The sequence below is a fragment of the Thalassophryne amazonica genome, chromosome 4, assembly GCF_902500255.1.
Source record: "Thalassophryne amazonica chromosome 4, fThaAma1.1, whole genome shotgun sequence".
In the NCBI taxonomy this organism is placed as follows: Eukaryota; Metazoa; Chordata; class Actinopteri; order Batrachoidiformes; family Batrachoididae; genus Thalassophryne; species Thalassophryne amazonica.
Window position 1 is genome coordinate 50,744,280 of NC_047106.1, and position 72,089 is coordinate 50,816,368.

Here is a 72,089-nt window from a genome sequence, read left to right on the forward strand (position 1 = left end):
CCTCGTATATGCGTGTGTGTGTGTGTGTGTGTGTGTGTGTGTGTGTGTGTGTGTGTGTGTGTGTGTGTGTGTGTGTGTGTGTGTGTGTGTGTGTGTGTGTGTGTGTGTGTGTGTGTGTGTATATAAATTTGTGATTTTCCAGTCAGGTGGGGATTTGAATCCATGATCTTCTGGACTCAAGCCCAACACCTTAACACTAGACCATCACCTCCTCCTTATATGTATGTATGTATATATATATACATACATATTCTATTTCTACCTCATTTCTTATCAATCAATCAATCAATCAATCAATCAATCAATCAATCAAGTTTTATTTCTAAAGCGCTTTACAACAACCAAAGTTGATCAAAGTGCTGCACACAATTAAAAACAACCATAAGATAAAACATATACATCTAAAATATATTAAAGTTGTCAATTTCCAGGGAGTCACAGCTCTATGTGTCAAAGGCCAGTTGAAACAAATGCGTTTTCAGCCTGGCTTTGAACAGGGGCAAGGATGAAATGGAGTGTAACTCCAGAGAGTTCCAGAGTCTAGGACCTGCCACGGCAAAGGCACGATCGCCACACTGTCTACCTTGGAACCTGTCGACCACCTGTCGACCTTGGAACCTGTCGACCACCTGTCGACCTTGGAACCACCAGCAGGTGTTGGTCTGAAGAGCGCAAGGCTCTGCTGGGCTGGTGAGGGGTCAACATGTCACTGAGGTAAGATGGTGCAAGGCCATGGATTGAACTAAAGATGAACAACAAGAGTTTAAATTGTATTCGGAACTGAACCGGGAGCCAATGGAGGGAGTAAAGAACTGTGTAGCAGTGAATCCATTTCAGTTCCTGGTTGTCTCATAACAGTTTCATGATGAAGCTGGATAACTGGTGAAGTAACATACAAAACTTGCACTTTTGCACAATTTTTCCAGACACAGACACAGAAGCTGAAAACTTCTTCATGGTTTTCTTGTCGTCTTGGTGGCTTTTCTCACTCTCCTTCTTGCACAGTCGGTCTGTGGGAACTGCCCCCTCTAGACAAATTTTCCATACAGCACCATACTGTTTGTATTCCTTAGTGTATATGTGTATGTGTGTGTGCGCGCGCACACGCATGAGTGTTGGGGCGTACTTGGAAGCACTGGGATTAGGAATCGATTAAGAGGAAATTGGACTGCAGAAGGGAGGAAGAAGGGATGAATGGATAGAGAGATGGAGGGCTGATGGTCCTCTCTGGCAGCCTGCGGCGTTATTACAGCAGGCTTCTGCAGCAGCCCAGCCACCAGCTTGTTTGACGGGGATTAGAGGAAAGAAATGAATCATATTTCTAAGTCCCCGGCCCTCCGTCTGTGTTTCTGTGCTGTGGATCCATATGCTGCTGCCAGGGATTAGACGAACATACTACTGGACGTATGTCTGTCCATCCAGTTTGAGAACCACTGCTCTAACTTAAACCAAAACAAAAAACTTATGCCTGGTGTGGAATTTTTTTTTTTTTTTTTTTTTTTTCGTGGATCAATAAAACAGAGCAGACAAAAAATTTAAAGACAATTTATTTTTATGTTATTTTATTTAGTGAAACATTGTGGGAGTATTTTACTGAAGAAGTGTTTATTAATTAAAAGTTTGGTTTTACCTGGAAAACAAAATAATTAAATATGGAAGTGTATCTACAAAAAAACAGCATAACCTGTAAAAATATAATGCAATGCTCGGCCGTATGAGCATTGTCTTCTTTATAACTTGCTCTTGATTAATTGGTATCCTACTGCAAAGTATATATATATATATATATGACAAATTAATTACACATTTATTATTTACATTAAGATCCTACTGTCTTATGTACATTTGTACATGTTCAATAAAGCCCCTCCATCAATCAATCAAGCATAAACAATATTTAGAGGTGGTAGAGGTGTTATCAGGTTACAAAAACAGCATTTTCAGTTTTAGAAGTGTTTATTTCTCACTAGCTTTTACATAATATATGACGAAGAGGTTATATTTCTACTTGGGACTCCGGCGAGGGCGGTCGCATCTCCTGTCCCCATCCACCACCATCCCGGCCCCCGCACACATACACACACACACACACACACACACACACACACACACACACACACACACATACACACACTTTCGATTCGGGTATTCAGGTAACGGACTGTTTCAAAGTTTAGTGCACATAAACAACGTCAAATGTATATGTGTAGTCTTTAATTCTGATGTGTGCCATTATTGCGGTAAACAAGTAATAATTGTGGATTAATTGCTGTATCTTGTCTGTGGAAATTGGAGTGTGGACGTAATCTCGTTGTTGCACTCGTGTAATGACAATGAATAAATCTCATTTATCTATCTATCTATATACACAAATGAAACAGTTTGCAGCTAGCTAGACCAGCTACTGATGTCATGGTGCTGCTCTACTCTGATTGGCTGTCAAAAAAAAAAAAAACAGAACAGAATGAAACAGAATTTGACTTTTTAACCTCTTAAAATGCCTCTTAAAATAGGTCAAGGTTACCAATCTCTGAACTTGTCCAAAGTCTGTGTCCCAAGAATGTTCCCTGAGAATTTGAAGACTCTGACAGTAATAGGACTGGACTTATGCTGAGCACAGACAGATGGACAGACAAACAGACGGACGTAAGGATGCAAACTCTTCATAATACCATATTTGATGGTCTTGGATAATAAAATAACATGGCAAGATATGGTGTTTTGGGCATTGGTGTATGGAGGACCAAACATAACATAAGTATAAATAAATGCATAAATGAAATGAATTGGCTAGACATTTTGTACAACTCTGAAAGTAAGAAATTCAGTTACTGTCCACATCACACAGTATGGCATTTTGTTCAATTGTAACTTGGGTAAATACACCTTAATGCCCATTAGTGTGCGTAGTGCATTGCACTTTGCTAATGAGCTTTTTAGCTGCAGTGTTGTGCTGCATCACTGTGGGCCTGAAAGTTGTTGTGTGTTCTCAAACCAAATCCCTAGCAGACGTCTGAGTGTTACTGGGCGGCCTGAGGAGTCAGGTGCATCATCCACCAAAGTTACTGTGATGATGCCACAGAATTCCATATTGCATATATACACATACATATTACATATAACAGACAAAATTTTGTACAGCCATTTTTTGTTATTTTATTATTATTTTTAATATTTAAGAAGTGCCCCTGAAATTACAGTTCATGTCGATTTACATCCTCTGTGGCATTTCTGACATATGAAGACAGACACCTGTTGTAGTTGTGAGTGATTCTGCAGTGCTGACTTTCGTTCTGACCCTGATGAGACTCTGCCCATTTCTGAGTCCTTGTGATATTTGTTCCTGAATCTTTTTTTGTTGTTGTTTTTCCTGTTTGTAAGTGACCATTATCTGATCTGACAGCAGTCATATCACCAGTGATGACGTAGAAAGCAGAATGAAATCAAAACTGTAGCTAATCTCCGAGCACATACACAAAGGAAGGTAACAGGAAAAATACATAAATGTCATGAAAAAAATGCACTCCCGGGGGCTGCCCGGCTCACCCGCATCAAAACCCATGTCTGCTTAGCAACCCCAATAAAAATATCAGTCTTACAGTATATGGAACAGGAAGTTACACAAGAACCACTTTCTTATTGCAAACAGGCAAACCTCCAACCAAGCAGTATTGAATCTACGTATGTCCTGAAAGCACCACCATGCACAACTAATAATCTACATATCAGAGAAAAGTAATCCTGTAGCTCTGAATCAGTGCTAAATACAGGGAAAGTAACAGTAGGCCAAGAACTAACCCCTGAGGAATCCCATGCTTCACATTGGACTATCCCAAGACTGAAGATCAGTGTTCCATTAGCTCCTAGAGAAAGAGAGAAAGTTGCATCTTGCTAATAACTGCAATGTGTGTGCATGTGTGCATACGTGTGCCACTCAACCTGTCATATAACAAACATAATATGGGAGAAACCGATAACATGTTCCATTTTGGTCACTTGGCCACTCCAGCTGTTTCTTGCCTTATCATATCTTCATTGTATGGTTGTTAATTTTGAAGCACAGTTTTGCATGAAGATATCAAGCTTCTCATTGTGCAGCAAAATACCAGCAGCATGCTTAAAACCTTTCATCCACTGCAGTTCTCACATCCTGCATGGAGATGACCCTCTGGCCTATCAGTGGCTACAACACACAGAAACATTCATCAATCCACAATAATCTGCCCATCTCTGGTATTTCAGTTTGAGGCCGGGGTAGCGGCAGGACTCTGTATTAGGGGTAGTTCTAATCTGTTTTCTGTCCTCTCTGCTCTGCTCTCTTTCATCTCTGCCTTATTCCCACTCAACCTCTTGTATGGATTAGTGGAACGTTCCCAGAAACTGATTCCCAATCTTCCTTGAATGTCTGACAGACCCTTTTCTTCTATTGCTTCCCTGAAGCCAGACAGACGAATGACAGCGTGTCAAAGGTAGAACCATAAACTGTATATATACTGCACAAACCTTCTGTGATGTCACTCCATATGGTTTCTGAAGACCGGTTTTGAAGCTCAAATTTGGCAGCTTCAAATGTCGACCATCTTGATAGTGCCTAACTCCACCTGACCCCCAGCAAAACAAAAATGGGCAAGAGATGGAACATGGGTAGGACCTGCGTGAAATACATTGGATGAACGAACCCCAAATAAGTCCCATTTCACAGTTACCAAACAAACAAAGCTAAACTCAGGCTAACAGGTTGACTTTGGTTCGGTTGTTTGATTCATAAATATTTTTGTGGACTGCGCTGAAGTTGGATGTGGGTATATTAAAATATATATGACCTTAGTCATCATTGCAACTTCAGTGGACCTCATGTCACTACGCTACTTGCTAATTAGTGCTAACCTGGTGCTAATGGTGCTATCATATTTTATGGAATACTAAAATTCCACTCAACAGAAACACTGGAGCACAGATTTCTTTGATGGTCCTTTAGTACAATGAATTACACAGCAAGCAATATTACCTCAGATATTTGTAATAAAATGATCAGAAAGAACAAACAGTTGGCTCGAATGGGTTGAGTCCACAGCAGTTAGCAGGCACCGGTAGCAGGGCCGTGACTCTGGCACACAAGTGTCACTCAAAGTGGCCAAGCCTCTAATTATTCATAACTTTGTGGCTTAAAACATCTTGGACTAAAGTTATGTTTTTAAATCCCCCTGTACAGTTGTTACAAAGCAGGAAACTTAACTATTATTGGGGTGGCATAACTTTTTTTTTCATAAGAATTGTGCATTTGGTGATAAAAGCACCAAATTTGGCACAGCTGTAGCCAAACATATTACACAAAAATCTGGATATTGAGCCATCATGAATTTTCATCATGGTTGCCATGGTGACCATTTCTCAAAATGTTCTAATCGTATTGCAAAATATACCACAGTATTAGTCTGATCTTAATTCCAAAAGGTAGTTTGGACTATGTGTGACTAAATGTTATGGAGTTATGTGGTAAAAACAACAAAATGGATGACAATGGTCAATTTCAGTTTGTACCGGGGTCAAAAGTTAAAGTTGCTTTAATTTTGGAAAAAAAGTGATGCAAATTATTGTTTTACCTAACAGAAGTTTAAAAAGAAATAGTCTTCACCATGTGTCATGCTTAGTTATCATGTTACAGGTTAACATATGTCATATGCCATAGAATCCAATGGGTGTCAACCTTGTTTGACCTTTACTTTGGAGACCAAACATTCATTGCAGTCAAAACTATTCCATTTATTAATCCTATTTGCTCAACTAATAATTTGCATGATTTTTTTTTACCAAAATTTGAGCAACTTTAACGTTTGACCACTGTACAAACTGAATTGACATTTGTCATTGTTTTTGCTGTTTTGACCCCATAACTCCATAACATTCAGTCAAAGATAGTGCAAACTATACTTTTTCGGAGTCATTATGATCAAACAAATAATGTGGTACACTCTTAAATTGGAGCATTTTCCAATTTTCATTTCAAAAATTGCCTGCCATGAGTGACATATTCAAAATTCATGATTGCCCAATATCTGACTTTATTTGGAATACCTTTGGCTATATGTATACCAAATTTCATGCTTTTATCACAAATTGAAAAATTATTTTTGCCTATCTGCTGCACTATATAGTGACCAAATGTTTTGTTGTTGTTGTTATTGTTGTAAAGCTGGACATTTTAACATGAAGGTCTATTACTATTGACTCACTTTTGTTGCCAGCCTCAAGTGGTCATTCAAAGAACTGCAAGATTTGCAACTTCTGTGTTGACTTCATTTTTCAGCTCTGGCAGTTAGAGTTTAAATTGGCACTGCAGTGCAGCGCTGAAATAGACACAACTAGGCTCTGACTCCATTGCCTCATGAGACAGATGGATACCAAAAAGGTACTTAATTTAAACTCACCACAAATATTTAACGTGACAAGGTCAACCTCAGCAATTCAACATTTACAGCCAACAGATTTAGTTGAGTTCTTTAATGTCTCGTAAACATCATCACTATCTAGCATGGTAGTGGTGAGACTCGTTGAACACAGGAGACAAAAGAAATATACAAAATAAGAGTCAGAAAAGTAATGAGAGAAAATCATAAAAGCACAGTAAATAATTGAGAATCATAAAGAGTACTGTATCCTATTACTGCTACTTTCACTGGAGTAAACCCTGAGCTTGAACATAAGAAGAAGCCAAAAAGTATAAACAGGAAAAAAGTTGGCAGTTTTCTTTGAAAGAAAGAAAGAAGATTCTGTTCACTCTAAAAATAAAATGCTGTTTTTGCTTAATCTAATTATGTCAACTAGTCCCACAAAACTTGGGTGTTTAAATTAGAAACATAATATGCAAATCATCCTAATAATTCTTACAATTTACTTTTTACCTTTAAACAACCAGGTGTTATGGAACAGGTTTACAAAACTGGATTAAGCAAATATAACATTTCAGTTTTTTAGAAGTAGGTGGAATGGCTTTTTAAGAACATATTTCCAAAATCAGACTTGATTGCATTGTTGGGTTTTCAAATTATGAAACAACAGAAAATAAATGAGTAATATTTGTGTTAGCTGAAGACAAAATACTGATGAAATCAACTTCATAAAAATTACCACAAATTTAACTTTAATGAATTCACAATTTTTAAACATAATTAATTCTAATACAAAAGAAAATCAAACAATACATCAAACACAAACAGCTGTAGCGTCACATCTTTGCAGGCCGTCACAGAGGGAAGCACCAAATGCTCTGTGCAAGGAGAGTCTAGGTGGTGGCCGCCCAGGCCCTTGCATTCTGCTGACACCGCCTTCTCTCCTTTCAAATCCTCCACTGGAGCAGTTTCTTATAGGTTCAGTTTTTTAGGGGTCACATCAAACACCTTTTCAGTCATACGTTTTAAAACCAGTTATTCCTAGGCTTTTTCAAAGTCAAGGAATGAACCCTGTAAACTGCAGAGTGAATAGATGAATAAATGAGTCCATTCCCTCAAGGTTGTTACAGGATAACTCAAAAACAATAAATGCCATCATCTTATACATCTCTAAATTAAAAGGTCATGCAATGAGGATAAACTGATTACAATTTAGTGAACGTTCACTCGCTAGATCAGCTGAAAATGCAGCTTTGTTTGCTTATGGAACATACAATATATCTGTCTGCCACCTGCTGGACATGTCTATAATTATTGAAGAGAATAATCCTAATGTACATGATGGGAATTATGTGCATGTACGGGTGAAGCTACATGTAGCTTTAAATGAGCTTATTTGTCAGTTAAATTTTGTTGCCAAAAATTCCACAAAGCCTTTGAAACATTTCTAAAAGGACCCATATTGCAGTTCTAGAGCCAAATTGTTTCTGCCTCTGATGCTTTAAATGGAAAAGAGTTGCCACTTGCCACACAGATTTTCCACATAAGGAGCAACATTTTCCACATAAGGAGCAACATAATAGTCCTGTAAAGCCACGATATTAGCGTTATGTGACTTCCCTGAACAACACTTCTTCTGGTTTCAGACATGGCAGCAGTAAATGTGGTGCTGATCACCAAACACTTTCCAGGAGAAGAAAAAATATGGCCCCATCCCCTCCCGACGGTGGACTGGATGCCTGCATGGACTCTCATCAATTGTTTTTACGTTGTGTTCTGTATTGTAAACTTTTTTCGTAGAATGGCCCAAGTAGAGGGTCACCCCTTTGAGTCTGATCTGCTTGAGGTTTCTTCCTCAATCTCATCAGAGGGATTTTCCTTGCCACTGTCGTCTGTGTGCTTGCTCTAGGGGTTGGTAAGGTCGGACCTTTCTAGTCTGAGGCACCTTGAGGCAACTTTGTTGTGATTGATTATTGACATTTTTATACACAGCCAAGACTGGATCCATCAAGATTAAAGTCACCCATTATGAAAGGTGCGGAATCTGGAATCTTCAGGTAACGTTGACTTTGTGCTACATCAGTCTACATCATTTAATCTATGAAGCCAATAGACAAAGGTGTTGCTGAGGAAATGATGCCATACTAAGGTGCTCTGCAGCTGAACACTGTGTCTGTCTGTATCACACAACAAGAGGGCTGGCGCCGTGGGCGTGTCTCAGGGAGCAAGTCACACTTCACATATGGACTTCTGTGACATACAGTAAATAAGTCTAAGTTGAGGCTAAAGTTGGCTTTATACGTTTAGTCGTATAGCATTAGCTCATGCACAAATATAGAATTCTGAAACATGGAGGATGTTTACTGGATTTGCGGACACAAGAACTGCTCCAGCAACAACTCAAACACTCGCGCCACAGCGTCGATCTAAACACGGAAGGATAGAGGGAGTACGCGGCTTACGAACAGCCACAACGCAACCTTTGTGTCCCGCAGGTGATCCTATTAACTAAAGCTGGAGGAACCATTCTGCTAACAATTACAACCACGCTCAAAGACAACGGGCTTGTACTGGTACTGCGGGCAAACCCCCCCCCCCCCCCCCCATATTACACAGCGGCCTCAGAGGGTCAGTGTGACACAAAGCTCCTGGGAATCATCAGTGTCTGTCTGAGGCTTAATGTGGTTACTTGGTTAAATGTGGAATTCATTTCCAGCCTCTAACCACAGAGCTTTAAAGCTACAGGGCGTTTATTAGCAGAACTGGAGTATAATGTTCACAACCATCTGTGCATTTGTGTATAAATTACCTGCAACAATGGATCTATGTGTTTTCATAACTTTAGAATGAACCCCTCATAGCTCCATAGGCACGGGGCGCCTCATGAAGACCGCCACGTTGCACCACCGTCTTGATACAGTAACCCCAAAAAGGGACATACTCCACCTCCATACAACTCCACCTTTTGCATTTTGCAATGCAAGTGGAAGACTGAAGAAAAACATAATGGAACCTGTGTCTCCTTTTTGCTAGTGCAGGTTGGCAAACCTTCATTTTTTGGGAAATAGAGGATCACACGTTACATTTCACAAGAAACAACAAGGAAACGTGAATCTCACTTGCTGCTGAACCAAAAACATGAAGGGAAACAAAATCATGGCCGGCTGTAGCACAATGCAGTCTGTATGTTCACCACTAGATGTCACTAAATCCTACACACTGTAGCTTTAAGGTGCTTTTTTGTTGTTGTTGCTTGAGACAGATTGCTGATTAAAAGCAGCAGATCAGAAGAAATGAACACAATATTTTATTGTTATTGTTTTTTGTGCTTGAAGAAAAATTTCACAGCTGTCTGTAATAATTAAATCTGAAGTCGCCAACAGAAGAATAATTTTTCGCTGTGTTGGAGCCATTGAACTCTGAATTCAACTCTCAGCGATCAGTCAAGTGTCCACTCAGGAGCCGCCTTTGTTTTTTGTTTGTTTACTGTCATATTGTGATTCACCTGCCGATTTAATGCTGTTAATGCATTACTGTTTTCATTGCGAGCTTGATTTTTGCTGCATTCTCTGGTTGCAGTTATCAGTAAGTCAGGCATCAAAAGTTCGACTTATGACAGCATCAAAACTGAAGCAGTTCTTTTATTTGATTTGTCCTAAGGCTCATGATTTATTGATTCTTCTGCCTTGAGTTCTTCTGAATGAATGTGAATCTTAGGGTTTGATTCTGCTCTTCACTGCCCCCCCCCCCCCCCCCCCCCCAACATCCCGCTCCCTATTTATAAAACCTGGAATTTCCAGGAGTTCTGGTCTTTGTAGTCCAGACAGTCAGTGGTATTAAAATTGAGCTTCCAGGCAGCTTGGTCCTTGTAGTCCAGACAGTCGACGGCTCCAAAGCCCAGTGAAGCGGCTGTGTAGCCCTGGGAGGAGAGCGAAGCAGGGGACTGACTGAGGGGCACCCCCATGGAGGAGGCCGTGATGGGGCTCAGGGCGCCTCCGGTGCTGGACAGCTGCGGGTGCATGGGGGACAGATAGGAACTGCAGTCAAGGCCTGTGAAGTAGGAGGAGGAGCCTCCGTAGCTCTGGCTGTAGGCCGGGGCCTGGGTGTAGGTCATGGGGTAGGTCGTAGCACGCTGCATGCAGGGGGTGGTGGAGGCAGACAGGGGGTCTGGTAGCGGGGAGATGGAGGCGGGGCTCCAGATGGACACGGTGGCACTTGCGGAGCTGGAGCTGGGGGTGATGGCTGTGCCTGGAGGAGGGGGTGGGGGGCTGTAGGGTCCATTGGTGGCGTTGGCAGCAGCCTCAGTGTTTGCCTCTCGGGCCGGGGAAGCCTTCTTTTTGGGGGGCCGTGGCTTGGTCTGACCTGTGCTCTGTTGCTGCTGCTGGCGGCACTTGGCACGACGGTTCTTGAACCAGACCTGGAGATATCAGTGGGTCCATGAGGTTTTAAAACAAATGTCAGATCAGCTGGTGAAAAAGATCATTTATCAACCAGAAGCTTCAAATGCTTAGAACAACTGGTCTCACAATGTTGATTCAAACTGTTAATACAGAATGTTAAAAAGAACAACAAGATGCAGTTTTGTAATGTAATACCTGGACCCGGGACTCAGGCAGGTTGATTTTGAGGGCAACCTCCTCCCTCATGAAGATGTCCGGATATCGGGTTTTGGCAAATAGAGCCTCCAGGATGTCCAGCTGTGCACGTGTAAAAGTGGTGCGCTCGCGGCGCTGCTTACGTGGAGTACCTAAAAGAAAAATCAGAAAATGGTTATTATTATTATTTGTTAATTTATTTGTATTACATCACTGCTTATGTTGCTGTTGTTATTAAACAAATACTCCAAACCAGATTGTCCAGATGTTGTCACTGTGAATAGCATTTATTTGTGTTTAAATGATGCTAAATTTCTACACACACATAAAATTTAAATATTGGCTTTAATTAAACTGATTTTGTGAACAAGTTCCACAAAATTGTATTAGGTTAGTTAAAAGAAAAATATATTAAGCCCATCTCAGAAAATTAACTAGATGTTTTATTAAACTGAAAACAGATTATTTATTTTCTGTGTTTTATTCTATTTTGTTGTACAACTTTGTTTTTAAAAGTTTTGTGAATAAAGAAATACAAACAAAAAAGTTAATATAAAGTCGCCAATCTACCTCACTCACTTTTTGATTGAGGCTTAGCAAGCAGTTTGGAATCAATGAAGAAATTACAATGGTAAGTGCTTTCAAAAAAAATTTGAGGACAATTTTAAGTTGTTCTCAAATTCTCAGTTTCGTCTAAATTTTCATATAAATTCTCAAAGCGTATAAACTTTTATGCTGTTGCTTTCACAATCACTGCTCTAAATGTTTACAGCAAATTTCAAACTGTACTTTATATATATATATATATATAGTATACAGTACATCTAAGTATACCCCCCAATTTCATTATACCCCCCCCCCCACACACACACACACACAATGACAATAAAGACTATTCTATTCTAGAATGTAATATATATGTTATATATGTTAATAATGTTGTATTTTAAAATATTAACCTACAGAAAGTCTTGAGAAATATAAACCCAACTTTTACATGTTTTGGCTGATTAAAACAACAATCAGTCCACTCTAAAAATCTAAAAATGAAATGTATTTACTAAATCTAGTTCTGTCAACTACTTCCACAAAACTTGGTTATTTAAATAGAAAACATAATATGCAAACAATTGTAACAATTTATTACAATTTGTTTCTCCCATTTAAACAACCAATTTTTGTGGAAACGGTTGACATTACTAGATTTCATTACATTACAGCTTTTCAACTAATTCAACATTTTGTGTCACATAAAGCAAATATGGTGTTCCTGAATAATGATCTTTCTTTTAGGCTCAATTAAATTCATGTTAAACTTGGTTTAGAAATTAAAATATATAAAGTGAAAGAAAGGAAACTGTATTTTGAAAGAATAAAAGTTAGCTGACTACTGCCACAACATTTTGTTCACTTTTGTATCAGGCTGGAGTTTTATCATATTCTCCATCATGGCATGTTTAAAGGATGAAAAGGCCAAACTTTCAGACTCGCTCTTCACTTTTGACAGATGTTGGTGAAGAATGAACATGGTGAAAGCTCGGTGGAAAAAAACGTTCCATTAAAACAACAGATTGTTTCTATACACTCTTAGAAATGAAACATACACTGTTAGGCATAAAATTTAACTGATAAAGTTAAGGTAACTTTTTCCACATAACACTGTTAATTAAGTGCAAAACAACACTGTCATTGACATTAAATAAAGCAAATGAAACCTTATTACTTAAATCCCAATATTGTGTTGCACTTAATTGACAAAGTTATGTGGAAAAAGTTACATTACCTTTATCAATTAAATTCAACATTTTATTTCTTAGAGTGTAGTCCGCATGAGAGCAACATGAGATTCCATACACTATTTTTATTGTCTTTTTTTTTAATTAATCTTCCAAACGTTTAGGTCAGGCGAGCACATGTAACGGCTGTGATTATAGACAAACAGATACGTTAACTCCAACGGCTGGACCGTGCCAAATATATATATCTATATCTATATATATATAGATATAGATATATATATATATATAGATATATATAGCATAAATCATTTTTCTTTTTCTTTTGGTTGATTTTTTTTTTTTTTTTTTTTTTTTTTACTTACTGGGATATCCGACGGCGGCGGTGTGGAGCAGATCCATGCCCGGGCCGGACAGCGTTAACCCGTTCACTGCGTAATGTGGCTGTTAATGTAGGACATCATTCCTCCTGCCGCCTTTAAACTCTCTCTCTCTCTCTCTCTCTCTCTCTCTCCTCTCTCTCTCTCTCTCTCTCTCTCTCTCTCTCTCTCTCTCTCTCCCTCTCACACTGGGGACCGGCTCTCCAGGGTCTCTCTCTCTTTCTCTGCCTTTGAGCCAGGCACCTCTGCTGAAGTTAGAAATACAGCAGGTGTGTGCACCTGCGGTTTTAGGAGTCAGGGTGAGGTCTCTCCCTCTCCGTGCCGTCTGAAAGAATGCCACCAACAACAACGCAATTAAAACAACAAAATTAAAGAAGAAGAGGAAGAAAAAAACGTGCTGTGTGATGCGCTCTCTCAGTTCAAGCCGCGTGCGTAATGGCTGTGCGCACTGAGCAGGTCCGCGGTCGGTCCGGCTGATGGCTACAGGGAGCAGGTTTGGGTCCTGAGCAGAGGTTCAGGCTGCAGGCTGCGAGTGAGGGCGAGCTGCAAGAGTCCAGGCTAATTACAAGCAACTTCTTAACAAAGTAACCACCCACATCCCTCCTCTCTCTCTCTCTCTCTCTCTCTCTCCTCTCTCTCTCTTCTCTTTCCTCTCTCTCTCTCTCTCTCTCCTTCTCTCTCTCTCTCTCTCTCTCTCTCTCTCTCACACACACACACACACACACACACACACACACAGTCTGCAGCGCATACTCATTTATTTTAGAGTGAAGCATATTTTGATTCCTGGAGATTGATAAAGATTTTTATTATTATTATTATTATTTTACGCACTAGTTCACTACAACTAGTTCCCCTTTTTCTTTTCTTTTTTTTTTTTACCTTACTGATATTAAACCACTGCGAGCAATCGGGCCTCTGAGTGCTTGAGTAATGGTTGAAGACTGATTCTGAGAAAATATTTTTCCACAAAACGGTGAACAGTCAGGAGGAGCAGAACTCTAAATGAACTCAGACCGCGTTTGCACAAACATTAAAGCTGCGTCATTAAAATATTGTATTTTCTACGTAATTACAACACGTGATATTATAAAATATCGCTGACTATTTATCCACTCGTGGTGCTACTCCTCATGTAACCCGTGGATTGGGTTGTAAAGTGAGACCACACAGAGGTTTGACTACAAACAATATGTTATAACTTCTGTAGTAAATATTTGCAGCAGAAGAGGATTGCCCAAATTTAGTTTAAAATAACAGAACAATGAATACAGAACAACTAAAAATGTTATTATTCATATTATTATTATTATTCATATTATTATTATTATTATTATTATTATTATTATTATTATTATTATTATTATTGATCATATATCATCTAGATATTTTTCAATCTTTACTTCAGTTATTATGCGACAATTTTTGAGCTGAACTTTTACATTAATGGTGAGACTGAGTTTGGAGGCAGAGGTGGCGCAGTGAGGAGCGGATCATGGGTGCAGGCAGGCCGGATTAAAATCACCACAAAGACCGCGTTGTTCTGCTATTGAATCCCATTCAGATCCCCAGCACGCTCCCTCTGAGCCATTCAAACATCCAATAATCAATAATAATTATAATAATAAAAATAATAACAAAACTTAGATCCATTTCTGTCTCGTTATCACGTGTGTTATTTGGCGCTTTTGTTATTACTTTTTATAACCTACAAACTACACGGGATATGGATCGAATGATATATTTTATATAGAGAGAAAATGTTTCAAAATCAGAATTGAAACGAACAAGCATTGGATTGTCTACAGCAGATTCCCATGCAATCCCATGGATTTTTTGGATTTTAGTTATAGTAATGCCACCATAAATCTAATAAATCCATTAATACACAAAATCCAACCGGTTTTTAGAAATATGTTTTTGTCACCTCGTGTTCTCTGAGGCCGGCGGGCTTTTTAAAAAAAAACTCTCTGGGGTTTGTTTGTTTGTTTGTTTGTTTGTTTGTTTGTTTTGGTCTGTGTCATCATCCTGACAATTTCACAGTGTCCAAAGCCGATTCTGTGCGCTTGTTAATTGAATCGGATTTCTTAAAATCCACACGGGGACCCATGTAAAAGTGTGTAAGGGGTTTATCTGGCTTTGTACAGCCGAGACACACAGAGAGCGACATGCGCCGAACCGACGCCTCTCAAAGGCTCCGAACCAACAACTAAACGGGCCGCTGATGCTGCTGCCGCCGCCGACTCCACATCCAGGTACCGTGCCGTCATTAGTCTGTTTGTTTGTGCGGAAATAACCTGACACAGCCGTATATATACTAACTGCGCAAGTTTCCAAAATCCAAACTGAGTGCAACTGAGCGGAAAAAAGTCACAGGGTGTCGTCTCAGGGCGCGCGCAACCCCGCTGTGCGCGCGCGCTTTTTGCGCCCTGAAGGTCCTTTGAGACTTTTAAGCTTTTGGAACAATTTCATATGTTTGCATTTTTGCATTTTCTTTTTGAATCAAACAAAACTTTTTTTTTTTTCAAAACACAATATTATAACAACAACAACAACAACAATAATAATAATAATAATAATATAGGTTTTTCCACGCTGCCTTGGGAAATCGATAACCACACTACATAACAAATATAATCGATGATCAATTCCATCATCAAAATGAATATTATTTTATTTGGTTCATTGAACACTAAAGACTGTGCCATAAAACCCGGGATGTTAATTAAACTCAAACTCTTTGAAGAAGATGGTTGTTTTAAACCATTTAAATTCAGTTAACTGTAAATCATTTAAGCATTAAAAACATTTAATGTAAGACAAAAAACCCACACAATTTGCATTATATGAACTAAATCCATTCAGTGTATCAAATTTAATATTTTGAATTATTTTACTCTTATAACATTGTTTCAACTAATTTGACTTGATTTATAAAATGCCTACCAAACACAGGTTATCTTCACATTTACTCTTTAATTTTTTCTACTTCTGTGCAACGTTTGTGTGTTTTATTGTTTTAACCATAAGAGTAGTCAATTTAATTTTACGTCAATTTTAATGATTTTATACTTTAATTATTTGTGTTAGGCACCCCAGTGGCTTAAAAAAAGAGAAGTCAGAGTGCACAGATTGGAGCCAGACTGTACACTCTGATTTCTCTTCTAGTTTATATTTGTTCTTGTGCTGAGCTGCAGGTCTGAGCTCTGAGTTCAGTTAGTTTATCTTTCTTCCTACGATCACTTGTGCACGTGCAAATGAACCGTCCATGAGTAAATGTGGAGATGTCTGTTCTACTTGATGTGGACATGTCCTGTCTCTTGCAATCAGTCTGTGAGCGGGACTTATGTCCTTTTTTGTCCTTTATTTAACACAATGATGAGAGAGTTTGAGGGGAGAGCGAGGAACTGCCTGCAGCCAGACAGTTTTTTTTTTCTTTCTTTCTTTTAATTGTTCACGTGCGTGCAAACGAATCATCTGTGAGTGGACTGGAGATGTCCGGACTTTTTACTGGATGTGAATATGTCCTGTCTCTGGCAATCAGTCTGTGAGCAGGATGTATGTCCTTTTTTGTCCTTTATTTAACACAATGATGGAGCTGCAGCAACCAGACAGTTTTTTTTTTCTTTTAATTGTTCACATGTGCGTGTGAACAAATCGTCTGTGAGTGGACTGGAGATGTCCGGACAAAAAAAGTCTGGACTCACAACGCAAAATACAACAACAAATACAACTAAATTCATACATCAAGCAAGAATGGGAAAGAATTCCACCTACGAAGCTTCAACAATTAGTGTCCTCAGTTCCCAAACGCTTATTGAGTGTTGTTAGAAGGAAAGGTGATGTAACACAGTGGTAAACATACCACTGTACCAGCTTTTTTGAAACGTGTTGCAGGCATCCATTTCAAAATGAGCAAATATTTGCACAAAAACAATAAAGTTTATCAGTTTGAACATTAAATATCTTGTCTTTGTGGTGTATTCAATTGAATATAGGTTGAAGAGGATTTGCAAATCATTGTATTCTGTTTTTATTTACATTTCACACAACGTCCCAACTTCATTGGAATTGGGGTTGTACGAGGTCTGTTAGAAAAGTATCCGACCTTATTTTTTTTTTTTCAAAAAACATATGGATTTCAATCGCAGGGGTGGTGGCCAAGTGGTTAATGCGCTTGGTTTCAGTGCAGAAGGTTCCGGGTTCAAATCCCACCCCTGCCACATTTCTCCATGTAATGTGGAGTTGCGTCAGGAAAGGCATCCGGCGTAAAACCTATGCCAATTCAACATGCAGATCCACCTTGGATTTGCTGTGGCAACCCTGAGTGCAAACAAGGGAGCAGCCGAAGGGTCTTACTTACTGTATGGATTTGAATCACGTGTGATTACATCAGACATGCTTGAACCCTCGTGGGCATGCAAGAGTTTTTTCACGCCTGTCGGTTACGTCATTCACCTGTGGGCAGTCTTTGAGTGAGGAGTCGCCCACCCTCTCGTCCTTTTTTCATTGTTTAGGAATGGCTCAGAGACTGCTGCTTTGTTTGATAAAAATTTTTTCAAAAGCTGTAAGGCACAACTGAGTGGACACCATTCGATAAATTCAGCTGGTTTTCGGTAAAAATTTTAACGGCTGATGAGAGATTTTGGTCTGGTAGTGTCACTTTAAGGACTGCCCACGGCGCCTGATGGCGATCTGCGCTTCGAGGCGGCAGCGTCTCGCCGTTTCAAGTTGAAAACTTCCACATTTCAGGCTCTGTTGACCCAGTAAGTCATCAGAGAACAGAGAACTTTCAGAAGAAGTCGGCATGAGGAGTTTATTTGGACATTCCATTGTTAACGGACATTTTGTAATGAAAGAACGTGCGGGCAGAGTCGCATGTCGGGCTGGACCCGACCGCGGGGGGTCGCGACAGGAAAAACACCTCAGTTGGAAACCTTAACGGGCAAGTTGGAACATGCCCAAGCTGTTAAACAATTTCTCAGTTACTCACTTGTTGAAAGCCATCAAAGCCGCCTGAATTTTACAAATGGTTTTCATCACAGAGGTGTTTTTCCTGTCGCAGCGCACACAGATTCGCCAAGTCGTCACGGAAACAACTCGGTGAATTTGCGCCCACGTCTTTCATTAAAAAATGTCCTTAAACAGTGGAATGTCCAAATAAACTCCTCATGCCGACTTCTTCTGAAAGTTCTCTGTTCTCTGATGACTTACTGGGTCAACAGAGCCTGAAATTAGGATGTTTTCAGGTCAAAACAGGCCGACGACGGCGCCTGGAAGCGCTGTGCGACGTCCCGCTCCGTGGGAAGTCCTTACACCGACAGAAACACCCCATAATCTCTCATCAGCCGTTAAACTTTTCACCGAAAACCAGCTTAATTTCTCGAATAGTGTCCACTCGGATATTCCTCACAGGTCCAGAAAAAATTTTGATAAAGCAACGCGCGCCGTCTCGAGCAGCGTGTGAAACAAAGGAATTCAGCCGAGAGGGCGGGACCACATCTCACTCAAGGCCTGCCCACAGGGAAATGACGTCACCGACACGTGTGAAAAAACTCACGCATGCGCACGAGGGTTCAAGCATGATTGGTGTAATCGCACGTCATTCAAATCCATATAGTTAAAAAAAAAAATAAAAGTGTCGGTTTTTTATCTAATACACCTCGTAGATGCCAGGTCAAATCAGGCAAGAGGGGATTAAAACATTTTCCCTAACAATTATAATGAAATCGACACATTAAAAAAGGATCACTGGCATCTTGCATATATATTTTTAGTTTATTTATTTGCTGTAATATTGCAATTTAGTACTGTGATTAATGAAGTATCACCGGCTTGGTTAGATTTTTTTTTTTTTTTTTTTTTGTGAATTGTAAAGTCTGTACACCATAACGGAATTGAAATGACACAATCATAAATATTTGGGCAGAGACCATTTTTCTCATCACTCCAACAGAGTTTAAATGACCCAATCAGAATGTTATAACTTTTGTCTGCTTCATCAGTTATTCAGCTTCACAGTGGAGTGGCACAGTGATGGACCTTCTTAAAAAGAGGTGTAATTTCAGCAACAAGACATAATGTGTGTGTGTGTGTGTGTGTGTGTGTGTGTGTGTGTGTGTGTGTGTGTGTGTGTGTGTGTGTGTGTGTGTGTGTGTGTGTGTGTGTGTGTGTGTGTGTGTGTGTGTGTGGGGCTGGTGATGCAACAGACAAATTTGTATTATCTCCAGTTTCTGCGATCACAGCCACAGAGGTTTATAACTCCTCAGCTGTGTGTCTTGGTCTTTTGTTTATTTTTGTGTTACATGGTGTGATGTTTTCTGTGTTGTTTTGAAGCTCTGCTGGTACTCTGGTTGCATTAGGACCTGGTGCAGCAGCAAATTAAGGACAGCGACTACATAAGAGGCTTAGAACATCTAATCTACACACACACACACACACACACACACATCCCATTTTGGAAAAAAGCACTCATACACATCCCGAACAACCATTGTTTTTTTATATATTTGTTTTGTTTTTAATTTAGTTTTCATTTTCTCCAAACTCTTTTATTCTGTCTGTTGACCTGAACTTCCATTTCACTTTGCAAGAGAACATTTGCCCATATGTTGCACTATTTCTATCTTCCATTTTCATTAGCAAATGTTACTACACTCTAAGAAATGAAACACGGGGGTTTTAAATGTCATGAACAGTATTATTTTCAATATAATGCAATTGTTAATTTTAGGGATTTAAGTAATAATGTTTCATTTGATTTAATTAATTTCAACTACAACCCCTGGCAAAAATTATGGAATCTCGGAGAATGTTCATTCAGTTGTTTAATTTTGTAGAAAAAAAAGCAGATCACAGACATGACACAAAACTAAAGTCATTTCAAATGGCAACTTTCTGGCTTTAAGAAACACTATAAGAAATCAGGAAAAATAACTGTGGCAGTCAGTAACGGTTACTTTTTTAGACCAAGCAGAGGGAAAAAAATATGGAATCACTCAATTCTGAGGAATAAATTATGGAATCACCCTGTAAATTTTCATCCCCAAAACTAACACCTGCATCAAATCAGATCTGCTCGTTAGTCTGCATCTAAAAAGGAGTGATCACACCTTGGAGAGCTGTTGCACCAAGTGGACTGACATGAATCATGGCTCCAACACGAGAGATGTCAATTGAAACAAAGGAGAGGATTATCAAACTCTTAAAAGAGGGTAAATCATCACGCAATGTTGCAAAAGATGTTGGTTGTTCACAGTCAGCTGTGTCTAAACTCTGGGCCAAATACAAACAACATGGGAAGGTTGTTAAAGGCAAACATACTGGTAGACCAAGGAAGACATCAAAGCGCCAAGACAGAAAACTTAAAGCAATATGTCTCAAAAATCGAAAATGCACAACAAAACAAATGAGGAACGAATGGGAGGAAACTGGAGTCAACGTCTGTGACCAAACTGTAAGAAACCACCTAAAGGACATGGGATTTACATACAGAAAAGCTAAACGAAAGCCATCATTAACACCTAAACAGGAAAAAACAAGGTTACAATGGGCTAAGGAAAAGCAATCATGGACTGTGGATGACTGGATGAAAGTCATATTCAGTGATGAATCTCGAATCTGCATTGGGCAAGGTGATGATGCTGGAACCTTTGTTTGGTGCCATTCCAATGAGATTTATAAAGATGACTGCCTGAAGAGAACATGTAAATTTCCACAGTCATTGATGATATGGGGCTGCATGTCAGGTAAAGGCACTGGGGAGATGGCTGTCATTACATCATCAATAAATGCACAAGTTTACGTTGATATTTTGGACACTTTTCTTATCCCATCAATTGAAAGATGTTTGGGGATGATGAAATCATTTTTCAAGATGATAATGCATCTTGCCATAGAGCAAAAACTATGAAAACATTCCTTGCAAAAAGACACACAGGGTCAATGTCATGGCCTGCAAATAACAATTGCAAGCTGTTATAAAAGCCAGAGGTGGTGCAACAAAATACTAGTGATGTGTTGGAGCGTTCTTTTGTTTTTCATGATTCCATAATTTTTTCCTCAGAATTGAGTGATTCCATATTTTTTCCCCTCTGCTTGGTCTAAAAAAGTAACCGTTACTGACTGCCACAATTGTTTTTCCTGATTTCTTATAGTGTTTCTGAAAGCCAGAAAGTTGCCACTTGAAATGACTTTAGTTTTGTGTCATGTCTGTGATCTACTTTTTTTCTACAAAATTAACAACTGAATGAACATCCTCCGAGGCCGGTGATTCCATAATTTTTGCCAGGGGTTGTACAATATTGTTTTGCACTTAATTGACAAAGTTATGTGGAAAAAGTTACCTTAACTTCATCAGTTAAATTCAACGTTTTATTTCTTACATAGTAAATTCACCAGTGTAAAACTAACACCGGCAGTGTTAAATTAACACTGCCAGTGTACATAAGGTCCTACTCTGGCTAGAGTGGGACCACATGTTAACTGTCAGTGTTAATTTAACAGTGGTGATTTTATTGTGTAGGGTGTAGATTTTTCACTGAACAAAGAGCCCAAGCTTTATCACATACAGTTTGTCAGAGAAAAATATTATTGTCAGCCAGTGAGGTTACAGGTTCAGTGATACAATTGCAGGCCATTATTTTATTTTCCCTCATGGTTTTGCTTCCTTGGCAACTGGGATCTACAGTAGTGTTCAGAATAATAGTAGTGCTATGTGACTAAAAAGATTAATCCAGGTTTTGAGTATATTTCTTATTGTTACATGGGAAACAAGGTACCAGTAGATTCAGTAGATTCTCACAAATCCAACAAGACCAAGCATTCATGATATGCACACTCTTAAGGCTATGAAATTGGGCTATTAGTAAAAAAAAAGTAGAAATGGGGGTGTTCACAATAATAGTAGTGTGGTATTCAGTCAGTGAGTTTGTCAGTTTTGTGGAACAAACAGGTGTGAATCAGGTGTCCACCATGTAAGGATGAAGCCAGCACCTGTTGAACATGCTTTTGCTGTTTGAAAGCCTGAGGAAAATGGGATGTTCAAGACACTGTTCAGAAGAACAGCGTAGTTTGATTAAAAAGTTGATTAGAGAGGGGAAAACGTATACACAGGTGCAAAAAATTATAGGCTGTTCATCTACAATGATCTCCAATGCTTTAAAATGGATTAAAAAAAAAACAGAGACACATGGAAGAAAACAGAAAACCACCATCAAAATGGATAGAAGAATAACCAGAATGGCAAAGGTTCACCCATTGATCAGCTCCAGGATGATCAAAGACAGTCTGGAGTTACCTGTAAGTGCTGTGACAGTTAGAAGATGCCTGTGTGAAGCTAATTTATTTGCAAGAATCCCCCGCAAAGTCCCTCTGTTAAATAAAAGACATGTGCAGAAGAGGGTACAATTTGCCAAAGAACACATCAACTGGCCTAAAGAGAAATGGAGGAATATTTTATGGACTGATGAGAGTAAAATCGGTCTTTTTGGGACCAAGGGCCGCAGACAGTTTGTGAGATGACCCCCAAACTCTGAATTAAAGCCACAGTTCACAGTGAAGACAGTGAAGCATGGTGGTGTAAGCATCATGCTATTGGCATGTTTCTCCTACTATGGTGTTGGGCCTATATATCGCATACCAGGTATCATGGATCAGTTTGGATATGTCAAAATACTTGAAGAGGTCATGTTGCCTTATGCTGAAGAGGACATGCCCTTGAAATGGGCGCTTCAACAAGATAATGACCCCAAGCACACTAGTAAATGAGCAAAATCTTGGTTCCAAACCAACAAAATTAATGCCTCGCAGATGTGAAGAAATCATGAAAAACTGTGGTTATACAACTAAATACTAGTTTAGTGATTCACAGGATTGCTAAAAAAGCAGTTTGAACATAATAGTTTTGAGTTTGTAGCATCAACAGCAGAAGCTACTATTATTGTGAACACCCCCTTTTCTACTTTTTTTTACTAATAGCCCAATTTCATAGCCTTAAGAGTGTGCATATCATGAATGCTTGGTCTTGTTGGATTTGTGAGAATCTACTGAATCTACTGGTACCTTGTTTCCCATGTAACAATAAGAAATATACTCAAAACCTGGATTCATCTTTTTAGTCACATAGCACTACTGTTATTCTGAACACTACTGTATGTTTTCCTTCTGTTGTTTAGCATGGCCGAAGTCTGGTCTGCTTGAGGTTTTTTCCTCAGAGGGCGTTTTTCCTTACCACTGTCACACGTGCGCTTGCTCTGGGAGTTGGTAAGGTTAGACCTTACTTGTGTGAAGTACCTTGAGGCAACTTTGTTGTGATTTAGTGCTAAATAAATTAAATAAATTGAAAAATAAATTGTGATAAGTAATATGTATGATCCTCCATTTAACAAAAATGAGGGTTTTCAATCTTGTTAGCATGCACAAGCAAAGAGTGAATGATGTACAGTGCATCCAGAGAGTATTCATAGCACTGCACTTTTTCCAGATTATTTAATGTTACAGCCTTATTTCAAAATACAGCAGATGAAATTAATTTTTCCCCTCAAAATTCTATACACAATACCCCGTAATGACAATGTGAAAAACATTTTTAAAATTTTTGCAAATTTATGAAAAAAATAAATAAATAAATTACATGTACATAAATATTCACAGCCTTTGCTATGAAACTCAAAATTGAGCACATGTGCATCCTGTTTCCACTGATCACCGTTGAGATGTTTCTACAGCTTAATTGAAGTACACCTGCGGTAAATTCAGTTGACTGGACATGATTTGGAAAGGCACACACCTGTCTACAAGAACCCGATGGTCACTCTGCCAGAGCTCCAGCATTCCTCTGTGGAAAGAAGAGAACCTTCCAGGAGGACAACCATCATCCACCAATCTGGCCTGTATGGTAAAGTGGCCAGACGGAAGCCACTCCTTAGTAAAAGGCACATAGCGACCCACCTGGAATTTGCCAAAAGGCATCTGAAGGACCCTCAGACCATGAGAAACAAAATTCTCTGGTCTGATGAGACAAAGATTGAACTCTTTGGCGTTGAATACCAGGCATCAGGTTTGGAGGAAACCAGGCACCATCTTTATAGTGAAGCATGAGTGGCAGCATCATGCTGTGGGGATGTTTTTCAGTTGCAGGAACTGGGAGACTAGTCAGGATTGAGGGACAGATGAATGCAGAAATGTACAGAGACATCCTGGATGAAAACCTGCTCCACGGCACTCTTGACCTCAGACTGGGGTGACAGTTCATCTTTCAGCAGGGCAATGACCCTAAGCACACAGCCAAGATAGCAAGAGATCTGAAAATGGCTGTGCACCGACGCTCCCCATCCAACCTGATGGAGTTTGAGAGGTGCTGCAAAGAGGAATGGACAAAACTGCCCAAAGATAGGTGCACCAAGCTTGTGGCATCATATTCAAGAAGATTTAAGGCTGAAATTTCTGGCAAAGGTGCGTCAACAGAATATTGAGCAAAGGGTGTGAATACTTATGTGATTCCTTAGATTTTTATTGTTAATAAATTTGCAAAAATTAAAAAAGCAGCTTTTTCCATATTGTCATTATTGGGTGTCGTGAGTAGAATTTTACTCCATTTTGGAAAAAGCCTGTAATATAACAAAATGTAGAAAAAGTGAAGCACTGTGAATACTTTCTGGATGCACCGCATAGGAGAGCAACTGCTTGTTGCATCATATCCCATGTGGATATGATGGACTCATTCTTTTGTTTACTGTTTTGTTGGTTCATGTCTGTACTTTTGGACACTGAATTTCAAAAATATTGAAGGAGTGCTCCAAACACTAAAGTGATGATTGACACATGGCCTCTGCGACCTCTCTCTCTCTCACTCTCTTTTTGAATTTGTAAAGATTCAGGGTCAAAAAAGTTATTTTTCCCAGAATCCTTCCTTGATGAAGCATTGGTAAGAATGGTTTGGGGTCACATGATGTGACACAAAAAGGCCAAAAAACGCACAAATGCTGCATGCAGACATTTTTTCCGGCACCTCTGACATCATGTTGTTCGATACACGCAGTGTATTTCTGCATGTCTGTGCATGCACACCGTGTGTATTTCTTGTGTGTGTGCATATGTGTGTGTCTGTGTGTAAGAGAGAGAGCTACACGCTCACACGCACAGAGTTCAGCCGATTTATCATAATATGCTTTATCTGAAAAGTAAGTATCTTACCTCGGGATAAAGGGAGGAAAGAGGGGTTTGTGGCCAGATTGACAGAGGAAGGGTGGACGGAGAGAACCGAGCTCTCGCCACACAACATCCAAGAGCAGGACCTTCCATGCTGTGGCTGAATCGATCACTTTTGATAAGGTAAAAGATTGGCTGATGGAGCGGTGCTGACCATGCGTGCTGTTTGCTGTGAGACAGACAGGTGCAGGCTGAACCAGGTCGTTATTGTAAATAAGAATTTTTTTCATAATAACTTACCTGGTTAAATAAAGGTTAAATCAAAATCAAATCAAATTAATGTCTTACTGGTGGAAAGTATCAGATGGGGTGGAGTGGAAGGAAGAGAAGAGAAGCATGTTGGAAAAGAAGAAATAAGTGGGAAAGAGAGATAGAGAGATGGCAGATGGGATGTGTGGGAGGGGCAGAGGGCAGACGGAGATGTGAGAGGGTCTCAGCTCGCTGTGCGTGTGTTGTTTCTCCACTCGGGAACATTTGAGTCATTGTTTTAAACGTATATGCTGTCTTTGTGTTCGTGCACCTAAGAGCTGTTGTGTGTCTGTGAGGCTATTGAGGTCAGTTTGTGTTAAACCTTCATTAGGGTGATGTGAGGATTACTGCGCCATGTGTCTGCACAGCACTTTTTCATCTAAACGCCCTCATGAAGTCAATGTCCCAAGCTCTGTTACTGTTACATTAAAGGACGAGTTCACTTTTTTAAACAACACCAGTTATGTTCAAACTGTGTCAGAAATCAGGCATGTGGGCGCTGTCGACAGCTCGCCGTTTACATCATGCACTGATTAAAAAAAAAGTTCTGTGAATGGATGTGATTTAAAGATTCATTATGTATCAGGCTGGATGGTCAAGAAGTGCAGGACACAAATGCACGGCTCGAACAGACAGCTCTGGTTGTAAAAAGGCTTTACTTGAATGGATAGCAATGGGTGGTACACAAGTAGGCAGGCAATAAAAAGCAGCAGTACAAAAATCATCAGCCAATCGGCGTGGTCGAAGCAACAGGTTGGAGGTCAGGAACACACAATGAGGCAGGCAGGACAATGGAATGCAGGTACAGAGCTGGTATGAAGGCACAAGGCACTACAAACTGGCAAGGAACTAACACACCCAATGAGCTTATATAACCCCAGGCGATAATCAGCAAATCAGAAACAGGTGTGCATGAAAAGCACCAGAACAAAGGCGTGGCCAGAGAGAGGGAAACACCCATCACCAAGAACCAAGAGACAGACAAGAGAGATAGAGACAGACAGATCCAGCAGAAAAACCCAGCAAGAGAAAGAACACACAGAAAAACAAAACACAGCAGAACAGTAAAATAAAACAAACCAAAGAAAATTTCAATTTCAGTTTAATCAATTTATTAATTTATATAGCACCAACTCACGACAAAGTCGCCCCAATGCACTTCACACAATTCATAACAACACAAAGTAATTTGAAATCAAAATTAAAATCAAGAAAAGCACAATAAAAAGATAAAACACAGTAGAATAAAAATAAATTACAAAGCAAACATAAAAACAAATTAGATTCATGATGAGACAGTCTAAAAAAGTGGGTCTTCAGTCTCAATTTAAAAGTGTCCACCGTGTCAGACTGCCTAATAACTGCAGGTAGATCGTTCCAAAGAGTCGGACCACGGTAGGAGAAGGCTCTATACCCCACAGACTTCTTGTTCACCCTCAGAACACACAGAAGCCCTGCGCCCTGCGAATGCAAGAGCCGCGCAGGTACATAGGGCTTAACCAAGTCCGCCAGGCAGGAAGGTGCCAGTCTGTGAACAATTTTATAAACCAACAATAAGACTTTAAAATCCGATTGTGTTTAAAATAAAACAGAAAACCAAAGATTCAAACCCTGACATTAGTATTAGAAATGAAATACAGCATTCATAACCAGTGGCGGTTTTTAGTATGGGCGATGTGTGCCGCTGTCCAGGGCACCATTTAGAGAGAGGGTGGCACCGTGGGCACGATCACTTAAAAAAATCATCACCACAAAATAGTTTTCTTGTCACTGTCTGTAGAATTGTTAAATTGGCACCTCCTGCAGGCAGCTTCAGGCGCCCTGCTTGCTGAGGGGGCACAGAAGCAGTGAGAAGTTGAAAGAAAGAGGGGCACGTGGGGGACTGTTCACCTCTTCGTAATGGAACAGACAAGGTGGGGGGGGGGGAGTGGTTCATGTGCTAAAGTCAGTTACACCTCGACTTTCTTCCAAATAATGCACATCTCATTCATAATATTATAAATACAGATCTATAATTCCTGCACGTTTTTCTGAATTGTGTGAAATGGCTTGACGCACACAGAGAGGATTTGGCTTTCATTAATTTTCATTTATTTATATAGCGCCAAATCACAACCTTACTAATCCCCAGAGCAACAGTGGTAAGGAAAAACTCCCTCTGAGCAAGAAACCTCAAGCAGACCAGACTCAAAGGGGTGACCATCTGCTTGGGCCATGCTACAGACACAAATTCCAGAACAATTCACAAAACTAACATACAGGAAATGTTGCCGATGCACAGGACGGTTTCTGGAACAGATACCACACCCATCTCTGGATGGAGCTGCACCTCAAACAGAGCGAAAAGGGAAAAAAGCAGAATCAAGCATCAGAAAGACAACAAATACAGTGTAATTTATCAGCATTAAGCAACAAGAAAAACAGAAGAAATACTAAGGTGATTACCAGCCACTAGCCCTAAGCATCACTAAAAGACCCAGAATTTAGAGAAAATTGAGGCCGCGACACGTTCCGTTTCTTAATAAAATGAATTAAAGGAGTAAAAAGCATAGAAACATACTATGTCAGTATGCTAGCCATACGAAAGGGAAAATAAGTGCATCTTAAGTCTGGACTTGAAAGTCTCTACAGAATCTGACTGTTTTATTGACGCAGGGAAATCATTCCACAGAACAGGGGCATGATAAGAGAAAGCTCTGTGACCCGCAGACTTCTTATTCACCCTAGAGACACAAAGTAGTCCTACACCTTGAGAATGCAAAGCCCAGGCTGGTACGTAAGGTTTAATTAGGTCAGCTAGGTAGGGAGGTGCCAATCCGTGAAGGATTTTATAGGCTAGTGGCAGAACCTTAAAATCTGATCTCACTGGGACAGGAAGCCAGTGCATCCCGAGCTGTGCGCAGCCAAATCCTCTCTGTGTGGAGAGCAGCAGGAACCCGGGAACAAACGCTCTCCTCCAGTGCGGTCTGTGGATCATCCAGCAAACAAGGCAGGCAGCCTTTGAAAGCAGGGGTCTTGCCCAGGGAGTAATTCGGTGTAGAACCGCCACTGTTCATAACCATCTCTTCATAATGTATAATTCTCCCAATTAGTGCAACAGATAGGCAAAATATTTGTGCATTTTTGTGATAAAAAAGCATGAAATTTAGCACACATATTCTAAATTAACTGTTTATTTTCAGATGTGGAGGCATCCTGGAGTTGACTTCTAATCGGGGTCACTGTAGAATTACACAGGGGTCAAAATTTAAAAAATGTTCCAATTGTATTGACAGGTATACCATATTCTTTGTCTGATCATAAAGATTCCAAAAAAGTATAGTTTGGGCTATCTATGACTGAAATGTATGGAGTTATGGGGTAAAATAGCAAATATTGTGGCAAAGGTTAATTTCAGGTTGTACAGGGGTCAAAAGTTAAAGTTGCTCCAATTTTGTTTAAAAAAAGGTGACACAAATTATTGATTGAGATCTGGGGTGCATGAACACCACCCAATGCTCCTGGACTACAGAGATTCATGAGCCCCTCCAACTCCAAACCCAGTGCCGCAGCTGCCACGTATAGTCTGTTCACCCTATTGAGGTTCCAAATCTCACAAAATTTTGCAAAATCTCAGAGAGTTCGCCGCTCTGTGAGATGTCAATAACAATGAGAAATGCATTGAGTCAGTGTTGGGAAAGTGTAGTGACACGGACCCACAACAGGGGGCGTAAATGAACAGACAATGGATAAGCCAAAATATAACAATTTAATGTTGCGAATTGTGCACAACGGAATACAGACAAATGCAGTTTGAGAATGATAGTCAATTATACGAAAAGTGACGTGTGGGCAGGCTCGAGGATAGAAGACGTCCGTCCAGAGAAGAGCCAGGTCCCACACGGCTTCCACCGCCAACGGATCTGAAGAACACCGGAGCCGCCAAGTCCTGAGTCTCCAGGTGGCCACCGTCTCCACCTGTCAGACCTGGTACTGCTGGCAGGAAGCAGAGACAGTTAATGGTGGGTGTGTGGATACACACCCAGTAAATCCTCACATACAGAACCAGTTCCTCTGGGAGGGAGCACCTCCACCTCCGAAGTCGGAACACAATAGCAGCTCCTGTTAACCACTTATCTGGTTGGAGTGAGAGGCGAGGACGACGACTCTCTCACAGATCGCCAACCCAGCTGAAAGTGCACCACAGGAAAACGGCTGCAAACAGATCACACGTAAGTCACAGTTCAGATACAGCAGAGAATATTACCTACGCGGTAGATGATATCTCGGTAACGAGGTGGAGTTGCTGCCCGGCTTTTATGGTGATGTGGTGATGATGAGTGACAGCTGGTGCTGTTGATGAGTGACAGCTGGTGCTGTTGATGAGTGACAGCTGTCACTCCCGGTTGCTCCGGTGCCCTCTCATGCCTGAAGCCCGCACTTCAGGCAGGGCGCCCTCTGGTGGTGGGCAAGCAGTACCTCCTCTTCAGCAGCCCACACAACAGGACCCCCCCCTCAATGGGCGCCTCCTGGCGCCCGACCAGGCTTGTCGGGGTGTCGGGTGTAGAAGTCGGCCAGGAGAGCCGGGCCCAGGATGAAGCTCTTCACGTCATTAACCAAGGCTTGGAACGTCGCGGGCGCATTGGTGAGGCCGAACGGCATGACCAGGTACTCAAAGTGACCTAAGGGGGGTGTTAAATGCCGTCTTCCACTCGTCTCCCTTCTGGATCCGAACAAGGTGGTACGCATTCCTAAGATCCAATTTAGTGAATATTTGGGCTCCATGCAGGGGCGTCAACACCGAATCCAACAGAGGTAACGGGTATCGGTTGCCCACAAAAAAGAAACCTGCACCCATCTGAGGTAGAGTTCCGGATCAACCCGGCAGCTAAAGAGTCCCGGATGTAGGTCTCCATTGATTTGCGCTCTGGACATGAGAGGTTGTACAGCCTGCTGGACGTGTACTCAACGCCCGGGATCAAATCAATGGCGCAATCGTATGGCCGGTGCGGGGCAAGAGTGAATGCCAGATCTTTGCTGAAGATGTCAGCAAGATCGTGGTACTCCTCAGGCACCGCCGTCAGACTGGGGGGAACTTTGACCTCCTCATTAGCTGTCACACTGGGTGGAACCGAGGATCCTAAACATTCCCAGTGGCAGGTTTCGTTCCACTGCGTCACACCCCCAGACAGCCAATCTATCCGGGGATTGTGCTTTACCATCCATGGAAATCCCAAAATCACTTGGGAGGTAGAAGGTGTTACATAAAACACAATCTCCTCCCTGTGATTCCCAAACACAACCAATGTTACAGGCTGTGTCTGGTGTGTGATTAATGGGAGAAGGGTGCCATCTAGTGCCCGTACCGTCAATGGTGAAGGTATGGCCACTAGAGGGAGCCCAACTTCCTTTGCCCATCTGCTATCCAGCAGATTCCCTTCCGACCCCGTGTCCACCAGTGCTGGGGCGTGAAGGGTTAGATCCCCACTCAGGATCGTGACTGGGATGCGTGCGGATTTATGGGGTTTCCCCTCGTGAGTGTTATGGCCCACCCTTAGCCCAGTCTCTAAGGGCGGGCGTTGTAGTTTAACCGCTTGGGGCAATTCTTCTGTATGTGCTCACTCGAGCCACAGAAAAAACACTCCCCGCGGGCCAGCCTCCATTGTCTGTTATCTGATTTGACTTTGGCCCTGCTCGTGTCCATAGCTTCGTCAGCAGGGGGAGCTGTTGCCACACGGAGCTCTCTGGCTGTGGAGTGTGGGGACGGCGGCACCCTTTCGGACCCGGAAGGAAGAGGGATGGCTCGTGCCCGGTCACACCCTTCGCCCCTCTCCCGACGATGTTCTTCTAGTCGGTTGTCTAACCGTATAACCAGGTCGATAAGCCCGTCAAAATCCCACGGTTCGTCCTTAGCCAGCAGATGCTCCTTCAGGACCAGAGACAGTCCGTTTACGAAGGCGGCGCGGAGTGCAACAGTATTCCAGCCGGACCTCGCTGCCACGATGCGGAAGTCGACTGCATATTCGGCTGCACTCCGACGCCCCTGTCTCATTGACAGCAGCATGTTCAAAGCAGTCTCGCTTCTATTGGGGTGATCAAACACTTGCTTGAACTCCCACACAAACCCAGCATATGTTGTTAGGAGCCGTGAATTCTGCTCCCAGAGCACCATAGCCCAGGCGCGTGCCTCTCCTCGAAGCACATTTATAACATAGGCCACCCGGCTAGCATCTGACGCGTACATGACGGGACGCTGTGAAAAGACGAGCGAACACTGCATTAAGAAGTCTGCGCATGTCTCGACACAACCTCTGTACGGCTCCGGAGGGCTTATGTATGCTTCGGGGGGGGGTCGTTGAACGACCACTGGAATGTCTGTATTTGGCACTCGGTCAGCAGGAGGAGGTGCTGCAGCAGCGTCCTGTGCGTGTGCTTCCACCCGAGCGGTGACAGCCTCCATCCTCCGATTGAGTATAACGTTCTGCTCGGTTACCAAGTCCAACCGAGCAGTGAAGGCGGTTAAGATTTGCTGCAGCTCACCTAACACGCCTCCTGCTGGTGCCTGTGCACCTAGCGTTTCCATTGGTGGTTCATCCGATGGTTGATGCCCCTCGGGATCCATGACGTTGGCCGAGATATCCTGTTGGGAAAGTGTAGTGACACGGACCCACAACAGGGGGCGTAAATGAACGGACAATGGATAAGCCAAAATATAACAATTTAATGTTGCGAATTGTGCACAACGGAATACAGACAAATGCAGTTTGAGAATGATAGTCAATTATACGAAAAGTGACGTGTGGGCAGGCTCGAGGATAGAAGACGTCCGTCCAGAGAAGAGCCGGGTCCCACACGGCTTCCACCGCCAACGGATCTGAAGAACACCGGAGCCACCAAGTCCAATTTACCACCAATTTACATTTTGGTAGTAAAATGTTCATTTGCAATTGTCGTCATGTGGTTTCTCCATGTTGTTTTGACTGCAGCAACTCTCTGGTGCACAAGGGATTATGGGATATCTCAATAGGGCGAATATACCAACCCAATCTCATGCCAGTTCATGATGGTATCACAAAAAGTGATTTAATATATTAGTTTATGATAACATCACAAAATGCATCACATTCTCATGAAGGTATCATGAAATGAATTTGTGAAGATATCACAAATTTTGGGGTCATGCTGCCGGGGAGGAGGCAGTGGTGGTTATGGTTTGGGGTAGGGGTAAAAAAAATTGTGAACTAAATTTGACTCAAGCGGCATAAAACAATGACACACATACACAACACAGAGACGTAGCATATCATTTCATCACTTCAATAAGCTATTTTACACGCGCTCTGATTGGCTGATTTCCAGTCCGATATTTTACCATATCCAACCAGTTAACAGGACAATAGGTCTGAAAAGCGTATCCCATTCGTTACAAACCAGAAAGCTAAAAACACGATTAGAAAAACCAAGTCGGACATGAACATACTCCATAAATATCTACCATCTGTTAGAAAGTTTTTCATGGAGGTCAAGTGAACAGGTCCCAACACTGTCAGCAGCTTTCATTTTCAGGTGATACCGTAAGTTAAATGGTAAATGGGCAACATTTATAAAGCGCTTTTCCATCTGCATCAGATGCTCAAAGCGCTTTACAATAATGCCTCACATTCACCCTGATGTCAGGTAATCATTCAAGGTAATCATTTTTAAAAACCCTATTAAGTAAACCAATAATTTGCATCACATTTTTCCAAAACTGAAGGAACTTAATCTTTTGACCACTGTACAAACTGAAATTGATCTTTGTCATCCTTTTTGGTGTTTTTACTCCATAAATCCATAATATTCAGTCATAGATAGTCCAAATTAGACCTTTTCTGAATCTTTATGATCAGACAAATAATGTAATATATTTCTCAATACGATTGGACCATTTTTCAAATTTTATGAGCGAAGCGTCACGCAATGGCATGAAGCTCACTCATGGTACAGGACATCCTAAACAAGAAGTGCCAATTTTCAATTCCACAGTAAAACAGGAAATGTTCAAATGTCAAACACTTCTTGGATTGACAGACAAGATCCCATGGAATCTCACAGGAACTCAGTGGCAAGCTCACACTTAAATAGGAAGTGCTGAATTCTCAGTCACAGTGAAACAGGAAATGTTGAACACTTCCTGGCATGGGTGGAGCTAGAGCGGAGGCCAGGGTTTCACTGGACTCCCCTGAAATCTGATTGGACACAGATGATTGACATGTCACAGCACCACACATCTGGTTGAAAGAGCTGCATTTTGAAATTAGTGAGTCATATTGACTGCTAGGTTCCTCCTGTCCAGTAGTTTGTGCTGTGTACCACAAAAAGTTCTAATCAACCTTAATAGAAGAAAAAAAAATGTTTGCTCCAGATTTGAACTGAACACGTCGTTTGAACTATGGACTTCTAATCACACCAAACTTATATTGATGAGTAAACGACCATATTTTATTCCAGAAATGAGGTCCAGGTTGTTAAAAGCAGCATTTGTCCTTTAATTATTGTAGCCTTATATACACGTTTAAGCTAACAGACAGCATCTGGTTCATGCTCTGTTGGCTTATTAGTGCAGCAGATAACTGAAACAATCCTTCAAATGGTGATACAAGCATCAAATTCAGCACAAATACAGCTGGTGCAAAATTAATGAAGCAAACCTTCACTTTTGACCTCTGTACAAACTGAAACTGACCTTTGTCACCATTCTTGCTGCTTTTATCTCATAACTCCATAACATTCAGTCACAGATTGTCCAAACTATACCTTTTTTGGAATCTTTATGATCAAGCAAATAATGTGGTGTAGTTTTCTATATGATTGGAGCATCTTTTAATTTTGACCCCTGTGTAATTCTTCAATTGACCCCGACCTGGCTGCCTATTGAAAATTCAAGTGGCCAATCAGTTTTTTTTTTAAAGAGTTCATGTCTATGGATTATTTGTGCTGAATGTGATGCTTGTATCAACTTTTGCAGGATTCCACTCTAAATATTTTCTTATCTGCTGCACTATTTATGAGATGTGAGGTACACCTAAATAGCTTAAAGAGAGAGCAGAGCCACTTAGGTGCCTGATCTTGAGAACCAGGGATGGTAGGTTGAAAAGCTTTTTTATCCCATGAGAACTCTCCCTACCCACCTAAGCAGCTCAAGAATATGGACAGCATGTATATAAGTGACATTTACATGACAATTTATATGACAATATTGAGATACCATCATTTGGCCATATTGTGCAGCCCTACTGTCAACTAACTACATTAAAAATGCTTCAAGTGGTAGGGGGTTAAGAGGGCTGTAATTGTGGGGTCAGCTGAAACGCAAAAAAGTGAAATGCTTAAAAAGGTGGGGAGTATAGGGGGCAGCACCCCTCCAGAAGCTGAAAGGCAAAATAAGTAAAATGCTTAAACAGGCGGGGGTCTGGGGGGTGCAGAGCCCCCCAGAAGCTGAAAGGTTTTAGTCATGCTCATGCTCCCAATAACAATTTTACTGAAAAAATCTGAAGGACCCAAAGGACATGGTTAGATGGCAAGGAGCTTTTCCAGGCATGTAAGAGGCAAAGAAAGAAAAAATGTGAGAGGCAAAGAAAGAAAAAAATGCTTAAAAGCTGAAAGGTTTTCACCATGCTAATGCTCCGCTGAAGCATTTTCTCAAAATAAAGTCTGAAGGACCTAAATGACATGGTGAGATGCTGACGAGCTTCGCTTATTCATGTCCGCAACATATACATATTATGAGTGAAGCGTCACGCAGTGGCACGAAGCTCACTCATGGTACAGGGTGTCCTAAACAGCAAGTGTCAAAATTCAAGTCCACAGTAAAACAGGAAATGTTCAAATGTCAAACACTTCCTGGATTGACAGACGAGATCCCATGGAATCTCACGGGAACTCAGTGGAAAGCTCACACTCAAGCAGGAAGTGCCAAATTCTCAGTCACAGTGAAACAGGAAATGTTGAACACTTCCTGGCATGGGTGGAGCTAGAGTGGAGGCCGGGGTTTCGCTGGGCTCCACTGAAATCTGATTGGACACAGATGATTGACATGTCACGACACTACACATCTGGTTGAAAGAGCTGCATTTTCAAATCAGTGAGTCACATTGACTGCTAGGTTCCTCCTGTCCAGTAGTTTGAGCTGTGTACCACAAAAATTTCTAATCCACCTTAGAAGAAGAAAAATGTTTGCTTCAGATTTGAACTGAACACGTTGTTTGAACTATGGACTTCTAATCACACCAAACTTATATTGGTGAGTAAACGGCCGTATTTTATGTCAGAAATGAGGTCCAGGTTGTTAAAAGCAGCATTTCTCCTTTTATTCAGGTTGCCATGTCTGTCTGTTAGCTGTTTAAGAGTGCAAACATGTTTAAAGTAACAGACAGCAGCTGGTTCATTCTCAGTTGGCTTATTAGTGCAGCAGATAACTGAAACAATCCTTCAAATAATGATACAAGCATCAAATTCAGCACAAATACAGCTGGAGCAAAATTAATGGAGCAACTTTAACTTTTGACCTCTGTACAAACTGAAACTGACCTTTGTCACCATTCTTATCATTTGTCATGTTTCCATCCCCTGACTTGTCTAAAGAAAACTGGCAATAAAACTGATTATTATTTACAGGTTTTTATCAAGTTTTAGAGATTTGCTTTCAGTTTGAGTTTCAGGAAGATTATTTTAGAAATTTTATTCTTTATTTTTTGTTTTTCTTGTATTTAAAATGGCATAAACAAATTAAAATGTGTGAAATTCCAAGTGTTCCAATACTTTTGGAGGGAACAGTATCCTAACCTTATGATGAGTGCAAAATGAGTGTGGAATTATTACTGTTTTGTTTAAGAATGTTTAATTTTCACTGTTGCTGCACTTTGTGTCAAATCATAGTCATATCGTATATCATACTGATGTGAAAATTCAGTAAGGTATATCTTCTATTATACATTCCAAATCTAAGGTGGAACTCTACTAGTGTTTACTAAGGTACACCTAAATATCTTTAAAGAAAAAAAAAAGAGAGTCAAGCCACTTAGGTGCCTGGTCTTGAGAACCAGGGATGGTCGGTTGAAAAGATTTTTTATCCCATGGGAACTCTCCCTACCCGTCTAAGCGGCTCAAGAATATGGACAGCATGTATATAAGTGACATTTACATGGGAATTTATATGACAATATTGAGATATGATAATTTGGCCATATTGTGCAGCCCTACTGTCAACTAGCTGAAAACTTTGAATATTAATTTACATCTACATTAAAAAAAAATGCTTAAAGTGGCAGGGGGTTAAGAGGGCTGTAATTGGGGGGTCAGCTGAAAGGCAAAATAGAGAAAATGTTTAAAAAGGTGGGGAGTCTGAAAGGTTTTATTCATGCTCATGCCCCCAAGAACAATTTTACTGAAAAAAAAGTCTGAAGGAGGGCAGCACGGTGGCTTAGTGGTTAGCACTGTTGCCTCACAGCGAGAAGGTCATGGGTTCAATTCCCGTGGCCTTTCTGTGTGGAGTTTGCATGTTCTCCCCGTGTTTGCGTGGGTTTCCTCCGGGTGCTCCGGTTTCCTCCCACATCCACAGACATGCGGGTTAGGTGGATTGGAATCTTTAAAATTGTCCTTAGGTGTGCGTGTGGGTGTGTCTGTTTGTTTGTCTATTTGTGGCCCTGCGACAGACTGGCGTCCTGTCCTAGGTGTACCCCGCCTCACGCCCTATGACTGCTGGGATAGGCTCCAGCCCCCCGTGACCCTTAATTGGACTAGAAGATGGATGGATGGAAGTCTGAAGGACCTAAAGGACATGGTTAGATGGCGAGGAGCTTTCCCAGGCATGTGAGAAGTAAATAAAGAAAAATGCTTTAAAAGGCGGGGGTCTGGGAGGGCGGAGCCTCCCAGAAGCTGAAAGGTTTTTGCTATGCTAATGCTCTGCTGAAGCATTTACTCAAAATAAAGTCTGAAGGACCTAAATGACATGGTGAGATGCTGACGAGCTTCGCTCATTCATGTCCACGACATATGCATATTATTTTGAAAATGGCTGTGATTGGTGACATATTGCAAATTCATGATGGCCTGATATCCAAGTACCAAATAAATTCTATGCTTTTATTGCAAAATTTTAGCTAAGATGCACCACTATATCACATATATTCACCTCCAAACTAATGTAGGTGAGATTAATAGTTAGAAAATACATCCTTCTGGTTGTGTTTTAACCTGCACAGTGTTCATAAAGCAAGCATTAAAAATGTATTTTCTGGCGGATAGGTCGCACCTGTCAAAAATTACCACTTGAAGGGAAAAAAAACCATATATACAAGCCATGTACTACTGTCTATATTATAACAGCCAAGTGGCCTCTGTGTGCATGTGTGTGTGTGTGTGCGTGCGTGTGTATGGCTTCAATCACGCAAAAACCAGGGAGAGCTGACATTTGTCGTTTGGCATGATTATGCATTTTGGGTAAAGGATGAATGCTGCAAAAACAGAAAGTTGATAGGACTAATATTTTTGGAGCAATTAGCAATTTTAGCTAACCAATAAACAATGGATGCTGTGCTGCAATGCACAATGGGATTTCGGGGTTTGTGGTTTTAAATGTTCTTGTGGTTTATGTTTGTTTTTAGAATGTTGTTAGTGTTATTAATTTTTTTATTAATGTTTTTGTAGATCAATTGGTTTAGTCAGATTAGTTAAGTGTCATGTTAATACCATGAGTGAAATGTGTATTGCTTTTAATGTCTTCCACTGGGGAAACTGGGGAGAGCTGACATTTGTTGTTTGATATTGTTATGTATTTTGGGTTAAGGATGAACGGCGCCAAAATCAAACATTCATGGGGTAATATTTTTAGAGAAGCTGCATATATTAGCTAACAGCACTGAACAATGGACACTGATATTTACATTCTGGACTCACATGCCATTCCAGCATTCTCTCCCCCCCCCACCCCCCACTGAGCCATCTGTGACCCTTAATTGGAGTAGACAGGTATGGATGGATTTCCAGTTATCAAACCTAAGCGAATTATTTATAACTATGTAATAGTGCCCATGACTTCAGTTACCTTGACCTTCACTCAAATGATTGACCACTAGCTGACCATAACAGGGCAATTCTGGAATCCATCTAACTGTGTAACACATTATGTCTAAAATGGGTTGAAAAACAAATTCCTTGACTTTAACCTTCACCACTGGATTGTTTAAGGGCAGTTTCAGGGTCAGCTTTCACTGACATACCATGTTTAGCAGAAAACAGTTAAAGGACCTTGGAGGAGTAGGTCAGCAAGCATGACCTTGACCCCAGTTATTGTCCTCTGGCAATTTTGACCTTGCTATGTAATTCTGGAACCCACCTCCATATGTGTGCCAGGATTGGTGCAAATCAGTGTGAAAAATTTAGATTTTGACCTGTGATTGCCCTATGGCAAATTTGATCTCAAATCAAGTTGAGTCACGTCTGCAGTTGCTGGTGTAGCCTGTCTCTGTATCCACAGCACCACAGAACCACTTGGGCCCTGGATGGCAGCCAACTGATCCATCTCCACCTTTCATAAGTAACCACCTATTTGTCGTGTCCCTCTAGCCTTCTCCAACCACTGGGGTTCTCAACACTATACGTGCTGGATTACTCACACAGAAATGTACCACATGGCCAAACTGTCATATCTGATGCTTCCTCACAATGCAAGTATTCTTCTTATCGGAGTCTCCCAATGTAATTTGACATCTTTTGGTCAATTTCAGAGCCAATTTTTATGTGTGCCAACTTTATTGGACATCAGAGTGAAAAATCCAATTTTGACCCCAATTCCATTGACCTTTTCCTAAAACAAACTCTTTAAGGGCAATTGCCCTTCATCCACAAAAACAAGTTTGATGGATATCAAGCCAAAGATCTGGGAGGATTTGGGGAACAAACAGACATACATTTTGGAGCAGTAATGTGTGGCTTCAAGTCCTTTTGTAGCTCAGTCACAATAATCAGGCAACAAGCATCAGCAGTGACTGATGGTCATAGAGAGAAATGTAATTTCTTTCTTTAATTATTTGCGTTTTCTATCTGGAGTTAGCATGTTCTCCACTCAGGATGATGGAGGCTCAAAGTTTCATGATGAGGACAGTTCAGCTTCTTCGCCTAATAAATTCTCTTCAATGGGAGCGCCCAGACTGTGCAGAGGCCTGCATGCTGGTATCATGAATATGACAGAAGCAGGTGCATGTGTAATTGTCTGACCATCATCTCGATCAATTTCACAGACTTCAGAGCTCCTGCTGTCTGCCTGTGTGTGTCCTGCTGGGCAGACAGATCTGTAATCCAGTGCAGACAGCCACAGCAGGGGTGTGTGCTTGCACACACACACACACACACACACACACACACACACACACACACACACACACACACACACACACACACACACACACCGCCCAGCTCCCCCACCCCCCCCCCCCCGTCGTCCTGCAGCTTTAACGACTTAACACCTGTTCATGCTTTCATACTCATACACTTGTATTAAGTTCAGCAAAGTTATTTAATTTGCAAAAACATGTCAATAAACTGGTATTAGTAATTATGATGGTGCTAATTATTAAATTCCAAAGAAATGCTTCCTGCCCCGACAAAGTCAGGTTAGGGTTCATAACGGGATGGCGGTCAGTTTTAAATACAAACTAATTGTATCCTGAATTATTTTATTGAAATTTTAACAGATTATTCATTTAATTATTTAACTTTTATTCCTAGTGAAGCATCGTTTATGATTTACCTTTTGGGGAAAAAAGCAGGCTAGAAAAACATCACAAGTTCTTTTTCTTTATCTTTTTTTTTTTTTTGCATGATAATTTGTGTGTGTGTGTGTGTGTGTGTGTGTGTGTGTGTGTGTGTGTGTGTGTGTGGTGTGTGTGTGTGTGTGTGTGTGTGTGTGTGTGTGTGTGTGTGTGTGTGTGTGTGTGTGTGTGTTCATTATTTTAAAATTTTGTACTTTGAACCACAAGACACGGGAGTTGTAACAGAAAAAATGAAATAAAATAGTTTTTAAAAATTCAGTGTGCACGTTTTATCTCACTTTTACCACTGTGGTCTATAAAGCATAAATATATGTAAATGTTTGGGTAAGGAGTATGTAAAACATTTATGTTATATCCAAACATTTATGTAGATATACATTAAACAGTTTTCTATTTAACCAAACATTAAGCTAAAAATTAAATAATCAATTGAATATTAAATGTTTACTGAAATAGTTACTATATAATCAAATATCTAACTACATTTTTGATTAAATACTTCACTACAAATACACATTGCTGGGTTAGTACCATTCTGAACTACAATAATGTACCCATCTAAATAAGTATTGTTTTTTTTTAATGCTAGTCATTTGTACACAGCAAGGAAAAACCCCCTATTTGTTTTAACTTTCAAAAGTTAGTGTGCAGGCCGCCTTCAGATTTGAGGTAAGGGAAGTTGAAGTACCTTGAATGATTCAAGCTTGTGTAAAAGGGATTAATTTATATGACTGTGATGAAGATGTTTTAGATTGACATATACAGTATTCAGTACACTGAAAAAAGATCATTGTTGAGCCAACTTAAATGAATTGTTTCAATTGGTAACATCTAAATGAATTAAGTTGTTTGAACTTAAGTTTGTAAGTTAGAGTTGATTTAACTTAACTAATTAACTTAAGTTAACTTAACTTTATTTGTTATTATCTATCGTCCACCTGGTCGTTACTGTGAGTTTCTCTGTGAATTTTCAGACCTTTTGTCTGACTTAGTGCTTAGCTCAGATAAGATAATTATAGTGGGCGATTTTAACATCCACATAGATGCTGAGAATGACAGCCTCAACACTGCATTTAATCTATTATTAGACTCTATCGGCTTTGCTCAAAAAGTAAATGAGTCCACCCACCACTTTAATCATATTTTAGATCTTGTTCTGACTTATGGTATGGAAATAGAAGACTTAACAGTATTCCCTGAAAACTCCCTTCTGTCTGATCATTTTTTAATAACATTTACATTTACTCTGATGGACTACCCTGCAGTGGGGAATAAGTTTCATTACACTAGAAGTCTTTCAGAAAGCGCTGTAACTAGGTTTAAGGATATGATTCCTTCTTTATGTTCTCTAATGTCATATACCAACACAGAGCAGAGTAGCTACCTAAACTCTGTAAGGGAGTTAGAGTATCTCGTCAATAGTTTTACATCCTCATTGAAGACAACTTTGGATGCTGTAGCTCCTCTGAAAAAGAGAGCTTTAAATCAGAAGTGTCTGACTCCGTGGTATAACTCACAAACTCGTAGCTTAAAGCAGATAACCCGTAAGTTGGAGAGGAAATGGCGTCTCACTAATTTAGAAGATCTTCACTTAGCCTGGAAAAAGAGTTTGTTGCTCTATAAAAAAGCCCTCCGTAAAGCTAGGACATCTTTCTACTCATCACTAATTGAAGAAAATAAGAACAACCCCAGGTTTCTTTTCAGCACTGTAGCCAGGCTGACAAAGAGTCAGAGCTCTATTGAGCTGAGTATTCCATTAACTTTAACTAGTAATGACTTCATGACTTTCTTTGCTAACAAAATTTTGACTATTAGAGAAAAAATTACTCATAACCATCCCAAAGATGTATCGTTATCTTTGGCTGCTTTCAGTGATGCCAGTATTTGGTTAGACTCTTTCTCTCCGATTGTTCTGAGTTATTTTCATTAGTTACTTCATCCAAACCATCAACATGTTTATTAGACCCCATTCCTGCCAGGCTGCTCAAGGAAGTCCTACCATTATTTAATGCTTCAATCTTAAATATGATCAATCTATCTTTGTTAGTTGGTTATGTACCACAGGCCTTTAAGGTGGCAGTAATTAAACCATTACTTAAAAAGCCATCACTTGACCCAGCTATCTTAGCTAATTATAGGCCAATCTCCAACCTTCCTTTTCTCTCAAAGATTCTTGAGAGGGTAGTTGTAAAACAGCTAACTGATCACCTGCAGAGGAATGGTCTATTTGAAGAGTTTCAGTCAGGTTTTAGAATTCATCATAGTACAGAAACAGCATTAGTGAAGGTTACAAATGATCTTCTTATGGCTTCGGACAGTGGACTTATCTCTGTGCTTGTTCTGTTGGACCTCAGTGCTGCTTTTGATACTGTTGACCATAAATGTTATTACAGAGATTAGAGCATGTCATAGGTATTAAGGGCACTGCGCTGCGGTGGTTTGAATCATATTTGTCTAATAGATTACAGTTTGTTCATGTAAATGGGGAATCTTCTTCACAGACTAAAGTTAATTATGGAGTTCCACAAGGGTCTGTGCTAGGACCAATTTTATTCACTTTATACATGCTTCCCTTAGGCAGTATTATTAGACGGTATTGCTTAAATTTTCATTGTTACGCAGATGATACCCAGCTTTATCTATCCATGAAGCCAGAGGATACACACCAATTAGCTAAACTGCAGGATTGTCTTACAGACATAAAGACATGGATGACCTCTAATTTCCTGCTTTTAAACTCAGATAAAACTGAAGTTATTGTACTTGGCCCCACAAATCTTAGAAGCATGGTGTCTAACCAGATCGTTACTCTGGATGGCATTTCCCTGATCTCTAGTAATACTGTGAGAAATCTTGGAGTCATTTTGATCAGGATATGTCATTCAAAGCGCATATTAAACAAATATGTAGGACTGCCTTTTTGCATTTACGCAATATCTCTAAAATCAGAAAGGTCTTGTCTCAGAGTGATGCTGAAAAACTAATTCATGCATTTATTTCCTCTAGGCTGGACTATTGTAATTCATTATTATCAGGTTGTCCTAAAAGTTCCCTAAAAAGCCTTCAGTTGGTTCAGAATGCTGCAGCTAGAGTACTGACGGGGACTAGCAGGAGAGAGCATATCTCACCCGTGTTGGCCTCTCTTCATTGGCTTCCTGTTAATTCTAGAATAGAATTTAAAATTCTTCTTCTTACTTATAAGGTTTTGAATAATCAGGTCCCATCTTATCTTAGGGACCTCGTAGTACCATATTACCCCATTAGAGCGCTTCGCTCTCAGACTGCGGGCTTACTTGTGGTTCCTAGGGTTTGTAAGAGTAGAATGGGAGGCAGAGCCTTCAGCTTTCAGGCTCCTCTCCTGTGGAACCAGCTCCCAATTCAGATCAGGGAGACAGATACCCTCTCTACTTTTAAGATTAGGCTTAAAACTTTCCTTTTCGCTAAGGCTTATAGTTAGGGCTGGATCGGGTGACCCTGGACCATCCCTTGGTTATGTTGCTTTAGACATAGACTGTGGGGGGGTTCCCATGATGCACTGTTTCTTTCTCTTTTTGCTCTGTATGCACCACTCTGCATTTAATCATTAGTGATCGATCTCTGCCCCCCTTCTCGGCATGTCTTTTTCCTGGTTCTTTCCCTCAGCCCCAACCAGTCTCAGCAGAAGACTGCCCCTCCCTGAGCCTGGTTCTGCTGGAGGTTTCTTCCTGTTAAAAGGGAGTTTTTCCTTCCCACTGTGGCCAAGTGCTTGCTCATAGGGGATCGTTTTGACTGTTGGGGTTTTTCATAATTATTGTATGGCCTTGCCTTACAATATGGAGCGCCTTGGGGCAACTGTTTGTTGTGATTTGGCGCTATATAAGGAAAAAGTTGATTGATTGATTGATTTATTCAGCGTATTAGTGCAATGCAGGCTGTGTGTGTGTGTGTGTGTGTGTGTGTGTGTGTGTGTGTGTGTGTGTGTGTGTGTGTGTGTGTGTGTGTGTGTGTGTGTGTGTGTGTGTGTGTGTGTCAAAATAAATATTTTGTTTATGTTATCACTGTACTATAAAATCTATTTGAAATAAATGCAATTATTACACATGTAGCACCGGCCAGAGACAACAAAGCCCAATAGATGCATTTGCACATTGTTTCATATGTACTGCTGTGTGTGTGTGTGTGTGTGTGTGTGTGTGTGTGTGTGTGTGTGTGTGTGTGTGTGTGTGTGTGTGTGTGTGTGTGTGTGTGCATGTGTGTGTACAAGCACATAAAGCCCCTCTGGGCATGTTTTCTTGGATCATGCATGTGGTGGTGGTGGTGTGGCTGGTGAGGATTTGTATGTGTGTGTGTGGCACGTGTCAGAGTATGGCTGAGGATTAGTGATGCTCAGGCCCTGTTGCTCCACTTCCATGATTGCTACTGCTGTCCGCTGCCATATGAGGTGGTGGGTGAACAGGCTGGGGGAGGCGGTGGGACAAGCTACTCTACCATAGTGTGCATGCAGACACACACACAAACACGAGCATAAGAACACAAATTTTAGACATAAACCGAAACTCACAGAACACACAGATGCTGATAGAATAGAATAGAATAAAATAGAATAGAATAGAATAGAATAGAAGGTTTGTATGATATTGGTGATGACAAATTTGAACCTGAGCAGTGCAACAGGCTAATTGGGACAAAAAGTGCCTTCCACACAATAGCAGAAACACACACACTCACTGTAATAAGCACACACACACGAAAAGCCCTTTAACTGTGACGCACACGGAGACAGAGCTACAATGGCTCTCTTATTGCTAATTGGCTGTTTAATCCTGAGGAATGTGTCTGATTAGTGGCTGCCGGTGGGTCAAGATCTTGCTCAACAACACTCTCCTTCACAATGGCGGGGTTGTAACAGAGATCTGGTGGTGCGTGCATGCACACACAAAGGTGTGCACGTCAATAACGGCAACATAGATGGGACACAAAGAAACACAAAATCACACACACGTGACATTATATGTGCATGTGCAAAAAGCAGCCTCACAAATTCACCTGCATTCAAACACGCATTCAGCACTGGAGACACTGTGCAGTTTTATCAAAAAAAAAAAAAAAAGACAAAAAAGAGCCCAGAATGAAATATAAGGCCACTCTATGTAGTGTATGCCTCAACCAAGGCCCCAACTCAAAGTATTCCTGATGTCTTTGTCCAGATTACAACCAAAATATAATGATTCCTATCTCAGACAGTCCTGACAATTTAATCATTAGTTTTTAAGGATTCAGGATAGGATAGGATGGGATGGGCTGGGATGGGATGGGATAGGATAGGATAGGATGGAATAGGATAGGATAGGATGGGATAGGATAGGATAGGATAGGATAGGATAGGATAGGATAGGATGGAATAGGATAGGATAGGATGAGGTGAAATAACATCCAATTGTATCCAGTTGTTTTTTGTACTAAAAATGTACAAAGTCAGGTGTCAAAAAAGATGAGATAAGAGCATCACAGTGTCTTCGTCCAGCTTCCCCTTGCTCAGTTTTGGCCCCCTGATTCCAAAGATGAGGAAATCAGACCTGATTTATTCAAAATTTGTTTTTCATACTATTGTATAGAGGAGATGATGGTTCATGCTGACTTTAACGGAACACAGATCTGACTTTTAACATAATTAAGCTTCTGAGGTCAAGAAAAAAAAAAGAAACACTGATGTGGACTCGCTGGTGAGTCCCTAGACCCCTGGGGGTTTAAGGAATGCCATATTTGACTCACTCTGTTCCCAATTTTGGACCATCTAATTAGCATAATTGTTCACATACAGTGTATTCATCTTAGAAATGTCCCATGAGCATTAGATCAGACACCCAGGCTTATGAAAGTCACAAAATGCCAAAAAATCTATCTTCTTCTTCTTCTTTGTCTTTTGGCTGTTCCCGTTAGGGGTCGCCACAGCAGATCAATCGTTTCCATCTCACCCTGTCCTCTGTATCTTCCTCTGTCACACCAACCACCTGCATGTCCTCCCTCAGCACATCCATAAACCTCCTCTTTGGCCTCCCTCTTCTCCTCCCGCCTGGTGGCTCCATCCTCAGCATCCTTCTCCTTATTATATACCCTGGGTCCCTCCTCTGCACATGTCCAAACCATCTCAATCTCACCTCTCCAAACCATCCCACCTGAGCTGTCCAAACCGTCCCCTCTGATATGTTCATTCCTAATCTTGTCCATTCTCATCACTCCCAAAGAGAATCTCAACATTTTGCCACTTATCTTTTTGTTAGTGCCATCGTCTCTAAACCGTACAACATAGCTCGTCTCACTACTGTCTTGTAAACTTTCCCCTTCACTCTTGCTGATATTCTTCAGTCACAAATCACTCCTGCCACCTTTCTCCACCCACTCCACCCTGCCTGCACTCTCTTCTTCACCTCTCTACCACACTCTCCATTACTTTGAACAGTTGACCCCAAATATTTAAACTCATCTACGTACTTTCACCACTTCTACTCCTTGTAACTGCACTATTCCACTGGGCTCCCTCTCATTCACACACATGTACTCAGTCTTGCTTCTACTGACTTTCATTCCCCTTCTCTCCAAAGCATATCTCCACTTCTCCAGACTAGACTCAACTTGCTCTCTACTCTCACTACAGATCACAATGTCATCTGCAAACATCATAGTCCATGGGGACTCCTGCCTGATCTTATCCGTCAGCCTGTCCATCAACACTGCAAACAAGAAAGGACTCAGAGCTAATCCTTGGTGTAATCCCACCTCCACCTTGAATGAGTCTGTCATTCCGACTGCGCATCTCACCGCTGTCACACTATTCTTGTACATGTCCTGCACTACCCTAACATACTTCTCTGCCACTCCAGACTTCCTCATACAATACCACAGCTCTTCTCTTGGCACCCTGTCATAAGCTTTTTCTAAGTCCACAAACACAATGTAACTCTTTCTGGCCTTCTCTGTACTTCTTCAACAGTATTCTCAGAGCAAATATTGCATCTGTAGTGCTCTTTCTCGGCATGAAACCATATTGCTGCTCACAGATCTTCACCTGTTTTCTAAGCCTAGCTTCTACTACTCTTTCCCATAACTTCATGCAGTGGCTGATCAACTTTATGCCTCTGTAGTTACTGCAGCTCTGCACATCACCCTTGTTCTTGAAAATAGGAACCAGCACACTTCGTCTCCACTCCTCAGGCATCCTCTCACTTTCCAAGATTTTATTAAACAATCTGAAACTCTACTGCCATCTCTCCTAGACATTTCCATGTCTAGGAGTCATTGTGCCATTTTAACATGTAGATCCACTTGGGATCCACTGAAATGTCATCTGGACCAACTGCCTTTCCACTTTTCATCCTCTTCATAGCAGCCCTCACTTCTTCCTTACTAATCTCTTCTACTTCCTGATTTACTCTCACCACATCATCCAGCCTTTTCTCTCGCTCCTTTTCTTTATTGAATGAATGAATGAAAACTGTTTATTTTGAACATTTGATACAACAACAATTACAAGATAGATCAGTGAAGACAACAACAAAAAAGTTCCTACTGTGTACCCAACATGTCCGAAAAGGGGTAGGGTGAAGCATCAGCTTATTTTTCCCTACCCCTTCTTCCCCACAACCAGTGATACCCTTTGCCACATATACACATAGATTCCTACACACCTAAACCGATATCAACATATATATATATATATATATACATACACAAACATAAATATACACCTACACATACCTACTTACATACAAAATACTATATATTTACAAGCCGAAGCAAAAAACAAAAACACCCTAACCCTCATTTCCCTTCCTCCTCCCTATACCTAGAAAAAAACATATTTTTGTACCGCTGTTTGAACTGGTTCATGCTTGGACATTGCTTGAGCCACACTCCCAATCTGTTCCACATCCTCACCCCACAGACAGAAATACAGAAACCTTTTAATGTTGTTCGTGCCCACTGATGCTTTAAATTAAATTTCCCCCTCAGACTGCAATCCCCTGATCTGTTAAAAAACATATTTTTAATATTTGCTGGAAGTAAATTGTTTATTGCTTTATACACGATTTGTACTGTTTGAAAATGAACCAAGTCTGTGAATTTTAAGAATTTGGATTGTAAAAATAGTGGATTTGTATGATCTCTATAGCCAGTATTATGAATAATTCTTATAGCTCTTTTCTGCATTACTGATATTGACTGTGTTGTACCTTTATAAGTATTACCCCATACCTCTGCACAGTACTGTAAATATGGTAAAACCAGTGAGCAGTAAAGAATGCGGAGTGAGTTGTGGTCCAGAATATGTTTCGCTTTGTTTAGAACTGAAATGCTTCTTGACAGTTTACTTTGTATATGTGTATTTGTATATATTTATATGAGTCTTCCAGTTTATCTTATCATCTATTATCACCCCCAGAAACTTATTTTCATGTACCCTTTCAATATCTACTCCCTCGACTTGTAACTGAACCTGTATGTCTGTATTACAATAGCCAAATAACGTATTTTGTTTTACTTAAGTTTAAGGATAATTTGTTTCTGTCAAACCATATTTTCAATTTTCCCATTTCTATACTGATCCTCCTCAGTAACTCCTGCAAATCCCCCCCCTGAACAAAAAATGCTTGTGTCATCTGCAAATAATACTAATTTTAATATTTTGGAAACATTGACAATATCATTTATATAAATTAGAAACAGTTTTGGACCAAATACTGACCCCTGTGGGACGCCACAAGCATTGTCCAAGCATGATGATGTATATTCCCCCAACTTCACAAACTGTTTTCTGTTACTTAAGTAGCTTCTCACCCAGTGCAACACCAACCCCCTAATCCCATACTGTTCAGGTTTATTGATTAATATGTCATGATTAATTGTATCAAAAGCCTTTTTAAGGTCTATAAATATTCCAACTGAATGTAATTTGTGGTCTATGGCGTTTGTAATCTCCTCAACTGATTCTATTAATGCAAGTGATGTTGAACTATGTGCTCTGAATCCATATTGACTATCAGTAAGTAATTTATGTTTATTTATGAATTTGTCTAATCTATTATTGAATAACTTTTATAATAATTTGGAAAATTGTGGAAGCAAAGAAACAGGTCTATAATTTGTGAAGTGGTGTCTATCCCCAGTCTTATACAGCGGCACAACCTTAGCTATTTTCATTTGATTGGGAAATTTACCGGTTTGAAATGATAAGTTACAGATGTATGTTAATGGTTCTACAATCCATTCAATGACCTGTTTTACCACCACCATATCAATTTCATTTAAATCGGTAGATGTTTTATATTTACAGTTATTCACAATGTCTATAATTTCTTTTCCATCCACTGCTGTGAGGAACATTGAACAGGGATTTCTTTCTATGAGATTATTATCCCAATCCTCAGGTTGGGAATCGGGAATTTTTTCTGCCAAGCTTGGTCCAATATTTACAAAAAAATTATTAAAACCGTTGACTACCTCATCCTTATTTTCCTTCTTGACATTATTATCAATGAAATACTGAGGGTAACTCTGTTTTTTATTACCATTTTTGATAATGCTATTTAATATATCCCATATTCCTTTAATATTGTTTTTGTTATTATATAATATGTTACTATAATATTCCTTCCTACATACCTGTATAATATTAGTTAATCTATTTTTGTATTTCTTATATCTATTTTCTGCCTCTTTATTCTTTAGTTTTATGAATTCTCTATACAGTGTATTTTTCTTATTACATGCATTTCGTAACCCTTTCGTCATCCATGGTCGAGCTTGGATTTTTTTGTTTTCTGTAGTCTTGTTTAATTGGACAATTTTTATCATATAATGATGTAAATATTTGCAAAAAAGTTTCATATGCACTATCAACATCACTTTCACTGTATACCTTTTCCCAGTTTTGCTCCTGTAAATCCTTCTTTAGTGTGTTCATGTTTTCCTCTGTCCGCACTCGCCTGTATTTTATTTTCTCCTCTGGCTGATTCCGCCGATGGTTTCTATTATAAACGATGAAAACTGGTAGATGATCACTAATGTCATTGATTAATAATCCACTCACAGTGTTATTCTCAATATCATTGCTGAATATATTATCAATTAAGGTGGCACTATGGGATGTAATTCTGCTTGGCCTGGTGATTTTTGGATATAAACTCATACTGTACATTATACTGATAAATTCATCTGTTATTTTATGCTTATTTGGATTGAGCAGATCAATATTTAAGTCACCACAAATGAACACAGTTTTTTGATTAGTTTTTGAGAACATTTTTCCCATACAGTCAGTGAATGTTTCAATACTAGATCCTGGTGCTCTATATATACAGCTGACTAATACATTTTTGCTTTTTTCTTCACATATTTCAATAGTTATACATTCTAATAAGTTATCAATCACAGTTGTCATATTGTCTACTATTTTATAATCCATGTTCTTATCCACATACACAGCCACTCCTCCTCCACTCTTATTCTTTCTGTTTACACAATTAAATTCATATCCATCCAGTTCAAAATCCATTCCTTTATCTTCATTGATCCATGTTTCTGATATAGCAATTATGTTAAATATTTTTTTAAATTGACTTAAATATTCTTTAATGTTGTTAAAGTTTGCATATAGACTTCTGCTGTTGAAATGGATTATTGATAATTTGTTATCCGTTTTAATGATCCGATTAAACTGTTCATCTGTATAATAGCAACAACTGTCATTGATATTTGAGAAGAAATTATTGTCCGGGTCTATATCGTGCTCCAAGTCCAGTACATTGTGGTCTGTGTATTTAAATGTTCTCAGTTCTACTTTTCCATGATCAGCAATCCTTTGAGTTATATCCTTCTTGTCTCCAGATGTAGATGATGTAGTAGATGAATAGGTTCCTCTGGTCTGTGTCATGGTGTTGTGATGTGTTTGTGTCCTCATACCTTATTGGTCGTATTTGTCCAGTTCCTTGATGTTCCTGATTACCATAACCTTCGCTTGTTCTGGTGTTCCGTTCAGTTTGATGAATGTTTTGCAGTTGGATGTCCATGTCTGTTGAATTTTTCCCTGCTTTTTTAAGAGATGAGCTTTCCTGGCGATGTCTGCGTTTCTTTTGGTCAGATGTTCATTGATGAATACGTTTGTTCCTTTAAGTTTCCGTCCCTGTTTTAACAATGCCATTTTATGTTTTCTGTTGACAAACCTCATTATAACAGCTCGCTTGTCTCCATCCTCTCTCCTGGGCAGGGGGTGGCACGCTTCAATGGTATTACAGTCCATTTGAATACCTTTAGATTGCAGGAAGTCAGCCACCTGTTGTTCCACTGAGCTGACCTCCTGCTGCTGTCTTCTGACACCGCCCGTGCGTAGGATCGAGGTTTAATATGAATTCCTGTAATAATAACATCGTTCATCCTTGTGTACTGTTCCAACTCCGCAACACGGTTCTCCAGGTGCACCAGACGCCGGTCTTTCTCAGCATTCTGGATCCGGAGAGCCTTCACTTCTTCCACCAGCTCCATAATGGATTTCTGCTGCATTTCCTCAGACAAAAAGTCCAGGGACTTCTTGATATCGTCTCCCTCCTCCGCCGTCAGTGCCTTCTTCGGACCCATGGTCAGATAAATCCGCACTGACGCCTCAGGCTTCAGGTGGAGCCGCGCCGGTGGGAAAACAATCCTGCTGTGGATCAGCGAATTTCACACTAATAATGTGATTATTAACTGTCAGACAAACCTCTTAATCATTCTAAAGTTGATTGTAAGCAGAAAGAAGGCAGTTTAAGCGCAAACGGGGCGATAATCTCTTAATTGCTGCTAGCGCTCCGCCATTTGGTGTGGTCCAAATTAGTCCATGTTTTTTATTCATCAGCTCTTCAAAATATTCCCTCCACCTTTTCAGCACACACTCTTCACTTGTCAGCACATTACCATGTGCATCTTTTACCACCCTAACCTGCTGCACATCCTTTCCAGCTCTGTCCCTTTGTCTGGCCAATCGGTACAAGTCCTTTTCTCCTTCCTTACTATTCAACCTCTTGTACAGCTCGCAATATGCCTTTTCCTTTGCTTTTGCCACTTCTCTTTTCGCCTTACGCCGCATCTCCTTGTACTCCTGTCTACTTTCTTCATGTCTCCGACTATCCCAAAACTTTTTTGCCAACCTCTTCCTCCTTATTCTTTCCTGGACCTCTTCATTCCACCACCAAGTCTCCTTGTCTTCCTTCCACTGTCCAGATGTCATACCCAGTACTGTCCTAGCTGTCTCCCTCACCACATCTGCAGTACTTTTCCAGTTGTCCAAAATTGCTTCCCCTCCAACTAGTGCTTCTCTCACCTGCTTGCTAAATTTCACACAACAGTCTTCCTCCTTCAGCTTCCACCATCTTCTTCCACTCTCTCACGCTCTTCTTCTTCTTTACCTCTAAAGTCATCCTACAAACAACCATCCTATGCTGTCTAGTGACACTCTCTCCTGCCACCACCTTACAGTCTCTGATTTCTTTCAGGTTGCATCTCCTATAAAGAATGTAGTCCACCTGTGTGCACCTTCCTCCACTCTTATATGTTACCCTGTGCTCCTCCCTTTTCTTAAAGTAGGTATTTGCCACAGTCATTTCCATCCTTTTGCAAAATCAACTACCATCTGTCCTTCCCCATTCCTATGCTTGATAGCATATCTACCCATTACTTCCTCATCTCCTCTGTTCCCTTCACCAACATGTCTGTTGAAGTCCTCTCCTATTTCTTTCATGCTTGGGCACACTCTCCACCACCTCATCTAACACACTCCAGAAATCTCCTTTCTCCTTCATCTCACAACCTACCTGTGGGGCATATGCACTGATGATATTCATCATCACCCCTTCAATTTCCAACTTCACACTCATCACCCTGTCAGACACTCACTTAACCTCCATACTGTTCCTTTAAAATGACCCCAACACCATTTCTCTTCCTGTCCTCACCATGGTACAACAACTTGAACCCACCACCGATGCTCCTGCTCTTACTTCCCTTCCACTTGGTCTCTTGCACACACAATATGTCTACCTTTCTCCTCTCCATCATATCAGCCAGCTCTCTGTCTTTACCAGTCATACTACCAACATTCAAAGTCCCCACTCTTATTTCCACCCCTCTAGTTTTATTCTTGTCCCGCTGTTTGTGGAAACGTTCTCCTCCTCTTCTTCGTCATCTTCGCCCAGCAGTAGCCCAATTTCCACCGGCACCCTGTTGGGCAACAGCACCGGTGGCAGACATTGTTAACCCGGGCTGCGACCTGATCCGGTATGGAAATTCGATTCTTAGTCTGCATAGTTGGGTTGGCTTGTTTTATGCTGGATGCCCTTCCTGACGCAACCCTCCTCATTTATCCGGGCTTGGGACCGGCACTCAGAATGTACTGGCTGCACACCCCATGTGGCTGAGTTAAAATGCCAAAAATCTATAATTATGTTAAATAATTAGCTACTGCAATTACCAAAAAATGCATTTTCCGCTGTAATTTTATTAATATGCAGGTAAAATTGACAAATGACATGTCAACCTACATTTTGAAAGCCAAGAAAAATGATTAAGACATATGTGAAGTATTTTTTTTTCCATTTTTACAGTGTTACAGATGTTTATTCATAAAATGTAATTGTTAAAGTTGCTGATCTGTAACCGTAAATATGGTCATCCAGTAAGACTTCCATATCTCGGCAAGTTATAATGAAAAATGTTGACACTGATCTGGTGTTCCTTTAAATATGACTAATAAGTTATTGTCAAAGCTTTAATTATATACACGAGTCTGATATTTGTCCCAATAACTCGGCCCTGATTTCTTCTCTTTTGGAAACTGGGGCAAAAATTGGCAAATTATGTGTAACTCTTTATTTTATGTTAACAAGACAAAAGAAAGAATTACACATAATTTACATACCATGGCTTAGTTTCTTACTTTTGATTACATTTTAAAAATAACCATTTTTAGGTCATTTTGAACGTTATTACAAAAGTGAAAATCAAATTATTTATTGATTTTATTTATTGATTTTTAATGACGCCTCATCGTCCATCTGCAGTATGTTCCCAGCTCAACAGGGGGCCATGGCTCACCTACAGCACCTTCATGGCCTCCTCCTGGTGGGCCGCAACCCACACTTTTGGAGTTGCTGGCGCGGACAATAGATGCCACTGCACACCTGGCGAGTCAGTACAGCAGAGTGCTGTGGCTATCCAAAGTGTCAGAACTAGATTTGGTGGTTACAGGTTGTATGTGGGTAGGCAGGGTCAAAGGTGACATGGACCTACGTGTGGTGGTCTGTAGGAGGTCCGTGAAGTCTGCATCGTCGCTGACACACTGCTGTGGGTAAATCCAGCTTAGTGTGTCTAAAACAGGCCAAGGAAATCTGCCACAGGGCCCCTAATGCTCAGGCTGCTGTCACCCTCAATCACTCACACACACACCTAATCCCCACGCCGTGACCCAACACACACACGCACACACACAACCTGGCTTCCCACTCAGTTTGGCAAACCCTTCCAGTGCCAGGAGACACCAGCCACAGGGGCCACATTTGATAATAGGGGGAGCAGGGGAGTGTGGGAGTGAAGGAGGAGAATGTGTGGAGGAGGAGAAGGATGGAGAGAAGTAATGGGGAAAGACAAAGCAGTGCAATGTCAGATTGAATCAGACATATTTCACATTTCTTCTAACAAAACTTGACATAATTTACAAGAAATTTTTGTAATAATTCTGTTCAGTCAATATATGTTGAAATGAAAACAGTATCATAAATTTGTCTGGAGCAGGCCTTTATTTAAACACTGGCCACAGTAATGAGGGAGGTCATCAACACGGCATGTTGGTCCACCGCTCACACGTTCAGGGTCATGACGAACACAAAAGACTGATTAAAAAGAAAATGTGAAATCCAGAAGGCATCTGAGAAGACCATGTCGTCTTTTTTAATAATCAATGGATTTTATATTGTATTTTTTGGTGGCCATGTAGTTAGTGTGCTTGTTTTCAGTGTGGAAGGTTCCAGGTTCAAACCCCACCCCTGCCACATTTCTCCATGTAATGTGGAGTTGCGTCAGGACAGCATCCGGTGTAAAACTTGTGCCATTTTAACATGTAGATCCACTTGGGATCTGCTGTGGTGACCCTGAGTGCAAACAAAGGAGCAGCCGAAGGGTCTTACTTTTTATGTTATGCTTATTAAAAAAGCCAAATGTATATATTTTTGTCTGAAAAACACTTTAATCTCATTTCAGTCAGACAGCTCACCTTTAAGCATGTTTACTGCAGCAGCAGAACATAGTTTGAGTTAGACGTCTAGGCTGAGACCTCATCACTCCCTGCAGTAAATTACTACAGCAAGCAGTAAATTACTTGCTTGCGATACTGGCGAGTTATGATTAAGCATTTCCCGAGTCTGCGCACACAAGTGGATGCTGGGCTGATGGTATGGATGCGGCAGTGGCAGTGATTGACGGGCAGAGGGGGAGCTGGGAAATATGCATCTTAAACAGCCCACCAGTTTTATAGTGTTTAGTGGATCATGTAGACTGTGTTTTATGTAGTAGGAAGTATCTGGAGTAAGCAGCTAGAATTGGCTGCCTGATCTGTTTGTGGTTATCAGTTATCAATACATGTTTTCTATCACTGCTGTGATGTTTGCAATATTCAACAGCACAGGTGTCGTGGGGCAATGGTTGGGGGAAAGACTGTGAAGACTGAGAGAAACAGCAATCAAGACGCCAAATATACAATCACCTGGTAATAGGTAGAACAAGGATTGGGAAATACTGTACTGTGCTGCAGTACTGGTGTAGCGGTTGCACTCTGCATTGTGTTGTTATGACTCCGCCCATTCGCTCCCCTCGGGACGCGAACTCACGATCTCCGGCATGGGAGTTGGACTCTCTAACCAGAAGGCTAAAACCCAGGGCTCTGGCCTTGTGACCAGAGAATCCTTTTGAGCTGTTGGGAGTGAGATTTACTAACTACATCTGCACAGCGACACCTGCTGGCCTCTGTTACACTGGTTTACTCCTGCACGTACTGTGGCTGTCAGAGGTGTTTAATAAATCAGTTCATATGTTTAGTGCAGCTACAGGTCCCATGTGGATCTTTTAGATTTACATCACAGCCGTCAATTTGATCCCTAGTGGCAAGAAGATGCTCTGATTTGACTTTATTTTTCTTTCCTGTGTGTGTATCACTGGATGAGTGAGTCTAAAGAGATGGTTAAGAGTTAACCCATCTTGATTAGTTGCGCACAGCGAGTGAAAATAGACTGATATTCTTTCTCAAGAATCAAAATCAATGTGTCCAAAAACCCAAAAGACTGAAATGTTCGATCATTTTGTTGAGGCCGTGCACAGCAGTGCACACTAAGAGACACTTTGTTTTTCTGTGCTGCAGGCTGGCTGCAGTGCCACAGAGGAGGATGAGGACTCGACCCGCTGTGGTTTTATGTGCCACGTGTCTGCAGGCAAAGACGTGCTGTGGAGTTTTATGACCACGATGTTTCAGTCTCACAGCCAAACACACCTGCGTCTGGTGGGTTTAAGCCTGTTCAACTGCTACTTTACTATTCAGTATTGTGCAGAAATTGCTCCAGAACTTTGACAAGTGTTTGGGTTGTTCTCCCTCGAAGTGGCTCCAGGTATGGCAGACATATCTCACATCATGAATTCTACAGCAATGCTATGATAACTAGAGCTACAACAAGAATTCCAAGTCCCTCAATGTTAGCATTTGTGTTCGTGTTAATAAATTGGGCAATATGATTGGACAGTACAGGGGTTGTCACGTAACAGCAATCAGCCAATCAGTTATTCCGTTTCCCGTACCTGTAGCCAGTCCCTTTTACCCCCATTCATCAGTGTCAACACAAATTTGAAAGGTCCATATATTCCTAATAAAACAAACCTCTGTATCTTGTTTCTGCTTCATTAAACACACTATTGGTTAGTATTTCTGTTTTCTGTTTTTATTTTATGAATTATTTTTGATCAATGTGGTTGGTATTTTGTCCTTTTTATTACATTTTACAGTACATTGTACAGCACTTTGCATGTACAGTTGAAAGTGCTATATAAATAAATAATACTGTAATAATCGGGAGGAGCTCAGAGTCGAGCCGCTGCTCCTCCACGTCGAAAGGAGTCAGTTCAGGTGGCTCGGGCATCTTTTCCGGATGCCCCCTGGATGCCTCGCTGGAGAGGTGTTCCGGGCACGTCCCACTGGGAGGAGGCCCCGGGGAAGACCCAGGACACGCTGGAGGGATTACATTTCTCGGCTGGCTTGGGAACGCCTTGGGGTTCCCCCGGAGGAGCTGGGGGAGGTGTGTGTGGATCGGGAGGTCTGGGCGGCTTTGCTTGAGCTGCTGCCCCCGCAACCCGACTCCGGATAAAGCAGAAAAAAATGGATGGATGGATATTATTAGCATGTTCAAGGCCTCATTTGCAAAGATTAAAAAACTCCTTGTAGACACAGTTACTGTTGACTACACAATAATAAATTCATAAATATAAAATACACATTAAATGTAACCAAATTTTATTCTAATTATTATTATAATAAAGATTGCCTAAAGAAATTATGTGTTTTAAGATTAACAAAAGTGGTCACACATTTTAGGCGTTTTTAGATGGAAAAGCCGGACTAGACAGACAATGTAGTATTTTTTTTTTATAAATATATAGAGATTTGGAAGCTTTTCTTTTTTATTTTGCACAGTACTGCAGATTACATATTTTTATAATGATGATAATTGTTGTTGTTCAGGTTCAGGTGACTTTATTTGTACCTGTAGGTAGATTTGACTTGCAGCAAACAGAAAAGGGCGTCCATGTTAGCCAGACACAACAATAACAATGAAAACACTAACAAATAACATACGCAAAAAAAAAAAAAAAAGGGTAACACAGACACGACCAGGCACTCACAAGCTTACTAAGTAAGACCCTTCGGCTGCTCCCTTGTTTGCACTCGGGGTCGCCACAGCAAATCCAAGGTGGATCTGCATGTTGAATTGGCACAGGTTTTACACTGGATGCCCTTCCTGATGCAACTCCACATTACATGGAGAAATATGGCAGGGGTGGGATTTGAACCCAGAACCTTCTGCACTGAAACCAAGCGCATTAACCATTTGGCCACCACCCCTGCAAGGACACTCACAAGCTTACTAAACCACTAAAAAACATCAGGAGAAACCACTAAAAGACGGTCAGCATAAAAATTGATATGCAAAAGGCAAATAAATAAATAAATATAGAAATATGTGCAAAACCTACTAAGACTTATTCAAATGCACAATTGCCACTGGGACAAAACTACTCCTGTAGCATTTTGTCCTACACCTTGGGACTTTAAACCTACAGCCAGAAGGTAGGAGCTGAAATTCATTAGCCACCAGAGGGTGGGAGTCATCAACTGTGATGCAGTTGGCTATCCGCTGTAATTGTTTGGTGTACAGGGACTCTAAACTCAGCTGCAACTCACCAATCAGCCGACTGGACCATTTAATAATCTGACCCAGTCTGTTCCTGTCCTTCAGTGTCAGACTGCCAAACCAGGCCACCAAAGAAAAAGAAAAAACAGATTCAATAAAAGCACGATAAAATAGTGTTAACATGGTTCGGCCGATGTGGAAGTAGGACAGCTTCCTGTGGCAGAACAAGCGCTGGTGAACCTTCCTGCACACCGCCTCACAGTTTGCCTCAAACTTCAGCGAATTATCAATGATAGTCCAAAGGTATTTATAAGTTTGCACAATTTCAACTGGTTGACCATTAATTATTGTGTTGTCAGGTGTGCTGTCATGCTTCCTAAAATCAAAGACCATATCTTTAGTTTTTGATGTATTGAGCTGAAGATATGAGTCTTCACACCATTTAACAAAATGGTCAACTGCAGGGCCGTGGATGTTCTCATTGTCCCGCAGCAGACTGACAATCAGTGTCATCCGTGTATTTTAAAATGAAAATGTTTTTAAAAGTGCTCTGACACATACTGGTGTAAAAAATGAATAGCAAAGGTGAGAGCACACACCCTTGTGGCGAACCAGTAGAAGAACACAGTTTGATAAAATCCCATTCACTCTGACTTTTTGTGTTCTGTTTGTTAAAAAGTCTAAAATCCAGCCCACAAGATTGTTGTTTAGATTAAAATGTTCTAAAAGCCTTTGGGTTAAAATACAAGTTTGAATTGTGTTAAAAGCTGAGGAGAAGTCAATAAATAAAAGCCGGGCATGACACCCACTTCCCTCCAGATGTCTAAAAAGCAAATTAAGCAGAGTGAGTGTGGTGTCCTCCACTCGTTAGGCCCGTAAACAAATTGTAACGGATCAAGTGCATACATAGTGTTTTTTAGCATTTCAGACCGTATTGATTTCTCAAAGATTTTCATCGGAATTGATGTGAGGGCAACAGGCCTAAAATCATTCAAAGTTGTGGGATTACTGGATTTAGGAACTAGGGCCACAACAGCATCTTTCCACACTTTGGGAACATGCTGTGTTTCCAAAGACTGGTTTAAAATATGATTAAAAAAAAATTGGACTCAGCTCTTTTGCACAAGATTTTAATAAGTGGCCACACATGGGTGATTCTTTAACTACGGGCACTATTGGCCTTGTAAATGTCATTTCCACCACACCCTTTCCTTACAATATAAAGCACCTTGGGGCAACTGTTTGTTCTGATTTGGAGCTCTATACATGTGCTCTGATGTCACTTTTTATCTCCATAGAACTACCCAAACAATCTTTCATACAAACTGTCTAAGGGACATTACAGTGTTGTGGTGGAAATTACGGCAATAGTGTGGGACAACTACATTTTGTTTAAAAAAAATCACAACAGTTGTATGACATTGAATACCCCAATTATGTTTTGATTATTTTACTGATATTTTATTCAGAGATATTTTAAAACATTAGAAAAAAATGTTTCTTACCATTCATTTTTATCATTGAAGATCAAAAGTCTGGGTGTGGGACAAGCACAAACGGCAATATTTGCATATAATGATGCTGAAAAAAAGGTGAAAAAGTCATCAGACTACTAGAACAAATTCCTTAACACACTTTAATTGTAAAGATAACTAATAAAAGTGTGAAATTTCCAGAGGTGTCAAGTAACGAAGTATTTATACTTCGTTACTGTACTTAAGTACACTTTTTAGGTATCTATAATTTACTCCATTACTTATTTTTCTGCCTACTTCTGACTTCTACTCATTACATTTTCACACAAGTATCTGTACTTTCTATTCCTTACATTTTTAAAACAAAGCCTCGTTACTCTTGGCTTCAGTTTAATGTTTATAATATCTATGATATTTCACGTCATGTGCGCCTGTAATCAACTTTTCTGCAGCACGGCTTTGCTTTGAACCGTGAACCAATCGAAGCAGTGGTTCGCAGATTGAAGCAATGCTTTGACCTATTGCTTCGTTTATTCTTTCTTTCGCTTAATTTACCCACGCTAAAACCCTAAAGAGCATACTTCTGAGTATTATTTACCTTTTCTATGTTAAACCGACCTGTCATGGTCTTCTGAAACAGTTGATAGATGTATTTTATAACTTAAAAACGGGAGCGACGCTAACGCGTTAGCATGTCTATGGCATTTTCAATGTTAAAACTTAGCATTAAGCAGCTCTCATCACGTTCGGGTGCATTTGTTTTCAAATTGTAATATTTCTTAAATTTATTTTTGTTTATATATTAATAATCTAATGATTATTATATACAATTTTAGAGAAAGAGGCAAAAAGAACCTGAATAGAAACACAACAGAAAATATAAAAGCAACTAACAATGAACATACATAAATACATATACATACATAAATAAATAAGTGTTTCCTGTGAACACCTAGTGACTCTTACACCTCCACTTCATCCCTGTCTTATTTAATGACAGTTTGTTTCGGTCAAACCATATTTTCAATTTGTTAATTTCTTCAGTGATTTCCTCCAGAACTATCTCCCAAACTAGAAAACTGCTGCATCCTTGTAAGAGCAGAATACTACTGGAATGAATTTGAATAAGGAAAGTTGTGTTGTTTGTTTTTTTTCTCACTAAATGATGCTGCACTCACTGCAGTTTATTGTCTGGAATAGTCCCAGATTGCATTTCAGAGCTTCTAGAATTGAACATTTCGTGCAGGTGGTGTTGGGGGTAATTTGGGTTTTGGGTCTTGGGCCACATGTAGAAACGAATCAGTTTTTAAATTAAGCTTTCAATTCATATAGTGGCATCTACCTTTTTTTAAAGGTTACTTTATACTTTTATACTTTAAGTAGGTTTTGGAGCACATACTTTTTCACTTTTACTTGAGTAAAGAGGTCAAATTGATACTTCAACTTTTACCAGAGTGTTTTTAAACTGCAGTATCTATACTTCTACTTAACAAATGTGTGTACTTTTGACACCACTGGAAATTTCCCCTTTTGTCTGTTTTTCATACAATATGATCAAAGGACATAAGTGCCCGTAGTCTAAGAATCACCCACATATTGTCTGGACCATAACTCTTGAGTACTTTTGTGCTAAGGAAGGCTTTTTCAATATCCGATTGGTTAAAGGAAAAATGCCGGGGGTCACAGAGCCTGAGACCAAGTTCCTGGGTTTCCCTGCTAAAATTGGATATGATAAATGATTAAAAAACAATTAAGCGCATTAGCTAGTTCAATATCTGAGTTGAAACTATTTAAAGTGATGTTTGTGCTATTTTCCATATATTGGAGGCCCGCAATAATCTTCATACTAGACCACACTGACCCAAGGTTATGAGCAGCCATCTTCTTCTCCAACTCAGACTTGTAGCTCTGTTTTGCTTTAAGAATCTCTGTTTTAAGCTCCTTGGTGACTAAAAGAAGGTCTGAATCTACTCCCTTTTTAAAGGCATCCTTTTTCTTTATACAAGACTTCACTGATTTAGTGACCCATAGTCTGTTGTTGGGATAAATTTTAACTCTCTTACAGGGAACAATCATATCTCTACAAAAAGTGACATAACAGCATATGACATCAGTGAGTTTGTCTTCCAGCTACCCACATTATTTCATTTTATTTTATTTCAGATTTGCCACAGTGGATCCAGTACAGAGCTGCATTGACTGATCAACATTGGGATTTTGCAGAAGTCTAACGCCAGATGGCCTTCCTGATGCAACTCCAGTTTTACCCAGAGAAACACACACAGCCCTGGACCTCCATTCAAGTACTAACCAGGACCTATTCTGCTTAGCTTCTGAGATCTGATGCACACATCAGGCAAAGCAGACTGGCTGTTTTAGTAGTGATGATAATATATATTTTTTAAATATAGAAATATGGAAAAATTTTATTTATTAAGCACTTTGTTAAAATTACAAAGTGCTGTGCAACTTAATGGGAATAATGTGTAAATGGATTTCCCCCCCAGCATTTTGTTAATATCTGTTTTGAATAAATTAAAAGCCGATTAACTGTTCTGCTGTCTGAAGGTGAATGATTCCTGGTTACTGTGGTGGGAAATCATATATAAATGCAAGAACAAGTAGTTAATTTTGGCTGTCTGACCAACCAAACAGACTTCTGTAACAGAAGAAAATACTAGGGATAGGACGACTAGTTGAAAGCCATTTATTAAGTTAATATAACCCTTAAAAGAACAGACCTGCTGGAGCTGCCACTGCTGCCTTCACTCAGTGAAGAAAGTGTGTGAATCTTGGCAGGTAAGTTAGTCAGCTCAAACTGGTCGTCTATACAGAGTAAATGAATGCAGGTATTGTCTTTGTGCTAAAGCTGTTTGTTGTATTTGTGATTTTGTGCTTATACTTGTTAAAGTAAATGTCACATTTGAGTTTCACCATGAAGATTCGAAATTAGCTTCATTCATTCAAGGTCAAGCTTAGTTTCCGACCAGTCGATGTCTAATGGTACCCGACTAGTCGACTAATGACTTTCATTAGTTGTTCCAACCCTACAAAATACTGACTTATGTTCAGACAGCAGCGCTACTGCCACCTAGTGGTCAAATAGACATCAGCTGCCAATGAGGGCAGCACAGCAGAATTATTATAGTTATTAAGTTATTGTTAGTTTGTCACTGTATTTGCGCTGGGGCATCGTCCTGATGAAACAAGACTGCTTTCATCAGCTTTCCTGAGCAGTAAGTCTTGACAGATTGACATACGATGCGAGCTTGCAAAGGACCCTCCGTTTGTGATTTTAGCCATTTAAGTGTTTGTAGGTGTTTATGTATTTCCCCACAGGCTGGTTTGGGCGGATGTTTAAAAAAGCCACACAAAAAAAACACAATCCTCTTGGAATGACAAAATTAAAAGTAAAAACTGACAACACTTCCCATCCTCTCCTCTGTTTTATTATAATTGTTGAGTCAGTGTGGAAATTACAACAAAGTTGGTGTTCCAAACATGAAAATATTAAATATGATGTACCACATTGAGTCCTGCAGAACAGTTGGCCATATCTAAATGTGTGTGATGCAAATATTGAATTAATTGGTTCCATGTACTGGTTCAGGACATCAGGGGACATGTAAGTTGTTGTACTCTATTCTTATTGTGATGTCATGTCACCACACTGGAAAAGGTCAACTGGAAATGTCTGGTGTAACACTGAACCTGGACAGACTGGCTGAATCAATGAGCTTCTGCTCGTCAGACTGTCCGAAGTGCTGACTTAACAAACCGAGTACACTGAAACATTATAAACAAGCACAGCTACTCCCGTTCTGCAATGGCAATCAAGTGCTCTTCTATCTCCGCCTCTGATAGCGTCCTAGCAGGTGGAAGGACAGCGGGATAAGAGCGGAAATAGAAAAAAAATGAAATAATGTTCCAAAAAGGAAGATGGGAAGAGTAAATGGAAAGTATTCAAGACAGATGGGGGGGGAGGGGGGGGAGAACAAAAAAATATTCATTGAGTGTCCACAATTTGTTAAATCAATTACGTATTAGTTCAACTTTGAATGCAGTAAATTGGAATTTCCTAATACAAAGTGAAAGTTGTCAACTAACAACCTTCCCTTACTTTTTTGTATGTGTCACGTCAGTTTCAGCAAATGTTTGTACGTATCAGCAGATAACTGTGTAACTTACCCGTGTAAACAAGATGAAGGCCTCCTCAGGGCATCTTCACGAGGATTGTAAATTAGCATAAATAAAGCCTCAATAATAGGGCTGCAGGTATCAATTATTTTAGCAATCGAGTATTCTATTGATTATTCTGGTGATTAATCAAGTAATCGGATAAAAAGTACTTTTGCGTTTTTAAACACCATCAACTGTCCAGGGCTCTCCCTAAGCAATGGCACAATGTTGCTGTGCCATCACCCAGATTGTCAGATTTAGTGTATCCCTTTCTGTTTTCCTGGGTAATTATTTATTTTTTCACGTCTTTACAAGTTTTGGATCTTTCCTGGTGTCAGGAGCTCAGCCAAAGTCGGGCCAAAGTCTTGACATTTTGCTGAAATAGCGATGGGATGTGGCTTTCTGTTTTTCCCAACATGTAAAATTTAACCATTTTTAAGTTAAGGTTGGTGCACTGGGTTGCTGTATGATTTTTGTTGTTTTTTTTGTTATCCCTGTATCTGCGATTCAGCAGATGCATTTCAGCTGGAGGTTGAACATGCAAGCCTTGCAGTCACTGCTTTTAATATTATTATTTTATTTAAGTTGCCATGTGAAGCATTGTGTGTTGCCCCAAAAAGCGAAAAAATTAAAAACAAAACACTCAGTGCGAGTCTGAGCAAAACACAGAAGAAAGACTGAACTCTTGCTGAGAGGATCTTTCAGGGACTGTCAGTGTGCATAAGTGCATGCTCTAGTCTTCTTGTGTTTTTTTTTCTGGAGACGTTACAACGCCACACACAGGGCTGGCATATGTACTACAACATTAAACGAAGCTTTGAGGCCTCAAAAATTTTTTGTAATTGAATTATTTGAGTTACTCGACTAATCGTTTCAGCCTGTCTCAATAATACAGTCAGGATCCTTCTGTCGTTTGATAGGAATTTTGCGGAGATTAGTAAAACTATACATTTTTGGAAAGTGCATGCAATACCAAATCAGAATATAGATGATTCTATTTCCAGGGAGCCACCTTGGTAGCCATCTTGGATTTGTAATAATGGCGGCTTAAACTGAGAGTTTTTTCAGGAGCTTGATGACATTGGTTAAATATACATTTTCAGGAATCCAGTGGTGGTCATTTATGGGTGGCCATCTTGGATCATGAAATATGTGAAAAGCAAAACAGAACAAACAAACAAACAAACCCTCTGATCTGTTGTACATCCTCATCTAAGTGAAGTTACCTGAATTTAGGCCTTTCTTTGGTGACCACGCCCACCTCCAGCTCACTGGCTTTAAAGTCCAAGGACAAGACGGACGACAGACAGGAGATAGCAATCTGAAAGAGTGAGAAAGTCGAGAAAGTCAAGGAGAGAGTGATGATTAGGACAGCTATATAAATCTGTTTTCTGACATGGCTTATTTCTCACTGGTCATGTGAGGTTTATGCTACTTTTTAAAAACAAACTATCGTCTGTTAAAAGTCAAGTGTCGTTCAGCATGTATGGGAGCAGGTCACATGGTTAAAGCTTAAGTTCCTTTTTTTATATAATGAGATTTTATTTGCTTTAAACTTGAACAAGAACAAACAAAAAAAAATGTCAACAACACTGAGCAGACTATGTGGGAAGTAACTTTTAAACAAAAAAGTTACACAGCAGAAACACAGAGGGCGCAAAGTAAAAACAAAACACAACTGTTAAAGTAGACACGGGCATCACACCGCAAAGCAGAACCTCCATCAATGTACAATAGCTTTAACAATAAGGTCTCCAAGGTTCCTGGGAAGGTAATCAATAAGAGGCTGCCACATTTCTGTAAACAAGTTGTCATTGCCCCTCAGTTTTACGCTTATTCTTTCCATTGGCATAACTCTAAAAACTTCATTATAACACTCTGTGACTGTAGGAGGTATGTCCATTATCCACTGATTCAGGATAAATTTCCTAGCCAAAGAGAGAAACTTTGTGAGTAATTTACCGTTGAAGTATGTAGTTTTAGCTGGCAGTCCTAATAAAAACTGACCAGTGTCCAAAAAGATTTTACATTTCAAAATTGCACCAATCTCCTTTGCCACCAGGAACCAAAATCTTAATATTTTAGGACATGACCAGAAACAATGAAAATAGGTACCCTGAGTCTGGTTGCACTTTTGACATGAAGAAGATCTGGAAGAGTCAAATTTATTCAAAACATAAGGGGTTCTATGCTGCCTATAAAAAAAAATTCTAAATTGCATTTCTCTTAATCTGTTACTCAGAAAAACTGAGTAGATGTCACGGATGCCAGTCCACTTCATTGTAATTTCAATTTCAATTTATTTTCATTTATATAGCGCCAAATCACAACAGAGTTGCCTCAAAGCGCTTCACACAGGTAAGGTCTAATCTTACCAACCCCCAGAGCAACAGTGGTAAGGAAAAACTCCCTCTGAGGAAGAAACCTCAAGCAGACCAGACTCAAAGGGGTGACCCTCTGCTTGGGCCATGCTACAAACATAAATTACAGAACAATTCACAGATGAATATACAAGAAATGCTATTGGCGCACAGGACAGGAGGATCGCCAACACAAATACAACTCCCATCTCTGGATGGAGCTGCACCTTAGAGAGAAAAAACAGAATCAGGCATCAGAAAGACAAAAAATACTGTATAATTTTCCAGCATTAATCAACAAGAAAAACAGAGAAATACTAAGGTGATCGCCTGCCACTAGCCCTAAACTTCACTAAAACACCCAGAATTTAGGCAAAGTTGAGGCCACAGCCCGCTCCAATTACTAATAAATGAATTAAAAGAGTAAAAAGCATAAAGCAAAACTGTACCAGTATGCTAGCCATATGAAAGGGAAAATAAGTGCGTCTTAAGTCTGGACTTAAAAATCTCCACAGAATCTGATTGTTTTATTGACGCAGGGAGATCATTCCACAGAACAGGAGCACGATAAGAGAAAGCTCTGTGACCCGCAGACTTCTTATTCACCTTAGGGACACAAAATAGTCCTGCACCCTGAGAACGTAAAGCCCGGGCCGGTACGTAAGGTTTAATTAGGTCAGCTAGGTAGGGAGGTGCCAGCCATGAATAATTTTATAGGTTAGAAGCAGAACCTTAAAATCTGATCTCACTGGCACAGGAAGCCAGTGAAGAGACGCCAAAATGGGTGTAATGTGGTTGAACTTTCTGCTTCATGTCAAAAGTCTGGCTGCAGCATTTTGAACCAATTGGAGACCCCTAATGCTAGACTGCGGTAAACCAGAAAATAGAAATTGTAAGAAAGACCGATATCCTCCTCCCATCTCTTAAGTTTCTCCACACTGTACCTAGTAAATTTAAGTAACATTTAAAATTTAAGTAACACACCATAAAATCGGGAAATAAACCCTTTTGTAATTTTAAATGTAGACAAAAAACTCTCAAGTGGATTTAACAATGGTTCATCCTTATGCAAAGATTTTACATTGCTATTTATAAAATGCCGAACTTGTAAGTATGCAAAAAAAGCATCATTAGGGAGGCCAGAAGCATCCTTCACCTGTATAAAAGACATGAGACTGTCATTTTCACTGAAAAGATCCAAGCTCCATTTTTAACATTCCTGTTCAACATGTAGAACTCAAAGAATCCAAAAAACAAACAAACAAACAACAAAAAAAAAAACAACACAGTGGAACTACGTCAGTGGTTATTGCTGGTACTGCGGTGCTGTTTGTGTCACTACAACCAGAATGAATAGAAGCTTTAATTGTCATTGTACACATACAATGAGATTATGGGTGCCGCTCTGCAACTGAGTTTGAGAATAAGAAAATATAAAAAGAAGCCATCACGCATGACTCGTAAATAAGTAACTTAGCAGACCAAGTGAAAAATGTGAGTTATAAATAAGTGAAGATATGTACAAGCTATTTGAAACAAATAAATATACATTCTGGACAAGGCACAGAGAAAATTAGAGTGCACATATTGCATGAGTATAGCCCTTAAGATTTCAGTCATTGGACATGGTGGTCAGAGTTATTGCACATGTAATAATATGTATATAATAATAATAATAATAAAAAATGTACTTACATAGCACTTTCAAACAATGTATACAAAATGACAATCAAACAATCCAATTCAACCCAAACAATCAAAACATGGTAATAAGAATTAAATCAATAGATAAATACATGAAGATATATATTTAAAAAAATGAAAATATACTTGATACATACACAAGAAATTAAAGTAAAAAAAGTAAAAAAAAAAAAAAGTTACATTTACTCTGCTGGGATAGCATTTGATCCCAGTCCAAATAGAGTGAATTATACTCTATCACAGAACTAAATCAACTCAAAACAGTGTAAAATCAACTCTTACTGGAGTAAAACCACTTGCATTGAACAGATTGTGTCGCAGACCAAACGGTCCTCCGTCAGCCCCGCCTTCACTGCGCTTACATCATCAGCCGCGATTCACTGATAATCACCTCGTTTCTGCTTCAAACTGCACTCCAGTCATCATCTATCTCAGCGACAGATATCTGAAGTTTTTGTACAACAATCCTGTCCGCATGAATTCAGCATTATTCCATAATAACAGACGGAGGAAGCAATCAGAGCGGCGCGGCTACACAAGCTGTTAGCTGATACGTTCGCTGTGCGTCTGACATTGCAATGCGTCACCGTTTAAAGCCTCGTTTCTGATTAAAATGGCCTTGTTTTTCCTTAAAACTGACTTTAAAATGATTCAAGAGGTTTTACCTTAATAATCCAATTAATCCATTTGATCGATTTGGGTGGAGAGACCGGCGGCTGGACTCCAGCATGACACACGCACAGTGGAGGCAGGGCGGACCAATGTTTAGGGGGCGGACCGTTCAGTCTGTGACAACTGTCGAGCTGATTTCACTCTATGATAGAATGTAATTTACTCTATTTAGACTGGGATCAAATGCTATCCCAGCAGAGTACATTTTACTCAGCAAAATTTCCTGTGTAGAAATAAGATTTTCACCAACATCACTGGTTGTATGCGGTCAAGAATGAAAAAGTCTTAAGTATTGAGTTACAAACCTCACCTCATTCACGTGGCTTCACTTTACCTGCACTATTTTGTTGTGGGAAAGGCTCAGCTTTTTCTTCAGTTTCTTCTCCAGGTAGCTGTTGGCCTCTATCTGTTTGGGTCCGACCGCGGTAGCTCTGAAGCCGCAGTAGTAGCCAGCCGGGTCACATTTATACAAGACGGGACCCTCTTGGGGGTCAACAGCCACGAGGACCATACCTGGAAGGGCAGCAGAAGAACAGCGAGGGTATTTTATCCAGTACATCATTTATTTTGCACACGCACAACCACCATGAGTACCACTTACGTGCGTGCCTGTTTATAAAAGCATTTCAAACTGCTGACAAAGAGTTAAAAGCCTTCTAAAAGGGTTATTTTTTAATATAATTTTAGACACATTTTTGCAAAGCAGCTGGCAGTGAAGAGTTACTTATGGTTAGTCATCTGTGGTGCTGATCAGATACTGAATACATTAACGTGGTGTATTTATTGGACTGTTACATATATAGAAGAACAAAAATGACAAATGACAAGTATATACTTTGTACACACTGGAAATGTTTGACAATTCATCAAGAGAATGGAAATTCTTATGAAGTATGTGATTGTGGTGTTCAGACTGATTTGTTTGTTAGGTGTTTCTGAGTAAAGTTAATTTGTTTACAGCCCCTTTATGACAAATTAACCCACAAACAAGCAATATACAGTTCTCATAGGGTGAATTAATAAAGGAACTATCAAGTGTGGGTGTCACGTCTTTGTTATTTCAGGATTAAACCCATATTTTGTCTGGTGGGGGGGGGGGGGGGGGGTAGAGAACCCAAAACAAAACATGAAATAAAAAACATAACACCCAACGAAAGGTTGTTACATCTGAGAAAAATAAAACGAACAAACTATACTTTAATCACAGAAATCCAATTTCAAGAGGGCAGTGTAGTCTCGTATGAACCCCTGCGTGATTTTGTGGGATTTGACCACTTCCTAGGACAGCCTGCCAGTGCGTAACACAAACACAGCGTCACTTCACACGGAAAGATGGTGTACTGTTTTGTTTTTGGCTGCAATCAGCAAAGCAGTCACAAAAGGTGCAGGTTTTTTCGGTTCTCAGTGGAGAAGGGAAGACAAATGGGAGAGGTCGTGTCGGTACGTTTAACGAGATTTAATGTGAATAATGATAATGGAGTTGACCCCAGAAGTAGAGTTTTTTGTGTCATATGCTCTTCATTTAACCCCTTTATCGCCCACCCTCAAACAAGACTACAGTGACAATGAAAAACATATATTGCTCATAATAATAGTAATAATAATAAATGTTTATGTAAGACTGCCTGTATAATTTAAGAGGTAGAATTGAGACTCACAGCAGCCGAGAGGCCTCATTTCAGCGTTTTGCGTGTAGACCTGGGAGATATCAGCCATCCTGCGACACAACACATCAGCTGTGATGTCATAGCCAAACTTATATTTCCATTCTCCCGCTTCGACTCGTGCCCGGTGAACTTGGGAACGACTGTCCGCTGTACAGGACAGAAGAAAGGAGACAGTCAACAGAAACACAGGCAGCTTCCTGTCACTTTTATGTTTGAGGATGATTATCCAAACTAGTAACACCTAGTAACTAGTAACACTTGTAACAAACTGGTAACACCTGTGCAGTGGCTGCAGAGTCATTTAAACAATGCTAAGTTATTTTAAAAAAATCTAACTAATAAGAGAGTGTGTAAGATGATTTCACTTGTCTATATTTGATGGAAGACTATTTTTACTAAAACACACACACACACACACACACACTCACAGAAATACGTATTTACCCTAACTTTTAAGATTCATGTAATTTTATTACATGACAAATTCCCATTTACTTTTTTAGATAATTTTAATACAAACCTACCAAATAAACCTTACATGATGCATATTCATTAATCCTATTTATTTAAAATGCATAATCCTCAGCTTTATGTATTTAGTATTAATAAAATATAATTACTGTAAATCAATAATAATGACAGTATTTATTTAAAATACATAAAGTATATTTGAATTGCATAATAATTATGTTACCTATGCCATTCATCTTGTATAGGTAACACCGTTTGGGTCAGAGTGTGGTTGCCAACCAATAAGAACTTTAGCGACACGTGTTACAACTGTTTACAAACACTTCAAAACAGTTTTATAAATGTTAGCAACTGTTTGCGGAAAAATCAATTTGCTAGGAAATTTTGAGCGTCCTTAAAATATAAAATGTATTCGCAACAAAAAAAATACTGTTGCAAATAAAAACTGCTTTCAAACTGTTTTGCAACCTTTTATGAACTCTGATGAAACCCAAAATTTGCTATGTCTGTCAGCATTCCATGAAATACGTGCTTTAATGGTACAAGTAGGAAAATTGGAAGAGGTACTCGCGGTTGCATACTGATTTGAAAAAAAACCCAAAACAAACCATTAGCTACATACTTTTAGAAATTGTCAGTTACTGCGAATAAAATTGCCAACATACTGAATTTCAAATGGCTAACAACCTTTTATGTAGCCCCAAATTAATCTATATGCAAAGTTTATGCTTGTATCACTTTCTGAATGACAAACAGCCAGA

General features: G+C 40.1%; 2 protein-coding genes and 1 long non-coding RNA gene across 3 annotated transcripts in view; 1 reads left to right on the plus strand and 2 right to left on the minus strand.

The window, feature by feature from the left end:
- Positions 1-10,015: 10,015 nt before the first annotated feature.
- Positions 10,016-13,184, minus strand: LOC117508198 (homeobox protein otx5-like). Its single transcript, XM_034167867.1, is given in 4 exon segments — positions 10,016-10,806; positions 10,985-11,136; positions 13,086-13,169; positions 13,172-13,184. Coding segments are annotated over 4 exon segments (888 nt in total). The 3' UTR covers positions 10,016-10,167.
- Positions 13,185-25,373: 12,189 nt separating this feature from the next.
- Positions 25,374-56,940, plus strand: LOC117508199. The gene is made up of 2 exons (XR_004560007.1): positions 25,374-25,433; positions 56,763-56,940. It is a non-coding gene; the product is annotated as an uncharacterized LOC117508199 (long non-coding RNA).
- Positions 56,941-63,702: 6,762 nt separating this feature from the next.
- LOC117508200 (proteasome subunit alpha type-6-like) overlaps positions 63,703-72,089 on the minus strand; it is a 15,139-nt gene continuing 6,752 nt past the window's right edge. The window contains exons 4-7 of the mRNA XM_034167868.1: positions 70,849-71,004; positions 69,525-69,703; positions 65,681-65,775; positions 63,703-64,143 (exon numbers count right to left, since the gene is read on the minus strand). Coding sequence (XP_034023759.1) covers positions 64,086-64,143; positions 65,681-65,775; positions 69,525-69,703; positions 70,849-71,004 — 488 coding nt within the window. The 3' untranslated portion in view covers positions 63,703-64,085. The remainder of the gene's footprint in view (positions 64,144-65,680; positions 65,776-69,524; positions 69,704-70,848; positions 71,005-72,089) is intronic.